Source organism: Osmerus eperlanus, chromosome 22 (genome assembly GCF_963692335.1).
Source record: "Osmerus eperlanus chromosome 22, fOsmEpe2.1, whole genome shotgun sequence".
NCBI classification, from domain to species: Eukaryota; Metazoa; Chordata; class Actinopteri; order Osmeriformes; family Osmeridae; genus Osmerus; species Osmerus eperlanus.
This window is the reverse complement of record NC_085039.1, coordinates 12,008,440-12,078,062: the sequence shown is the minus strand read 5'-3', so window position 1 is coordinate 12,078,062 and position 69,623 is coordinate 12,008,440. Positions and strand designations below refer to the sequence as shown.

General features: G+C 48.5%; 8 protein-coding genes across 10 annotated transcripts in view; 6 read left to right on the top strand and 2 right to left on the bottom strand.

The window, feature by feature from the left end:
* Positions 1-1,722, top strand: part of LOC134009072 (CMRF35-like molecule 1) — a 4,283-nt gene extending 2,561 nt beyond the window's left edge. Inside the window, exon 5 of the mRNA XM_062448758.1 lies at positions 1,102-1,722. Coding sequence (XP_062304742.1) covers positions 1,102-1,641 — 540 coding nt within the window. The 3' untranslated portion in view covers positions 1,642-1,722. The remainder of the gene's footprint in view (positions 1-1,101) is intronic.
* A 768-nt stretch (positions 1,723-2,490) lies between these two features.
* Positions 2,491-5,331, top strand: LOC134009073 (CMRF35-like molecule 1). The gene is made up of 6 exons (XM_062448759.1): positions 2,491-2,583; positions 2,700-3,023; positions 3,460-3,624; positions 3,904-4,008; positions 4,138-4,181; positions 4,545-5,331. The coding sequence occupies exons 1-6, from the start codon at positions 2,544-2,546 to the stop codon at positions 5,013-5,015; spliced, it is 1,149 nt and encodes a 382-aa protein (XP_062304743.1). The 5' UTR covers positions 2,491-2,543; the 3' UTR covers positions 5,016-5,331.
* Positions 5,332-13,714: 8,383 nt separating this feature from the next.
* LOC134009030 (protein NLRC3-like) lies at positions 13,715-24,505 on the top strand. 2 transcript variants are annotated; one of them, XM_062448685.1, is made up of 9 exons: positions 13,715-13,967; positions 15,777-15,810; positions 15,948-17,726; positions 18,255-18,431; positions 19,074-19,247; positions 19,427-19,597; positions 19,752-19,910; positions 20,145-20,194; positions 20,334-24,505. In XM_062448685.1, the coding sequence occupies exons 1-9, from the start codon at positions 13,730-13,732 to the stop codon at positions 20,879-20,881; spliced, it is 3,330 nt and encodes a 1,109-aa protein (XP_062304669.1). In that variant the 5' UTR covers positions 13,715-13,729; the 3' UTR covers positions 20,882-24,505. The 2 variants fall into 2 exon arrangements, with proteins under 2 accessions (XP_062304669.1, XP_062304668.1); XM_062448684.1 differs by having other exon boundaries at positions 15,774-15,810.
* A 4,004-nt stretch (positions 24,506-28,509) lies between these two features.
* On the top strand, positions 28,510-31,357 carry LOC134008759 (uromodulin-like). The gene is made up of 7 exons (XM_062448267.1): positions 28,510-28,703; positions 29,208-29,413; positions 29,723-29,874; positions 30,018-30,263; positions 30,428-30,587; positions 30,736-30,811; positions 30,902-31,357. The coding sequence occupies exons 1-7, from the start codon at positions 28,589-28,591 to the stop codon at positions 30,913-30,915; spliced, it is 969 nt and encodes a 322-aa protein (XP_062304251.1). The 5' UTR covers positions 28,510-28,588; the 3' UTR covers positions 30,916-31,357.
* A 440-nt stretch (positions 31,358-31,797) lies between these two features.
* Positions 31,798-35,339, bottom strand: LOC134009205 (uromodulin-like). The gene is made up of 11 exons (XM_062448931.1): positions 35,327-35,339; positions 34,148-34,243; positions 33,958-34,053; positions 33,692-33,787; positions 33,464-33,559; positions 33,312-33,369; positions 32,963-33,197; positions 32,710-32,858; positions 32,367-32,612; positions 32,130-32,289; positions 31,798-31,911 (listed from the first exon to the last, which is right to left on the bottom strand). The coding sequence occupies exons 1-11, from the start codon at positions 35,337-35,339 to the stop codon at positions 31,798-31,800; spliced, it is 1,359 nt and encodes a 452-aa protein (XP_062304915.1).
* Positions 35,340-35,509: 170 nt separating this feature from the next.
* LOC134008663 (uromodulin-like) lies at positions 35,510-38,243 on the bottom strand. The gene is made up of 7 exons (XM_062448149.1): positions 38,134-38,243; positions 37,747-37,845; positions 37,359-37,546; positions 36,885-37,036; positions 36,287-36,535; positions 36,024-36,183; positions 35,510-35,654 (listed from the first exon to the last, which is right to left on the bottom strand). The coding sequence occupies exons 1-7, from the start codon at positions 38,210-38,212 to the stop codon at positions 35,535-35,537; spliced, it is 1,047 nt and encodes a 348-aa protein (XP_062304133.1). The 5' UTR covers positions 38,213-38,243; the 3' UTR covers positions 35,510-35,534.
* Positions 38,244-41,902: 3,659 nt separating this feature from the next.
* On the top strand, positions 41,903-57,264 carry LOC134008588 (pancreatic secretory granule membrane major glycoprotein GP2-like). Of its 2 annotated transcripts, XR_009928156.1 has the most exons (10): positions 41,903-42,015; positions 42,385-42,778; positions 42,912-43,009; positions 43,414-44,222; positions 44,323-44,480; positions 44,676-44,924; positions 45,075-45,234; positions 45,424-45,499; positions 45,594-45,665; positions 45,705-45,826. XR_009928156.1 is itself a non-coding variant. In XM_062448032.1 (9 exons), exons 1-9 carry the CDS (start codon positions 41,937-41,939, stop codon positions 57,126-57,128), a joined length of 2,043 nt encoding a protein of 680 aa, XP_062304016.1. In that variant the 5' UTR covers positions 41,903-41,936; the 3' UTR covers positions 57,129-57,264. The 2 variants fall into 2 exon arrangements, 1 of the variants encoding a protein (XP_062304016.1); XM_062448032.1 differs by lacking the exons at positions 45,424-45,499; positions 45,594-45,665; positions 45,705-45,826 and adding exons at positions 56,939-57,014; positions 57,109-57,264.
* A 2,963-nt stretch (positions 57,265-60,227) lies between these two features.
* The window catches only part of LOC134008583 (mucin-2-like), a 13,885-nt gene continuing 4,489 nt past the window's right edge, over positions 60,228-69,623 (top strand). Inside the window, exons 1-6 of the mRNA XM_062448016.1 lie at positions 60,228-60,310; positions 61,175-61,270; positions 61,546-61,866; positions 62,032-62,352; positions 62,575-62,985; positions 63,968-69,623. The exon at positions 63,968-69,623 is cut by the window's right edge and continues 2,519 nt beyond it. Coding sequence (XP_062304000.1) covers positions 61,195-61,270; positions 61,546-61,866; positions 62,032-62,352; positions 62,575-62,985; positions 63,968-69,623 — 6,785 coding nt within the window. The 5' untranslated portion in view covers positions 60,228-60,310; positions 61,175-61,194. The remainder of the gene's footprint in view (positions 60,311-61,174; positions 61,271-61,545; positions 61,867-62,031; positions 62,353-62,574; positions 62,986-63,967) is intronic.

The following is a 69,623-nucleotide window of genomic DNA, read 5'->3' as shown; positions in this document are numbered from 1 at the left end:
TCCTCACCCCCACAGCAAAGCACTGGATGTAGCACAGATCTAGCTGAGCAGGATGAGTGTAAGCAAGATGGTGCTTATGGAAGTGTGAGGTGAGACGTCGGCCATCTTGCTCACAGCTAGCAGTCAGATCAGCTGTCCAGGGTACATTGGAGGGGGTGGTTCACGGCTAGCAGTAAGGTCAGCTGTCCAGGGTACATTGGAGGGGGTGGTTCACAGCTAGCAGTCAGATCAGCTGTCCAGGGTACATTGGAGAGGGTGGTTCACAGCTAGCAGTCAGATCAGCTGTCCAGGGTACATTGGAGGGGGTGGTTCACAGCTAGCAGTCAGATCAGCTGTCCAGGGTACATTGGAGGGGGTGGTTCACAGCTAGCAGTCAGATCAGCTGTCCAGGGTACATTGGAGGGGGTGGTTCACAGCTAGCAGTCAGATCAGCTGTCCAGGGTACATTGGAGGGGGTGGTTCACAGCTAGCAGTCAGATCAGCTGTCCAGGGTACATTGGAGGGGGTGGTTCACAGCTAGCAGTCAGATCAGCTGTCCAGGGTACATTGGAGGGGGTGGTTCACAGCTAGCAGTCAGATCAGCTGTCCAGGGTACATTGGAGGGGGTGGTTCACAGCTAGCAGTCAGATCAGCTGTCCAGGGTACATTGGAGGGGGTGGTTCACAGCTAGCAGTCAGATCAGCTGTCCAGGGTACATTGGAGGGGGTGGTTCACAGCTAGCAGTCAGATCAGCTGTCCAGGGTACATTGGAGAGGGTGGTTCACAGCTAGCAGTCAGATCAGCTGTCCAGGGTACATTGGAGGGGGTGGTTCACAGCTAACAGTCAGATCAGCTGTCCAGGGTACATTGGAGGGGGTGGTTCTGGGTCGTAGACTAGACAGGGTTCGTCTGGGATGAAAGTTTGGGGGTGAAGCTCCCTCTAGTGGTCAGACCTGCTACAACACGTCTCAGCTGGGATGGATCTGTTATCATGTTGATCATAGTAATAATAAGATGTATAATCATAAGAAGAAGAATCATAATAATGCTGTCATAATTATGTATAACAAAAACAATTACACCAGATAAATACCTTCTAAACACTATTATTGTTGTCTCCAGGGTGACTGTCTCCAGGGTGACTGTGTGTACGATGAGATCAGAGAGCAGGACAGACAGACAGACTCTCTCCCTGCTGGTGCCTCTAGTGTCGCCTCTCCCTCAGCGAGGCCTGCTAGCTGCTCTGCTAGCTGCTCTGCTAGCTGCTCTGCTAACTGCTCTGCTAGCTGCTCTGCTAGCATCCTCAATGACTTGTATGAAAACGTTAGCTTCGCTAAAGAATCAAGCTACTCTACTGTGATCTTCCCCAAAGACGCTATCAATCCCAACTGCTCCACTGTGGGTATCTCCCCGGATGGTTCTGCCACTGTCATCTACTCCACTGTGACACACAGAGATTCTAGAATCCTCCCAGCCCCTCCCACTGTGACCTCAGCAAACGGAACTCCAGAAGATCTGGTGTATTCTATGGCCCAGCGACCCGAAGATGCTGCAGAACCTGCAAGATTCTCCACTCCTGACCAGAGCCAAGATTCTCCAGAGGAAGATCTCGTCTACTCCATGGCCCAGTTACGTGAAGACCTGCAGCCCTCCTCGGGGTAGGGTGACTGAGACACACCAGAGACTCTCTCACAACGTTACAACACCACAGAACAGTTTGAAGTGCAGTTGGTCTGACCAGGTCCTGGACTCTTGTTTATGTGAAGTGACCTCTGCAGCTGAAGAACCTGCTGCAGAGGTCACTTCACATAAACAACCTCACATTTGAAAAGTGTCACGTTGTAGACAAGCAAATAAAACATTATTCAAGGTAAACTCTTATCGACATGGTCTGTATTTATGGTTGGGTGTTAATAAATAAATGTGTGTGACTAAATTTAAATGTGTGTGTTTGTTGCTAAGAGTCAGTTTGAGAAGTGAGAGGAGAACACTGTGGAGGTCACACATGTAGAGAGCGACTCACAGCTATGATGTCTGGTGGTGCTGTGGTGTGAGGTCGCTGTGTGGATTCTCAGAAACAGAGACAGAGAGAGAGAAAGGGAGGGGCAAAGACAGAGAGAGAGAGGATTGGAGGAAGAGAGAGGGGGTGACAGAGAGAGAGAGAGAGAGACAGAGAGAGAGAGAGAGAGAGAAAGGAGGAAGAGAAAACCAGGGAGAGAGAGGGAGGATTGGAGGAAGAGAGAGGGGGTGACAGAGAGAGAGAGAGAGAGAGAGAGACAGAGAGAGAGAGAGAGAGAGAGAGAGAGAGAGAGAGAGAGAGAGAGAGAGAGAGAGAGAAAGGAGGAAGAGAAAACCAGGGAGAGAGAGGGAGGATTGGAGGAAGAGAGAGAGGACGAGAGTGAGAGTGAGAGAGAGAGAGAACCAGAGAGAGAGGGAGGGAGGTGTCATAAATGAAGAGAGTAGTGCGAAAAAGTTATGATCACTTATAGAAACTCAGAACATCAGCTGGACAAACTATAGCAACTACTAACTAACTAGTGGGTTGGAGTAACTAACTAGTCAGGATGAAAACCCACTTGGTTGTGTCTTGCTGTCTGCTCTCTGGTGAGTCCTGTCTGCCTGGTCAGGCCTGTCTGTCTGCCAGCCAACATGTTTGTCTGTCTGTACATGTCTGTCCATCGAGACACCCTGTCTAATTCCATTCCTTCCTGTTCCAGCAGCAGTGTGTTTTCTGGAGGCAGAGATGATCACAGTTAAGGGGTCAGAGGGCAGCAATGTCTCCTTCACATGTTCCCACGGTAACGCCTGGAGCAACAACAAGTACCTCTGCAGGGATCCATGCACAGACGACCAAGACATCATAGTAACGGTTACAGCAGGTGGAACAGCAAAGGAGGGTAGAATCTCTCTTCAGGACTCAGGATCTGGAGACCTCACTGTGATCTTCTCTGAGCTGCAGAAGGCAGACTCAGGGAGGTACTGGTGTGGAGTGCAGAGAACGGGATATGATTCTTACATTAATATACAGCTTCAGGTTCTGGATGGTGAGTTATAAAATACTGATTTAATGAGACTTTCAGATGCAGTCAAAATACCAAGATGATTCTATGATTATTCTTATGATCATAGGATAGCATTATTATTATTATTATTATTATTAGTAGTAGTAGTAGTAGTAGTACTAGTAGAAAAACAAACAAAAGGATGTTGTTTGTTTGTACGCTGTCCAAACAATCACTCTTTCTAAACTTGCAATGTTTATATTGAATGACCAAAAAAGTATGTCTTGTTAATCACACTGCATCGGTGTTCCACAGATGTTAGTGACACAGATAAGAAAAAGATTATTTGACACAATGGGTGTTGAACCAAGACAGTCACCTCAGTTCAAACTGTTCTTTACAGTGGAGCAGTTCCTCAGTTTGTAGCTGTAAATACTAATGACTTAAGGTTTCATTTCTCCTTTCCTCACACGCGCAGCTCCCAAAACTACACCCCCTATGACCACTACAACACCTCTGCCCACGACGACAGCATCCTACACCAGCTCAACGTTCTCCAGCTCTGTCTCCACCTTCTCCTATGACGTCTCTTCCAGAACCTCCCCTGGGTTTGGGCCCCACCCCAGCACAGTGCCATCAGCAGGTTAGGTCCAAATGCAGGCGGCCATTTTGTTATGTGTTTTTAGAGACGTCAGTCTGAGAACAAGAAGTGAAACGGGGCCCAGAAAGGAAGTGACTTTGTATTCTTTGGTTCATTGGGTTATTTACTGTAATATTCCTTTGTTGATATGGTTCATCAAGCTCCAATTGTGTCTTCAGCTGTTCTGTATATATTTCCTATTGTCTGTTTATCTGACTTACGCTCTTTCTCTCTCTCTCTCCCTCCTTCTTTCCCTCCTTCTCTCCCTCTCCCCCTGACTAGGGTCTGTGCTAGTCTATGCTACAGTCGGGGTAGTTCTCACGGTTGCAGTTTTAGGATTGGCCCTTTTCGTGGTGTTCCGCAAGTGGAGAAGAAATAGAGCACCAGGTAAACACACTCACTCACACAACCACACACACACACTCACACACACAGACACTCACAACCACACACGCACACAACTGCAGACACAACTGCACACACACACAGACACATAAGTGTTCCTTTGTTTTTCAGTAATGCATCCCTCCACAGGCCTTGGCTCTTCTCTTTTAAAAGAGGTAAGAGAGGTGTGTGTGTGTAAGGTGTTTGTGTGTGTAAGGTGTGTGTGTGTGTGTGCGTGTAAGGTGTTTGTGGGTGTGTGTGTGTGTGTGTGTGTGTGTGTGTGTGTGTGTGCTATGAGTTAGTGTATATGTGTGTGTTGGAGTGTGGTATTGTGTATGCAATTGAATAAGGGAGTTGTATGTGTAGAGAGTATGTGTTAGTGCATCTACATTGCACTAGTGACTGTGTGTATGTGTGTGTGTGTGTGTGTGTTGGTATGTAAGTGCAAGAGTTCACAGTTTATTCATGGTGTAGAGTGACCTCTTGTGGTACAAGTAGACAACTAATTGAATCTTCTATTTATATCTTTGTCTCTACAGGATGACTGTGTGTATGAGAATTTCAGAGAGGACAGACAAACAGACTCAAATTCAACTGGTCTTTCTTACCCTGTCAGCCATGCTAACTCTGTCAGCCATGCTAAGTCTGTCAGTCATGCTAAATCTGTCAGCCATGCTAAGTCTATCAGCCATGCTAAGTCTGTCAGCCATGCTAACTCTGTTAGCCATGCTAAGTCTGTAAGCCACTTAAGCAGAGTTAGCCATGCTAGCTCTGCAAACCATGTTAGCCATGCTAGCCATGTTAGCCATGCAGGCCCAATGTACGCTAACACAAGCCGAACCAAATATTCTGAAAAACCACAATACCGGGGGGCACGCTTCCATAAGAACACTGTGGCCACACACCATCCCCCTGACAAACATCCCCCTAACAACCATCCCCCTGACAACCTACACAAAGATGATGGCCACTCCGTGTACAGAAACGTAGATTTCAGCCAAAGATGTTAAGATATAACAAGACTAATCCTTTTATTAATCTCACAAATGTGGGCACACACACAGGTTCTCTCTCTCTCTCTCTCTCTCTCTCTCTCTCTCTCTCTCTCTCTCTCTCTCTCTCTCTCTCTCTGTCTCTCTCTCTCTCTCTCTCTGTCACCCCCTCTCTCTTCCTCCAATCCTCTCTCTCTCTGTCTTTGCCCCTCCCTTTCTCTCTCTCTGTCTCTGTTTCTGAGAATCCACACAGCGACCTCACACCACAGCACCACCAGACATCATAGCTGTGAGTCGCTCTCTACATGTGTGACCTCCACAGTGTTCTCCTCTCACTTCTGAAACTGACTCCTCTCTCTCTCTCTCTCACCCCCCCCCCCCACACACACAGGTTCTCTGTCTCTCTCTCTCTGTCTCTCTCTTTCACCCCCCCTCCCACACACACACAGGTTCTCTCTCTCTCTCTCTCTCTCTCTCTCTCTCTCTCTCTCTCTCTCTCTCTCTCTCTCTCTCTCTCTCTCTCTCTCACCCTCCCCCCCCACACACACACACACAGGAGAAATGGGGTCTCTGCAGTCTTGCAGTCTTGCTCTCCTTCCAGAACCACATCAGCCCGGGAACCGAGAACAAGTCCCCACCTCAAGACCCTCACCCCAAGACCCTCATCCCAAGACCCTCATCCCAAGACCCTCACCCCAAGACCCTCATCCCAAGACCCTCATCCCAAGACCCTCATCCCAAGACCCTCATCCCAAGACCCTCACCCCAAGACCCTCATCCCAAGACCCTCATCCCAAGACCCTCACCATGACTGATGACATTCTGATGACATTCAGATTTTGGTTCACTAACTCGCTGGGTGAAGCAGATTGTATATACTCATGCTATGAATATATTGTGTCTACTGTGAGTAAATTAGCTCTTCCAAACCAAACTTGTGTGTGACCGGTGTGTGTGCTTGTGTTCGCTTTGAGTCATTCTGATATTTTTTACTTCCTTGTTAATACAAGGGTTATTTCCTCTGTTTGTCTCGTTCTCTTTTGACAGGTCATACTCGTAAGAAAGACACTTTGTGGCATGTGTGTGTGGTGTGTGTGAGTGTGTGTGGTGAGTGTGTGGTGTGTGTGGTGTGTGTGGTGTGTGTGGTGTGTGTGAGTGTGTGTGTGGTGCGTGTGAGTGTGTGTGTGGTGTGTGTGGTGCGTGTGGGATACCACATTGCATTAAGAGTTTATTTAGCTAAAATACAACACAGTAAACATCTGTACAAATAAAATAGGAATCGTGTGTATGTTACACCTTTTTGTGCGTTTGTATTCGTGTGTGTAAGCGCGAGTGAGTGTGTATCTGATTGTGTCTGTGTGTATGCATGGTGTTTGTGTGAGTGTGAGCATGTGTGTGTGTGTGTGTGTGTGTATGTGTGTGTGTGTGTGTGTGTGTGTGTGTGTGTGTGTATTCATGATGCTGAAAGGCCAGAATAGGCTCAACAGACTAAGGTCTTTGTTGACACCTCCCACTTCCTGAAATTTTGCTCTACTGTCAATTACACACACACAGCTTACGAAACACAGCAAAACCGGCAGCAACATAAGTATGGAGACTTTAGTTTTATAAAAGAAAGAGGGGAAAGGAATACAGACAAAAAGCAAGAGGGACAGACAGAAAAGTAAACGAAAGAAAGAGAGAGGTAGAGAGAGAGAGATAAAGATAGAGAGAGATAGAGAGATAGAGAGATAAAGATAGAGAGAGATACAAAGCAGGAGAATGAGGAAGACTCGGCAGCTGTCCCTCCTCACTCTTTGGGGTGAGTACCACATCCTGTCTCTCTGCTAACCTGTCTGTCTCCTGACCTGTCTGTCTGCGGACCTGCCTGTCTGTCTGCTGACCTGTCTGTCTGCTAACCTGTCTGTCTGTCTCCTGACCTGTCTGTCTGCTGACCTGTCTGTCTGTCTCCTGACCTGTCTGTCTGCTGACTTGTCTGTCTGTCTGCTGATCTGTCTGTCTACTGACCTGTCTGTCTGCTGACCTGTCTGTCTGTCTCCTGACCTGTCTGTCTGTCTCCTGACCTGTCTGTCTGCTGACTTGTCTGTCTGTCTGCTGACCTGTCTGTCTACTGACCTGTCTGTCTGCTGACCTGTCTGTCTGCTGACCTGTCTGTCTCCTGACCTGTCTGTCTGCTGACTTGTCTGTCTGTCTGCTGACCTGTCTGTTTGCTGACCTGTCTGTCTGTCTGTCTGCTAACCTGTCTATCTGCTAACCTGTCTGTCTGCTGACCTGTCTGTCTGCTAACCTGTCTGTCTGTCTGCTAACCTGTCTGTCTGCTGACCTGTCTGTCTGCTGACTCTGTGTGTGTGTGTGTATGTCCCTGTGTGTGTCTCTGTGTGTGTGAGACTCTGTGTGTGTGTGTGTGTCTCTCTGTGTGTGTCTCTCTGTGTGTAAGACTCTGTGTGTATGTGACTCTGTGTCTGTGTGTCTGTGTGTGTCTGTGTGTGTGTGTGTGTGTGTGTGACTGTGTGTGTTTCTGCTCTCCTGCAGTCCTGGTCTGCACTCAGGGTTCAGAGGTCAACGTGATCAAAGGAGAGGAGAGAGGTCAAGCTGTCATCGGCTGTCCCTACGATCAGGGCTTTGAAACACATGAAAAGATGTTGTCCAAGGGGAGGTATGGATGGAGGACGGAAGTTGTCCGCAGCAAGAGGCATCAAACAGACTCAGGGAGGGTTTTCCATGGGAGGTACAGTCTCCTGGACGACACAGAGACAAGGGTCTTCACTGTGACCATCACCAACCTGACTGAGGAAGATTCTGGGAAATACTGGTGTGAAGTGGCCACATGGGGACTTAACCTTGTAACTGAAGTCCAGCTCACAGTGGTCAAAGGTGAGCGTTTCCTTCATTACGAATATGTTCTGCGCAAAAGTATAAGGCACAAATGAAAATGTTCAAAAAAGCACTCTGCACTTTTGAACTGCCTTACAGAAACATGTCTTGAAAACAACACTCATGTCAAAACTCCTGGGTGCTGATATGATGTAGTATCATATCACACTATTCTTAGTGTCTGTCTCTGTGTCTGAAGAACATGAATATGAAAAATGATGAATCAGTTTTGTAATATCCTTTTGTTCTCCCTGCCCTGAGTGCCCCACTCCCCTCTGTGTCCCCCCATCTGTCTGTTTACATCACACACACACACACACATCATATCACATACACCCACACATCACACACACACATGCATACACACACATCACATACATATACACACACACACATGCATACACACCAACACACACACACACCACATACACCTACACATGACACACACACATCACATGACATCTGTGTTTGTTGCTCATCATTCCCTCCAGTTTCTCCTCCACGCCCCGCCTCCACGCCTCACCTCCACACAACAACAACAATCACCATGGCAACGCGGTTCTCCAAATCTGCCGACGGTATGACTCCATCTCCCTCCACCGCTCTTTCTGTGTCTCCTTCTCCCTCTCTCCCTCCATCTCTCTTTCTGTGTCTCCTTCTCCCTCTCTCCCTCCATACTGATCTCCTCCTTCACTTCAACTCTTCTTTTAACTCCTCTCCCCTTCTGAATGTGAGTGTGTCAGTGAGGGTGTGTCAGTGAGGGTGTGTCAGTGAGGATGTGTCAGTGAGGGTGTGTCAGTGAGGGTGTGTCAGTGAGGATGTGTCAGTGAGGGTGTGTCAGTGAGGGTGTGTCAGTGAGGATGTGTCAGTGAGGGTGTGTCAGTGAGGGTGTGTCAGTGAGGATGTGTCAGTGAGGGTGTGTCAGTGAGGGTGTGTCAGTGAGGGTGTGTCAGTGAGGATGTGTCAGTGAGGATGTGTCAGTGAGGGTGTGTCAGTGAGGGTGTGTCAGTGAGGATGTGTCAGTGAGGGTGTGTCAGTGAGGGTGTGTCAGTGAGGGTGTGTCAGTGAGGATGTGTCAGTGAGGGTGTGTCAGTGAGGATGTGTCAGTGAGGGTGTGTCAGTGAGGGTGTGTCAGTGAGGGTGTGTCAGTGAGGATGTGTCAGTGAGGGTGTGTCAGTGAGGGTGTGTCAGTGAGGATGTGTCAGTGAGGGTGTGTCAGTGAGGGTGTGTCAGTGAGGATGTGTCAGTGAGGGTGTGTCAGTGAGGATGTGTCAGTGAGGGTGTGTCAGTGAGGATGTGTGCCAGGCAGTTGTCACACACTGATTGACTGTCTGTTTCCTGTGTATGTAGGAGACACTGTCCCTGTGACAACAGCAATGCCAGACCAACAAGGTAACACACACACACACATACACACAAACCTAAACACACATACACATGCACATACACACACATATAACATATAAACACAAACACACATACACACACACACATGTACACACACAACAGTATACTGTACTATAACTGCTAAACACCAGGTTGTATCATGCACTACAACTCCCCAAAAAAGGTGTATAACAGAACAATAATCATTTAGTATTTATTGGACTACAACTACCAGAAATCCGGCTCTGTAATGGACTACAACTGTCCGACACCACTCTGACAGCAGCAGAATCATGTCTCACTGCACCACCAAGTGGTGGAAATATGTAATTACAGATGGGAGTCTTACGGTGCGTTTACACTGCAGCGACGCGATGCGAGCGACAACATGTTTTCCATTTTCAATGGAGCCAGGCGAATCGCTTGCGTGGTGCATTGTGGGTAGCGACGCGACGCGACCGAGTTGAGATTTTTTCAACTTTATGCAAATGAGGAGCGATTTTCGCTAGCAATGGCCAATCGGAGTGTTTTCTTGTTTCTCGTAACTTAGCAACCATGGTGAACATTTCTAGCTTTCTAGGTTTCAAGGTGGAGGAGAAACTAATCGTTTGTGTGGCTGCTTGCCCAGTCCTGTACGATACATAGTTGTATTCGTACAGAGATGTTAATTTAAAAAAACGATGCATGGCGCAAGGTTGCCGAAGTTGTTGATGCTTGTACTTTCAAATTCAGTCTAGTCACATCACGCAACTTCGTTCTGTGGTAACTAGCTAGCCCGGCTGGAACTCCCTATGTATCGTATCGACAGATTAGCAGAGACTTTGAGTAATATAATAAAACGTTTTTTACACATGTCAAGGTGTATGTCTATTAAACAGTTTTGTATTTTGTATACAAGTTCTATTTTGATCGATGTTGCGAGTACATAAACCCAAGTCTGCACACTTGGACATGACAACTACAACAGTGACTTTAGGGAACTACATTCTACATTAATCTGTTTGAAACGCCCCCGAGCTTGGTGAACTGTGGGAAGGCGAGCGATGGCAAGCGATTCGCGTCGCTGCAGTGTGAACGCACTGTTACAGTACCTTGTATATGAAACAGAGTTTCACTCCAACACATAGTCACTTCCTGCCTGGCTCTCTGTCATTTCCTCCGTTTGAATCCTTTTTCTCTCCATTTCTGAGAGCAAACTGTAATGCTGTATGACTCACTATTATGTTAACTGAAGTAAAACTGTAAAATGGAAGAGCCTTGTGTGTGCGTGTGTGTGTGTGTGTGTGTGTGTGTGTGTGTGTGTGTGTGTGTGTGTGTGTGTGCAGGAAGGCTGGTGTACAGTGCAGTAGCTCTGAGTGCAGTCTTGCTGCTGGTTCTGGCTCTGATTCTGAGAGAGAGGAAGAGGAGAGCACACACCTGTACAGGTAACACACATTGCCTTACTGAACACACACCTGTACAGGTAACACACCTCGCCTTACTGAACACACACCTGTACAGGTAACACACTTTGCCTTACTGAACACACACCTGACACACCTTACTATACTGAACACACAGCTACAAGTTGGAGCAGAACACAATAACTATGTAACATACAGTAGTATATTAGCAGAAATTGTGTTAAATATATATTCTGCAAATCTATCAGATGCTTCCACAGCACTCAGGGTAAAATCCACCCACATCTTGGCAGCCAATCATCATTCAGATACTGTCTCCATGTCCAATCCCATCTATGACACATCAACCAATCAGATCCCAGAGACAGGCTGTGTCAGCCCCACTGTCAAGTTCCTTTTAATATGTTGTGCTGCTACCCCGCTTGAAAGGGATTTGATGCCTCCACCCCGAAATAAAGAACTAGATTTCACTCAGATCATTTTTCCTTTTCTCCCCCTGCATGGCAGAGCAGCCAATCGTCAGCGAGAACAAGGAGCTCCAGACGACATCACTAACATCTACTCCAACGCAGGACCAATCAGAGAGGCAGACAGTTTGACCTACTCCACCATCTCTTTCAACAGAGCAACGGACCTTCTAATCACAAGCTCTGTTACTCATACTGACCAGCCAATCAGAGAGGCAGACAGTTTGGACTACGCTACTGTGTCCATTGTTAGAGCGTGAACTCTGAATTTGTTACTAACGTTATTTAACAGGGCTACATTATTTCATTCTTTCACTCACTCACTCACTCACTCACTCTCACTAACTTACTCACCCCCACTCACTCACTAATTCATTCACTCACTCAATGAATTCAACCATCCGTCAGGTCATTTTATTCAGCTGATCATTCATTCATAAATTCACCCATTCACTTGTTCACTCATACTTTATGATTTCTAAGGACTTTGTGTCAGAGGCGTTGTTAGACATAAAGCTCTATTGGGGCACAAGCTTGCTGCGCACAATGCACTACTAGGCTATAAAAACTCCCCTTGCTTAACCCACTATACACAGTTCAGGGACGCAAGTGATATCAGCTTTGGCAGGGACATCAATAGTTAATGCGTGCGCGCACATTTTCTTTGCTATCATTTGAGCGCAAATACTGTTTTTTGAGCTTCATGTAATATTGTTTTTATGTTTTAGTCAAAATAAGATGATGGGTAGATCTCATTTAGAAACTTTCTTTAGTTTTGTAATGTTTTCCTAGCCTACCTCATTTATGACTTGTGTGCCGAGTCCTACACTTTGTGTGCGTGCTGCAGTGGCTATTTTTGGCACACTCAGAAGAAAAGGAAGTTGACAAAAGAAGATAATAAAAGTTGAGTTGAGGTACAGGGACACAACATGAGGAAGCTGTCTGCCTGCCTGCCTGCCTGCCTGCCTGCCTGCCTGCCTGTCTGTCTGTCTGTTTGTCTGTCTGTCTGTCTGTCTGTCTGTCTGCCTGTTTGTCTGCCTGCCTGCCTGCCTGCCTGCCTGCCTGTCTGTCTGTCTGTCTGCCTGTTTGTCTGCCTGCCTGCCTGCCTGCCTGCCTGTCTGTCTGTCTGTTTGTCTGTCTGTCTGTCTGTCTGTCTGTCTGTCTGCCTGTCTATCTGCCTGAGAGGGAGAGACTTCTCCCCGAGTGGTAGAATGTTTTTTTCTCTCAGCTTTTGGCAGACTTCCATTCCTTTTATCAACTTACACGCACACACACACACACACACTCGCATAATGCGGGTGCACACGTTCACACAGTTTCCTCTCCACTCACATTAGCCTCGACGGTTCAACGACGATCTTGTTTCTGTTTCCAAAGTCAGAGAGGTAAGAGTATTACTGAGAACGACACTGTATTTTTTTAAAGAATTGTGAATAAGTTTGACTGAATTTGTTCCACTGGCTGTTTTTTTTACTGCATGTGTTCTACTGGCTGTGTTCTACTGGCTGTGTTCTACTGCATGTGTTCTACTGGCTGTGTTCTACTGGCTGTGTCCTTCGTACAACAGATTAAATCTACTCAAATTCTAAGAAGATCATTCGGGCATTCATGGAATTCAGCAGAGTACAGAGAACAGTGTAGAACACTGTAGAACACTGTACAGCACTGTAGAACACTGTAGAACACTGTCGAACATTAGAACAGTAGAATGCGGTTGAACGGAAGTCTGTTTAGTTATAAGGAGTTTTGTAACAGATATCGCTGCAAGAGTTGTGCTTTTCCAAAACCACACAATAATTTTTACCACGATAACATCATGATTATCACAATTACCATTGTGGGCTGCCAAAGCATGAAGCATACATTGTAAAAAGCTAATAAGTGCCAATGGGAAGAAACATAAGAGCATGTAGTTAAACAAGTTACAATTAAACAACATGAACTTGCAAAGTGCAAGAGTGTACCTGTAGGAAAGCAAGCAACAATAATATAATTCACAGCGGCTGCAAGCAGTTAAATCATAATCATAATAACATTAGCTTTCACTAATCACTCTTAAAGGACACCACACTCTGTAGATCTCGGTGAGGGTGTTAGCTAACACACGCACTACCATGTTGCTTTACAGTAACTGTTTCCTGTTTCCTGTTTCACGGTCAGCTAGGTGAGACTGAGAGCAACGCTGGGGCTTTGTTGATGCATTCAGACGTAGAGAAGACACAACACAGCCTCTCCTCAACACACACATACACTCACACATTGACACACACTCACACACATTCACTCACAGACTCACACTGTCAAACACACATTCACTCACTCACAGACTTGCACACACACACACACACTTACTCACTCACTACAAATTCAGGAGAATTTAACTGTGGTATGACTTGTAAGGACAGGTCAAAGAGCAGAGAGGGAAAAACAGAGAGACAAAGAGAGAGAGAAAGAAAGTGAAAGGGAGAGAGAGAAGGAGAGAGGGAGATAAGGAGGGAGAGATAGGGGAGGGAGAGAGGGAGGGACTGAGGGAGAGGGAGGGACTGAGGGAGAGGGAGGGACTGAGGGAGAGGGAGGGAAAGGGAAGTAAGGAGACCAGGCCATGGGAAACACTTGTTCCAAATGTGGAGGACGTGAGGAGGGGGAATCTGAAGAGAGGAGGGGGACAGGGGAGAACGAAACAACGGAAAATGAAGAGAACCAAAGTGCAGCAGCTCCTCTTCTGACCTCCAACCACGCTCAGTCTGGGAGCAACATCTTGGCTCCTGGATTCAGCCACACAATCATCCATGGCTCAGTTAACCTCAACACAACAGCTCCTGCACAGGCTCAGAGGACGGGTATAACTTCAACCCCTCACCACCCCTCCTCCCCTCCCCACGCCTCCTCCCCTCACCACCCCTCCTCCCCTCACCACCCCTCCTCCCCTTCCCACGCCTCCTCCCCTCACCACGCCTCCTCCCCTCCCCACGCCTCCTCCCCTCACCACCCCTCCTCCCCTCACCACCCCTCCTCCCCTCCCCACGCCTCCTCCCCTCACCACGCCTCCTCCCCTCACCACCCCTCCTCCCCTCCCCACGCCTCCTCCCCTCACCACGCCTCCTCCCCTCCCCACGCCTCCTCCCCTCACCACCCCTCCTCCCCTCACCACGCCTCCTCCCCTCACCACGCCTCCTCCCCTCACCACCCCTCCTCCCCTCACCACGCCTCCTCCCCTCACCACGCCTCCTCACCACCCCTCCTCCCCTCCCCACGCCTCCTCCCCACACCACCCCTCCTCCCCTCCCCACGCCTCCTCCCCTCACCACGCCTCCTCCCCTCCCCACGCCTCCTCCCCTCACCACCCCTCCTCCCCTCACCACCCCTCCTCCCCTCACCACGCCTCCTCACCACCCCTCCTCCCCTCACCATGCCTCCTCCCCTCACCACCCCTCCTCCTCTCACCACCCCTCCTCCTCTCACCACCCCTCCTCCCCTCACCACGCCTCCTCACCACACCTCCTCCCCTCACCACGCCTCCTCACCACCCCTCCTCCCCTCACCACCCCTCCTCCCCTCACCACCCCTCCTCCCCTCACCACCCCTCCTCCCCTCACCATGCCTCCTCCCCTCACCACCCCTCCTCCCCTCACCACCCCTCCTCCCCTCCCCACGCCTCCTCCCTCCTCCCCTCACCACCCCTCCTCCCCTCACCACCCCTCCTCCCCTCACCACGCCTCCTCCCCTCACCACCCCTCCTCCCCTCACCACCCCTCCTCCCCTCACCACGCCTCCTCCCCTCACCACGCCTCCTCACCACCCCTCCTCCCCTCCCCACGCCTCCTCCCCTCACCACCCCTCCTCCCCTCCCCACGCCTCCTCCCCTCCCCACCCCTCCTCCCCTCCCCACGCCTCCTCCCCTCCCCACCCCTCCTCCCCTCCCCACGCCTCCTCCCCTCACCACCCCTCCTCCCCTCACCACCCCTCCTCCCCTCACCATGCCTCCTCCCCTCACCACCCCTCCTCCTCTCACCACCCCTCCTCCTCTCACCACCCCTCCTCACCACCCCTCCTCCCCTCACCACCCCTCCTCCCCTCACCACCCCTCCTCCCCTCACCATGCCTCCTCCCTCCTCCCCTCACCACCCCTCCTCCCCTCACCACCCCTCCTCCCCTCCCCACGCCTCCTCCCTCCTCCCCTCACCACACCTCCTCCCCTCACCACCCCTCACCACCCCTCCTCCCCTCACCACACCTCCTCCCCTCACCACGCCTCCTCACCACCCCTCCTCCCCTCACCACGCCTCCTCACCACCCCTCCTCCCCTCACCACCCCTCCTCCCCTCACCATGCCTCCTCCCTCCTCCCCTCACCACCCCTCCTCCCCTCACCACCCCTCCTCCCCTCCCCACGCCTCCTCCCTCCTCCCCTCACCACACCTCCTCCCCTCACCACCCCTCACCACCCCTCCTCCCCTCACCACGCCTCCTCCCCTCACCACCCCTCCTCCCCTCACCATGCCTCCTCCCCTCACCACCCCTCCTCCCCACACCTCCTCCATCCTCCCCTCACCACCCTTCCTCCTCAGGCTAGGCCTTCAATCATATTTTTAAATTATAAATTGTGTGGGATTGCATTGTCATGAGGCTCATCTCTCCTACTTTCAGAAGATGCTTCCCCACACTGCAGCGCCTCCATTGAAAGGTAAGATGGCTGACGCACCACAACAGGAACTACTGTCGTAGAAGAAGAATGGTGTTAACAAAGTTGTAAACAAAATGTATCTATCCCAGTATATAACCCCGTCCTCCATTCTACCCCCCCCCCATCCTGCCCAACAGTGTCAAACTGAAACTTAAAGCCAGTTTAAAGGAGAAGTTTCAATTCCTGAAGAGCGATACGTTCCTGTACGTGACGTCCCCGGATGATCAGACGCCACTGAACAGCATCTACACACAGCTTTACATCACCGAGGGCGAGAGTGAAGGGGTCAACACAGAACACGAGATCAGGAGGATCGAGTACACGTCCGTTAGCAAAACAAGATCAGACAAACCCATCAAGTGCAACGACATCTTCAAACCCCGACCCGGACGAACAAAAGAGGTCATGATTGTGCTGATGAAAGGCATCGCAGGCATCGGGAAAACCATCTCAGTACAGAAGTTCATCCTAGACTGGGCAGAGGGGGAGGCCAATCAGGATATAGATTTCATCTTCGTCCTTCCGTTCCGAGAGCTGAATTTGATTCAAGACCACCTCAGTGTCTGGGGTCTTCTGAAGGAATTCCACTCGGAGCTTAATGAAATTGAAGTAGTGGAGGTGTTTGAGAACCACACAGTGCTTTTGATCTTCGACGGTCTGGATGAAAGCAGACTGTCTCTGGATTTCACGAACAACGAGAGAGTGTCTGATGTCACAAAGAAATGTCCAGTTCACATTCTGGTGACTAACATCATAAGGAAGAATCTACTCCAGTCTGCTCTCCTCTGGATAACCTCTCGACCCTCAGCAATTGTAGAGGGCCTTCGTAAAACCATCCAACTCGACCTGCTGGATGTTGAAGTTCAAGGCTTCGACGACGAACAGAAGGATCAGTACTTCAGGAAGCGATTCAGTGACAATGAAGTCCTGGCCGACGCCATCATCTCACACGTCAAGGCGACGAGGAGTCTCCACATCATGTGTTACATACCCGTCATGTGTCGGATCACGTCCGTAGTTCTGTTACAAAGACTGAGAGAAAACGAGTCTTCAAACATCCCGACGAGTCTGACCGAGATGTACGTAGACTTCCTAATCAGTCAAACAGAGCTTGCACAGGAAAAGTACCAAGGGCAAAACTACATGGACAGACAGGATGTCTTGGAATTCAGTAAAGACTTTATTCTGAAACTGGCTAAACTAGCGTTCCAACAGCTTGAAAGAAAACATGTAATTTTCTATAAGGAAGACATTAAAGGATGTGGCTTTGATGTTGATGACGCTGCAGTGAAATGTGGACTGTGCACAGAAATCCTGAAGGTAGAGTGTGGGCGGTATAAGAAGAAGGTGTACTGCTTTGTGCACCTGAGCTTTCAGGAGTTCCTCGCTGCTCTCTATGTGTTCTACTGCTGTGTCACCAAGAACATCAGTGCGCTGGAGTCCTTCCTGGAGAACGTGTCTGCAGAGCTGCCCCTGCATCAGTTGCTGAAGAGAGTCGTGGATAAAGCTCTACAGAGTAAGAATGGACACCTGGACCTGTTCCTCCGCTTCCTTCTTGGCATCTCACTGGAGTCCAACCAGACTCTCTTACAAGGCCTTCTGCCCCCAACAGAGAGCAGCTCAGAGACTGATGAGGAGATGAGGAAATACCTCAGGAAGCCAGACGTAGAGAATCTCTCATCTAACATGTACATCAACCTCTTCCTCTGCTTGATTGAGATGAAAGACAGCTCAGTGCATGAGGACATTCACAAGTTCCTCTTCGCACAAGATGATGATAGTTTGTCGCTGGACGGGTGCTCGGCACTGGCCAACGCTCTCCTGCTGTGTCAGGGCGGGGTGGAAGAGCTGGACCTGTGGCAGCATGCCTGGCGCAAGAGAATGATCCCTGCTGTGAGGAAAAGCAGAAAGGCCATGTGAGTGTTTGTGAAGTGTTCATTTAGCAGACGATATTCTCCAAAGCAACTCGCAGAAGGGTTTTGAACCTGTGCCCTCTTGTGTTGCTCTACCATTGAGCTACAGCATCCATCACCTCAAGTTTTGATTTCAAACTGACACTGTACTGTCTCCCCATTAGCCACATTGGCCAGTTAGAGATCGGATTAAAATCTTGAGCATCACTGCTGCAACCGGTGCAACCCATTGTTTCTTGGGGTTAGGGTTAGGGTTAGAAACAAGATAACCCATTGTTTGTGGGGGTTAGGGTTAGGGTTAGGGTTAGAAACAAGCTAACCCATTGTTTCTTGGGGTTACGGCTAGGGTTAGGGTTAGAAACAAGCTAACCCATTGTTTCTTGGGGTTACGGCTAGGGTTAGGGTTAGAAACAAGCTAACCCATTGTTTCTTGGGGTTACGGCTAGGGTTAGGGTTAGAAACAAGCTAACCCATTGTTTGTGGGGGTTAGGGCTATGGTTAGAAATGCACTAACAATGTTTGTTTCTACAGACTGAATGACATGGATCTCAGCCGAGAGGACTGTGTTTCACTGGCCTCCTCCCTCAAGTCACCGGACTCTCATCTGAGAGAACTGGACCTCAGAGAAGATAAACTGACTGGTGACGGTGACCTGAGTGATGTCTTCGCTTCCCTGGGAGATTGTCACTGTAAGCTGGAGATATTGAGGTCAGTGCCTTTGTCAGAGGTTTTCATGTATTTCATCTAAAACATTTGTGGTCACTCTTCCATCCTGACAAATTCTACTCAGCAGAGCGAATCAGTGTATCTCCAAACACGCCCCTCACCACACCTTACATGTAGTACATCACTGGCTGTATGGATTACATACAAAGTAGAGTAAACACTACAAAATGATCTGTAAACACATAAGGAGTATCATCTTTATGTATCACAAGAAACACAGAGGTAATAATAATAATAATACATTTATTTGTCATTGTCACAAAAACAACGAGACAGTAGAGGCAGCAACAGACAGCTAAAAACTTAAGTTGCTGTGGACATTAACTGCCACAGCTAAATGATAATAAATAACAATTAATAAATAGATAAATAAATATACATTGAGGTGCATCAATATAGAATGGATAGAATGTTAGGATGTTGGGAACAGATAATGGGCAGGGTGGGAAGGGTCCGTGAGGATGTGATTTGAACGCTGCAGGCATCGGGAGGAGGAGATGTGATAATAATAGATGACAGGTATGACAGAGATGTAGATGTGATGTGAATCATGGCTGCTAGGAGACCTCCAGTCAACAGTCTTAATTCACCACACTGCAGCACGTGAATGTTGTGTTTCTACAGACTGACTGACATGATTCTCAGACATGAGGACTGTGCATCACTGGCCTCCTCCCTCCAGTCACCAGACTGTCCTCTGAGAGAGCTGCACCTGGGATATATTTTTCCCTCTGGTGGCGATGAAGTACTGATGGATATTGCTGCCAGCCTGAAAGCATCTAAACTGTGTTTACTGAGGTAAGTAGCTTAGATCCAAATGAATTAAATGTCCTTCATTGACCCCAAAGGAAATGTAAGATTAGTGCTTTGAGTGGTTCAGTTTTATTAGAGCTTCTCAAACTTTGTTATGTCTGTTCAAAAACAGACATAACATGTTTGTCACTTAATCACTGATACATTTAACATCTCTTGTTTAGGCTGAACAGCTGTCTCCTGACAGAAAACTATTGTAGGGAGTTGGCTTCAGCTCTCATCTCCATCTCCCACTTGAGAGAGTTGGACCTGAGTCACAACAACCTGCAGGATTCAGGAGTGAAGCTGCTCTCTGATGGACTGAAGAGTCCACACTGTAGACTGAAGATCCTGAGGTCAGTGATCAGACACACATGGAACCAGACAGGGACACATACAACATGTTGAAGAAGTAAATGTATGTCAGTCAATAATGTACCCAGTGATGTCAACAACACCCACCAGCAGAGGGCAGCAGTGTTGTAACGTCCTGATAACTTCTCTCTGCAGGCTGTCGTTCTGTGGAGTCACAGAGGAAGGCTGTGCTTCTCTGGCTTCAGCTCTCATCTCAAACCGCTACCTGAGAGAGTTGGACCTGAGCTTCAATCACATAAGAGACATAGGACCGAAGAAACTGAAAGATTCAAACTCGAGACTGAAGAAACTCAAGTTAGTTTTGGTTGATGACACATTCATACAGTAGACTGTATACATTATGTGTAATGCACAGTTTGTGCATTATCCCATGAATAATTCTATAATTATGAGTCAGTCTATATAGTCAGTGAGGAACTTACTGTTTTAAGATCCTCTGTATTTTATTTATTTTCATACGTCTGCAACAGCAGAAGATGAGATCTTTGCGTGTGTGTTTCTTACTGTCCGTACTTGTGTCTCCTACAGTGTGGACCACAATGAGGAGATCTGGGTAAAACCACATCTTATTAAGCAGTGTAAGTGCTGTCTTAAATCAAATGTAACCATTTTCACCACAAATAGTGAAACACTCAAACATACACGCACTTAAACATACATTTCTCCCTGGTACCATCACACACAGTTCTGATCCAGCCTGTCCCCTCTGTTCTGTAGATGACAAGTACCTCACATTCGACCCAAACACAGCCTACAGAGGCCTCTCTCTGTCTGAGGACAACAGGAGGGTGGAGTTGGTGGAGGAGGACCAGCCGTATCCCGATAGCTCAGAGAGGTTTGATGAGGAAGAGCAGGTGCTGTGTACAGAGGGTTTGATTGGACGCCATTACTGGGAGGTGGAGTGGAAAGGGGACTGGATATTGGTAGGAGTCACATATGGAAGCATCCAGAGGAAAGGGAGCACTTCTGCCTGCAGCCTTGGAGATAATGACAAGTCCTGGTGTCTCCTGTGCTCTAATGTTGGGCCATACATGTGGCACAATCATCAACGGACTTACCTCCCTGCTGCATGGTTACCAGTACCCAGCAGAGTAGGAGTTTACCTGGACTGGCCGGCTGGACTCGTGTCCTTCTACAGGGTCTCCTCTGACACGATGAGCCACCTGTACACGTTCAACACCACCTTCTCTGAGCCCCTCTACCCAGCGTTTTGGATTGGGCTGCCAGGGTTGTCTGTGTCCCTGTGCCAAGTAGGGCAGCCGTAAACCTTATTAATATGACCCTTTACCAGCCTGGTCACTCTCTCTCTCTCTGTCTCTCTCTGTCTCTCTCTGTCTCTCTCTCTCTCTCTCTCTCTCTCTCTCTCTCTCTGTCTCTCTCTCTCTCACACTCTCTCTCTCTCTCTCTCTCTCTCTCTCTATTTCTCTCTGTTTCTCTCTGTCTGTCTGTCTCTCTCTCTCTCTCTCTCTCTCTCTCTCTCTCTCTCTCTCTCTCTCTCTCTCTCTCTCTCTCTCTCTCTCTGTCTCTCTGTCTCTCTCTCTCTCTCTCTCTCTGTCTCTCTCTCTCACACACACTCTCTCTCTCTCTCTCTCTCTCTGTTTCTCTCTCTCTCTCTGTCTCTCTGTCTCTCTCTCACACACACACACTCACTGTGAGCTGATGACCTTTGATCTCCTAAACCCTGTCCAAGAGCTCCCCCTGGTGGTCATTTTGAGATGTCAAAAGATTGTTTTTACATATTTCCCATAGTTTTTATGCACATGACAATAAAATACTGTTTTTTTCAAATGATTACACACAAATTCCTTACTTTTCACACAATTTCTGAAACCTGACACTCAAAAACCAGAACCACACCTCAAATCTGCAAAACCATACGCACATTTTGGGCCTTAGACTCAGTTTTCAATTTCATAAAACACTTTTTGCAAAACACAACACACAATTCTCCACGTAACACACTAAATTCTAATGGGAAGCATCTTGATTTCCTTTTTAAAACACAACCAATAAAAATGCCACACTAATTCATCAGTGCCTCACACTAACTCCTCACATGTGCAAACACTCATGGCTTTACTCAACACCAACCAATCATGGCTTTAGAATAGGCCTATAAATAGCCTAATTTGAGTTGATTTACAGTGGTGGGTATCATTTGAACCTTTACTGTAGAAAATATAACAGGTATGTAACAATATACTGTAATACACATGTTCTAATGTACACATAATAGCTGTTTCAGTACAACACACGTTATACTACACACAAACATATATTTTATCACCCATGCATCCGTTGACTGCAGTGCACTGCATGATTGGTCACAGTCTGGTGGATTACTGTATCATACCATGCAACAGTACAGTGACTGTAAGAAGACATTCTGACAATATTGTACAAAATATTGAACTGTGTGCTACAGTTCATGGCACACACAGACACACCATTCCGTAATCACCTTTTTCAAAATTAGGTTTGGTTTCTGTCCTACTACACTCTTTCTTTTGTACTGTGTAATACTGTATTCACAACCACAAATGCTTATGGTAAAAAAGTTTGTTTTCAATCTTGTTTTCGTGTTTACCATGAATTTTTCATCATCTCTGCCATTTACAGTTTTTTCCAATTGCTTAGGCACAACTTTGAAAACAGGGCTCACTTTGTCAAAACACAACACATGATTCACACAACTAGACACACAAGTAGCAGAACACCTCCAATCTTTTGCAAAATGAAACACTTTGTTCAAAACTATACAATCATGTATGGTCATATGGTGACCATTTCTGTCACCATATGCCACACACATGGTTAATAAAATTGGACTCTGTTTGATCCAGTTACACACTGTAGTGCAAAATTGAAAACACTTTTACACTAACTATTATTTTCTAATGACATAACCTGCTTGTCAGAGATATTGTTCCAGTAGAGTACATACAAGTACATGAATATGTTGACCAAACACAACACACAAGACTAGTACTGCACACTGCTGAAAATATTTACTGTATTTCTCCACATTGTCTACGTAAAGATGTGTTTTTCGCAGAAAATCAGAACATATTTCAAATTGAAAACTGTATAGTAGGCTACATACTGTAAACACAGCAAATACATTTGTGGAGACAAAGTATTCAGCAAATGAAATACAGTACATTGTTTCAATCATGGACTGCTGTGAATGTCTACAAAGTACTGATGTAGTGCATCTAGTAGGCTACATGTTACTGTACTGTAGACAGTAGAGAATAGTAGTTTTCATCTGTGCTCATGTCAAAATGTCCAAATTACTGTTGCAACAGTATATCTGCTGAGGTTGGGCTAAACTCTCTGTCCAGCCTCTCTCAATGTTGCCCCATGGTTCACAATATGGTCAACCAATGTTCAATGTTGTTCGAATTTCATTAGATACTGTAAATTTGGCCCTATTCTTCCACAGCCTCAGGTCTACCTCTCCCTACCACTCTTCCTCCACGGGCTCCCCCTCTCATCCTCACTCTCCCTCTTCCTGCAACATTGCCTTCCATTTTTGATGAGAACAGGTGAGGACAGATACACTGACCTGTTGCCCTGCTTACACCTGATTGGTATGTTGACAGTTTAGCACTTTAGTGCTTGTACACCTGACGCCCGTGTTTGATCCATTCGTTCACATGTGTGGCATTTTACAAGGCAGTGTCTAAAAAACGCAATGAAGTGACATAATCTTAAATTTATGTGTCTAATGTAGAAAAGTGTGTTTAGTGATTTGCAAAACACTGTGTGTAGTATTTTGCTAATAGTGTGAGGATGAGAATGTGCTTATAGTTGTGCAGGTCTGGGCTTCTGTTTTGCTCCTTGAGTGTCAGGTTTCACTAACTGTGTGTTATTTAAAATTATTGTGTGTAAGCAATCGGAAATAACTGTACTTTCAATCTTGTACATAAATGTACAAAGGAGCTCATGAAAGAAGAGCTTTAGGTTTTGAATAACTGTGTGTATATGATATATCCAAAAATGTAATATAATGGCAAAAGTGTTTGCAACATGAGACAAATGTGTGCTTTTGAAACGTGTTTGTGATACTTTGAATGCAGTGCTTCATTTTGCAAGAGAAGCGAGGCATTTTGCATTTTGTGTGTGCAGTTGATGGATTTGTGTTTTGAATTTCAAGTTTTGAAAAAAAGAGGACAAGTAAAAAAAATGTGTGTAAGCATTTGAAAAAAACTGTATTAGCAATAATAATAACAGATTTGATTGAGTTAAGCATAAGTTGATATTTTTTTACAGCGTTCTACCAAAGCAATGTACTGTAATAATCTACAGTTGTACATTCAAGGTATCTATAGCGATGAATCAATGAAAATATTAAAATGATACAATTATATGAATAACTGTTTTTACTGATTGCAAAGGCATTTTCTTGAAACTATGGGCTATTTTTGCTAAACTCTACACACTGACTACAAATCCTTACACCAAACCATTAAAACGTTACACAGAAAAAATAGAAAAAAAATAATGCATTACTATTAGAACAATTTGTTTTGAATCTTGGTGTAGCTACGGGATGAAAATGTCTCAACATGAATTTACGTGGCAGTAAACGATGGTTCAGGAACTGAGTAAGGAGTTGTTTAATTTTATCTCATTGTTTGACATTTGATTGTTTGTTCGTTCTTTCATCGTTTTTTTATGACTGTATTTGTTTATATTGGTCGCACCTGTATGCTATTACGTATTGTTTTTCCATTTGTTCGTTTTTCATTGAACTGTTATGCTCTTTTGTTTTGCTATGGCAGGGCTCCCATTTCTGAGAGACTGACTCAGTGTTTCACCTGTGTGAGAGTGACACCCTGCTGGGATAAAGGTGAAAGAAACTGCTCGAATAAACACAGACACAGAGACTCCACAATCTTTGGGACTACAGTTGCAACAAAACACGACTGTTTGTGTTTTTGCTTGTTGGAATGGGATTTTTATTGTGGTCACACGTCATATTTTCACTAAGTACAGTTTTTGTAAAACATAAATATACTATAAACATAAAAAAGTTACCATCCTGTGGTCTCTATCAGTGATAAATTATATATTAATATCTTTACGTAAAAACTAATAATTTAAGAGGATGTCTGGCATAATGAAGCGAGGCGTTTCTCCCTGAAGGGCTGAACTTGCCTTTGACACTCTGCGTTCCAGAACACATAGCACTCCCTTTTGTGTAAACTTGTTTAGGAGGACCACCTGATATTGTTAGCAATGCAGTGCTCACATTAGTGAGCACTGCACATGGCTCATTCAGCCCATGTTTCGTGTGAGAATCCGATGCCTTTTCTCTTGGTAGAAGGTTGTGTAATGTCTGGCTGATATAGGACTGGCTGGGTGAATTAGTTGATACCAATACCAAGAGGGAGAGAGAGAGGGGGAAGAGAGGGAGAGAGATAGGGGGAAGGAGAGGGAGAGAGAGAGGGGGGAGGAGGGAGAGAGAGAGACATTGAAAAGGGGAGGGAAAGAGATGGAGGGAGAGAGTGGAAAAGAGAGGGAGGGGGAGAAAGAGATGGAGAAAGAAAGAGAGAGAGATCTGAGTTTGATGTCACAATTATGTAAGTATTAGAACGACTCAAAGTTAGAGACTCGAGGCTCACAGACTTCAAAGTCATCACCGTGGGAACACCGTGGGACAGGGTGTATTCAAGATACTCACCAGTCATTTCTACACACAGACCATTGTTCTTTTGACAATTAAACAACTTAAGTGTGAGAGGTCAACGAGAATGTCTTGAGTGGTAAAATCATTAATATCCCATAATTCTCACAGTGTTTGCACTGTGCCACATATCTACAGCCTCGCCTGTTGATACAGGTCTTTGCAACTTTTCTCATAAGTAGCCTTAATTCGATATATAACATCTAATTTATCCTTCCCCACCCTCCAAAGCATATAGACTCTGGCTCAATAACAGAACAGATTGAATGGTTGCAGAAGGTGATGATGACGTTGTTCGTGCCTGAACCATAAAAGGTGGTCATGATTCAACTTCCTGTGCGGAATTTTCACTTCGGAATGCATTGTCACATGACCCTCCCTCTCATCTGTTCTTCATCTCCTCACTCACCTGTGTGTATAAAAGAGAGTGGCCCAGGTGTGCTACAAACAGACATATCCAAGGACAGGTAAGTCTGGCCGTCTTGTAGCCTGACTTTTGTTAGTTTTTTTGATAAAAAAGAACAGTTTCTTGTTTTGTTCTTTTAATTTAATTTAATGTTTTAACAATCTTTGAATTTTTAATTTAGTTTTGCCAGTGAAGTATGTACATTTCTCAGATAATTCAATGTGTTTTTACATATGGTTAATATTTTTACGATTCTATTATAACTTTAGATATATGTTTTTCACATGTGATTGCATAATCCGTTTAATCAATAAATTATTTTTCTGCTCTGGAATGTTTTGCATATTTTAAGAAAATATTAAAGGAAATAGATAAGGACTTGGATAAATAAATGTAATGCTTTATTTGCTTTGCAGTTTTGCCTTAAAGTTTCCTTCCTTGTCATCAACAACTCTCTGATGTGGACAATAACTTCACTGGTATTGCTGGTACCTTTACTGGTACTGGTTAACACCAAATACACTTCAGGTAAGGAACTGGTTTTACCTATCGATCTTCCTTTCTCTCCTTGCATTCTTCTCTCTCCCCCAATGTTTATCCACTCTTCTGGTTTTTCTTCCTTTTTTATCTGCCACTTATTCTCTCTTCCCCTCTCGCTCAACATGTATCTCTCTGCTCCCTATCTCTCTTCTCATCGTCTCTATCTCAGAATCAAAATTCGTTTTTATTGCCATTTAAGTTTTCACAAAGACGGAATTTACTGTGGCCGAATATAACATATACAGATTTTTTTTTTTTTTTAAGTTGAATGTATAAATACAATTTAAAAGTCTAATACTAACAATAACTAAAGAGCTAAACAGTATACTGTAAAAAATAAAATAGATATAAATATAAAAAGTTACAAAATATATAAAATAAAATAAAATAGGGCAGCAAAATAGGGCAGCATAGTGCAAAATGTGCAAAGTAGGTGGTGGATGGACTTTAAATAATATATAAAAGTGTTATGTCAGTGTGAGTCCTTGGCCTAGTTGAAGAGGCCAGCTTCGGATGGGAAGAAACTGTTCTTATGGAGGTTTTGGTCCTGATGGGCCGCAGCCTTCTGCCTTCGTTCTCTCGTTTTCTCTTTCCCTCTCCCTCCATCTCTATACCTTCTTCTCTCTGCCCCTCCCTTTCCCCTCCCTTTCTACTCCTCTGTCTTTCCCTTCCTCTCCCTCCCTCCTAATTATCTCTCCACCTCCCTCCTTCCCTTCCTCTCTCTCTGTCCTCCATCTCTCTCTGTATCTCTCTCTATCCTCCTTTCTAGCCCAGGCACGTGACCACCAGACTTAACCCTGTCTCCACTCTCCACAGGCGTGATCATCACCAGCTGTGAGGCCTGTCACCCGCACGCCAACTGTCACACGGCGCCCGTCACAGGTCACACCGGAGAGGACGTGGCCTCAGAAAGCCAATCAGTTTCCTGCGTCTGCAAAAGCGGCTTCACCGGTGACGGCCTCACCTGCTCGCCCCTCCTCGCCCACGCCCCTCCCGCCCCCCACCTCCGCGCCCGCCGTGCCGCCCTCACCTCCAGCTCCAACCAGGCCCATGTGACCTTCACCTGCGGGTTCTACCCGTGCCCGCCCGGCCAGGACTGCCTCACCATCAACGGGGTACAGCAGTGTGCCGACCCATGCCAGACCTACACCGTCCTGAACGACCCCTGGCGCGCCACCAACAACCCGTCCACCCCTACGGACCGGCACTGCGATCGCTTTGTGGCGTGGGACGGCTGGTACCGCATGTTTGTGGGCAACACCAGCGTGTCCATGCCCGACAAGTGTGTGGAGCAGTTCATGTGTGGCACCCAGGCTCCTCTCTGGTTGGCGTTCCCAAACCCGCAGCTCATCGATGGGGTAAGATACAACCTAACCCCTAACCCTAACCCTGCTGCAACCCTACCCATAAACCTAGCCCCAACCCCAAACCTAACCCCAACCCTGACACTAACCCACAATATCCTTTAGGGAATTCCTAAAGTATCCATCCATCCCATTATAGCTTTATTATATTTTGACTGCATTATAATTTGTGTGCTTTTGTGTGTGTGTGTGTGTGTGTCCAGGTGGTCAAGAGTGCTGTGTGTGCCAGCTTCAGAGGGGTATGCTGTTGGGTTCAGTCCCAGCCCATCCATGTCAAGGCTTGCCCAGGGAACTACTATGTCTACAAGTTTGTCACGCCTCCAGGATGCTACTTTGCCTACTGTGCAGGTCAGGAGGAAGGCATTCGTCAATCTGCTTTTTCATTCTGTCATTCGTTTACTAATTCAGTCATTTGTGTCGTCCGTCAATCTATCTTTCAGCTGTGGACTCCAACCCCACAATACAGCAACCAACCACCACAACCACAACACAGCAACCAACCACCACAACCACAACACAGCAACCAACCACCACAACCACAACACAGCAACCAACCACCACAACCACAACACAGCCACCAACCACCACAACCACAACACAGCAACCAACCACCACAACCACAACACAGCAACCAACCACCACAACCACAACACAGCCACCAACCACCACAACCACAACACAGCCACCAACCACCACAACCACAACAACACAGCCACCAACCACCACAACCACAACACAGCAACCAACCACCACAACCACAACACAGCAACCAACCACCACAACCACAACACAGCAACCAACCACCACAACCACAACACAGCCACCAACCACCACAACCACAACACAGCCACCAACCACCACAACCACAACAACACAGCCACCAACCACCACAACCACAACACAGCCACCAACCACCACAACCACAACACAGCCACCAACCACCACAACCACAACCACAACACAAGGTGTCATGTTGACGACACCACCCGTTGACATGACAACGGGGAAAATGATGTGTGTGAGCTGTAAAGAGGGAGAGGTCTGCCTGAGCAAAGATGGTGTCACCTGGACATGTGAGAGACCAGGTGAGACATGCCCTGGACACGCCCACCTTTAGCATTCGTGGTATACTTCCTGGTTTACTGACATGATGACATCGCCTCGGTCATGGCGTTGTTTTTGTTGTCGGTTGGCTTAACCCTTGTGTTATCTTCGGGTCGTTCTGACCCATCAGTCATTGTGACCCACCGTCGTATTGCGACAACTTTACCGCATACAAAAACAAAGTGAAGCATTTTCTTTTAACCGTTGGGCTGTCTCAGACCCCCCACATTGCGAAGGTTAAAAGAAAATTATTTTTATTTGTTTTTGTATTGGGTAAAATTGGGTAAACACAACGATGGTTCGTTATGAACCTTTGGGTCATGTGACCCGAAGGCAGCACGAGGGTTAAAGTGTCCTGTTCTCTCCTCCCTCCTCCTGTGCTTTGCCCTCTCCTCCATCTGTCCTCCTCCATCTCTCCCTTTCCCCCTCTCCTCCTCCTCCTCCTCTCCTCCCCTGTCTCTCCTCCTCCTCCCCCTCTCCTCCAGAGAACCCCTCTATACCTGTTCCTGTGATGGTGTGTGGTCCCAGCGCGCTGGAGGTGGGGCTGGTGAAGGCTCACCTGGCAGCCATCGGCCTGGACTCCTCCTCTGCTCACCTGGCCGACCCCCGCTGCTCCGCCCACCAGGAGCGTGACGGGACGGTGTGGTACCAGGTGGAGCGCAGGGAGGGAAGCTGTGGAACCACTCTCAGGGTGAGAGCCGAGTTACTGAGGATTATACCCAAACTTTTAAACCTGACCCCAAAAATTGTAGCGCTGTACAGTGAAGCAGTTGTGATGTGTAACTGTAGGCGATAATGTTCCTCAGACAGACATATAGAACAAAAACTATAACATTGTGACATGCTGGCTTTCAACGACTAAGTGGTAATATGGTCACTAACAGAGAGTAAAACCTGAATCCATAACGAGATCGATGCTTTTGTACCTCTTTGCATTCCAACCCCTGATCACCATACACTGGCTCCTTCAAATTCTCATCCTCTCCTCTGCCCTCACCAGACCAACGGCAGCCACGCCATCTACTCCAACAGTCTGTTTGTCTACCCAGTAGGCAACGTGACCTTTGTTCGCCCCCTGAGCGTCCCGTTCTCCTGCTCGTATCCTCTGGAGACAGACTCCAGTCTGGGTGTGGCTATCCGACCATACCTGGCGTAGGTGGACACACACACACACTCACACACACATTTGCATGCACACACACACACAAACACACATGCACACATTCTGTCTCAGAGGGGATTTCCTGTATCGTAGACCCTCGATCTTATACATCTTTCCTTTTGACGCCATGCAGCGTGAAATCCGCTGCTGTCGGCCAGGGTTCAAAGGTCAAGGCGTCCATGACCCTGTTCCACAACGCTAACTACACCGAGCCTTACGCCATGGGCCCCGTCACCATGGCGGTGGGCTCTGTCCTGCACGTGGGCGTGTCCGTGGACGAGAAGGAGACGGAACGCTTTGTGGTCGTCCTGGACGACTGCTACGCCACCCACTCATCCAAACCTGCGGATCTCATGAGATACTACCTCATCCAGAATGGGTGTGTGTCGGTGTGTGTGTGAGGGTGTGTGTGTGTGTGTGTGTGTTTGCGCGTGTGTGTGTGCACATGCATGCGTGTGTGTGTGTGCTGGCATGTGTGTGACCTTATGTGTGTCTGGTTTGTTTACATATATAATGTGCCTCGGCCTCTTCCCTGTCCTCCAGTTGCCCTAGTGACCGTCGCCAGGTGACCGTGGAGGAGAGTGGCTTGTCCCTCCAGGCTCGCTTCTCTGCGCTGCTGTTCCTATTCCAGGGGGACTACAGGGACGTCTACCTGCACTGCAGCCTCAACCTGTGTGACCAGAGGAGCTCCTCCTGCTCTCCTGTGAGTCCTCCCACCCTCCTCCCTGGTCTTCCTGAGACAGAAATATTATTAAATACAGAAATTGGATAAATAATAATCAAACATATACATAAATGCATGTAACTACATTACACACGTATATGACTGCATCACCTATCTGTCACCACAGTCTTGTTCAGCCAGGAAACGTCGTTCAGTGACCCCAACTGTAACCCTGGCACCTCTCACCTTTGGACCAATCACATGTGAGGATGACAGTCACTGACCAATCAGAAACTTTGAAAGTTACCGTCAGATTTTGACTAACAGACGACATGTCTTTCTTTGTTTTGCAGGGACCGAGAGTTAGGATGTGACAACATCAGAACTTCTGAATCAAACAAGTTAATTATTTATAAAAAGTCACTCAAATTATTTAAAAACTGATCAAGAAGTCTATTTCAAATTAATACACTATCCAAAATGTCTATTCACATTTTCCATGTTATCTGTGGTGATTTTAGGTCATTGTTTTTATCAGTTCTTAGCAACCCCACATCTCTCATTCAGAGAAATAGTTTGCAAATATAAGGTAATTGAATATGTAATAAAGATGTAATCATAATTGATGTTATCTTTGTATCTTTACGTCTGTATGTTAAACAAGTAGTGAAAAGATAAGCATCTATTTTTCAATCTACAGATGGATAGCTACACCTATTGTTATTGTGGGTGTTAGTATTAGAGAAGCCGAACACATGTATCCTATTTGTGTCATGTCACATGAAGTTACGGTAAAGACTGCTTTTTAGTGTAAACATTGAGATCTACAGTTTTGAACTAGGAAGAGAAACGTATTCTAGTTTGAACCGATCTTGAATATTTATTTTGGCATAATATAAAAACAGTATTAGTTGCTGCTTGAGTTTTATTTCCATCTCTGTTGATTGTTAATAATAAACTCTACTAACAAACTGTGGTTGACGCCTGTAATTGAGGTTTGCAGCAAATAAATCTGATGAAAGAGTCTATTCGAATGAATATGAATGACTCGATAGTTTAGTAAAATTTCATCAAGCCTTGATTATTACACAATTAATCCCTGCTTTTGGTCCAGATATAAGTGATTAAGTTAAAGGAAAAGTAGCATGTTTATTTAGTAGGCTATACTTATTTCCCAGTGTTCCCAATATTCCCTAGTATGAAATTAATAATTATAGATTGCAAACCTTCACAAACAGTAAACCACAATTTAAAGCTTATAGTTATTTATATGCAGGTATTCTGTCAAGGTGATTGGTCCAATGGTGACGGGCTTGAGGGGTACAAGTTCATCGACAGAGCGGACAGACCTTCCTGAACACATCTGTGGAGAGACACCAGAGAGTCAGAGAGACCAGAGAGTCAGAGACACCAGAGAGTCAGAGAGACCAGAGAGACCAGGGAGTCAGAGATACCAGAGAGTCAGAGAGACCAGAGAGTCAGAGAGACCAAAGAGACCAGAGAGATCAGGGAGTCAGAGAGACCAGAGTCAGAGAGGTCAGAGAGACCAGGGAGACCAGGGAGGAGGGTGAGAGGACTCACAGGAGAGCAGGAGGAGTTCCTCTGGTCACACAGGTTGAGGCTGCAGTGCAGGTAGACGTCCCTGTAGTCCTCCTGGAACAGGAACAGCAGCGCAGCGAAGCGAGCCTGGAGGGACAAGCCACTCTCCTCCACGGTCACCTGGTGACGGTCAGTAGAACACCTGGAGGAACAGGGGAGTTAGACAAACACACACACACACACACACATACTTCTCTTCCCTTCTCCAGGCTCACATACTTGTGCTGGATGAGGAAGTATTTCAGGAGGTCATCAGGATCAGGGGAGTGGGTTGCGTAGCAGTCCTCCAGAACGACCACAAAGGCCTCAGCGTCCGTCTCTTCAACAGACACGCCCACATGCAGGATGGAGCCCAGTGGCAGAGTGACCGGGCCTGCTGGGTAAGGAGCTGTGTAGCTGGCATCACGGAACAGAGACATGGAGGCCCTGGCCTGGGCACCCTCATCTTTGATCGCACCTTCAAGTCTGTCAAGATATGGAACAAGTAAACAACCGTCAGACCAAACAAGTTTAAATTGGAAACTAAGTGTGTCAATGTTTGAGTTTGTGAGGGTCCACCTACTCCAGGTATGGTTTGATGACCACATCCATGTTTACCTCTGTCTCCAGGGGATAGGAGCAGGAGAAAGAGATCCTCACGGGTTGTTCAAAGGTCTCAATGATCGTGTAGACAAAAAAACTGTTGGAGTAGATGGCGTAGCTGCCGTTAGTCTGGAGAGAGAAGGAGGAAGACAACGGGTGTTTAGAGACAGGCAGGCAGGAATACTGAAAAATTGAAAAAGATGGACAGACTGGTAGAGTAACCGTGTCCTCACCGTCAGAGTGGTTCCACAGCTGCCCTCCCAGCGCTCCATCTGGAACCACCCCGTCCCGTTAATATCCTGGGAGGAGCAGCGGGGTTTGGCCAGGTGAGCAGAGGAGTTGTCCAGACGTTTGGCCGCTAGCTGAGACTTGAGGAGACCCACCTCCAGGTAGCTCCTCCCACACACCAGCTCTGGGGTGACTGAGGCACCTGAGCAGAGATGGTGGGCACTGTTGGTGGGAGGGCACCTGAGCAGAGATGGTGGGCACTGTAGGTGAGAGGGCACCTGAGCAGAGATGGTGGGCACTGTAGGTGAGAGGGCACCTGAGCAGAGATGGTGGGCACTGTAGGTGGGAGGGCACCTGAGCAGAGATGGTGGGCACTGTAGATGGGAGGGCACCTGAGCAGAGATGGTGGGCACTGTAGATGGGAGGGCACCTGAGCAGAGATGGTGGGCACTGTCGGTGGGAGGACACCTAAGCAGAGATGGTGGGCACTGTCGGTGGGAGGGCACCTGAGCAGAGATGGTGGGCACTGTAGGTGGGAGGACACCTGAGCAGAGATGGTGGTCCCTGTCGGTGGGAGGGCACCTGAGCAGAGATGGTGGGCACTGTAGGTGAGAGGGCACCTGAGCAGAGATGGTGGGCACTGTAGATGGGAGGGCACCTGAGCAGAGATGGTGGGCACTGTAGATGGGAGGGCACCTGAGCAGAGATGGTGGGCACTGTAGATGGGAGGGCACCTGAGCAGAGATGGTGGGCACTGTAGATGGGAGGGCACCTGAGCAGAGATGGTGGGCACTGTAGGTGGGAGGGCACCTGAGCAGAGATGGTGGGCACTGTAGGTGAGAGGGCACCTGAGCAGAGATGGTGGGCACTGTAGGTGGGAGGGCACCTGAGCAGAGATGGTGGGCACTGTCGGTGGGAGGGCACCTGAGCAGAGATGGTGGGCACTGTAGATGGGAGGGCACCTGAGCAGAGATGGTGGGCACTGTCGGTGGGAGGGCACCTGAGCAGAGATGGTGGGCACTGTAGATGGGAGGGCACCTGAGCAGAGATGGTGGGCACTGTCGGTGGGAGGGCACCTGAGCAGAGATGGTGGGCACTGTAGATGGGAGGGCACCTGAGCAGAGATGGTGGGCACTGTCGGTGGGAGGACACCTGAGCAGAGATGGTGGGCACTGTAGATGGGAGGGCACCTGAGCAGAGATGGTGGGCACTGTCGGTGGGAGGACACCTAAGCAGAGATGGTGGGCACTGTCGGTGGGAGGGCACCTGAGCAGAGATGGTGGGCACTGTCGGTGGGAGGACACCTAAGCAGAGATGGTGGGCACTGTCGGTGGGAGGGCACCTGAGCAGAGATGGTGGGCACTGTAGGTGAGAGGGCACCTTTCGGTTACTGGCCAGCCTCTTTTACCTCAAAGTCGTTCTATTCTTTTTTTGGAAAGACACTCAAACACGTGGGATGCTCCTGTGGAACAGAAACCTGCAGGAACTGTTTGACCCTAATCCTCTCTTCTACACATAGAAGAGATAGATACTGTCAGGGTTGTGACCCTTTGTTGGCCACCAGAGGCTCTTGCTGTGTTTTGTTGTTTTTGGTTCTGTTAATCTCAGATGGGGTCAGATGGCTTAACGGTTAGGGAGTCGGGCTATTAATCAGAAGGTTGTTGATTTGATTCCCGGCCGTGCCAAATGACGTTGTGTCTTGGGCAAGGCACTTCACCCTACTTGCCTCGGGGAGAATGTCAAACCTCTAACTTGATATTAGGCTACTCGGTGTAGAATGATGGTATTTTGGTGAAATGGTAGCTAATGTGCTAGAAGGAGTTGGAGAGCTCACTGTCTGCTGTCTCTGGTGTCAATTTTTACTCCTGTGTTACAGCTCAGGGGAATATTTCATTTATATGCATCTGTATGTTTCAGTCATTGAACAAATACATTTTAATTCTACACTGTTTTGCTCGGCTTGACGTAGCGTCCATTATCTGGGTCGTAGGTAGCTTACTTGAGAGAGGCGGCCGAGCTTCAGCTCCTTCAGGCGACACGCCCCCCCAGTCTCGAACAGAGAAGACGATTTCTTACGATTTCAAAGCCTAATTTAACATACTTGTCGGTGGGGTTTTTTCATTCGAATTTGGATGGGTAGTTAATAACACATTATTCTGTGGTGTGGTGAACTTGAAACTCGTTTTTAATTGCACTTTACAGGATCTTTAAGACACTTATTTTTGGAGTCTGCTTTTGGGTCCACACTTGGATTCTGACAGATACATTTTATTTATGAAAGGAAGACACCCAATAAGGAACTTAAAATAACCACTATAAAACAATGGTGGTGTTTTCTAAGATGGTAGTGCGTTGATGCAAAGAAGTACCGTTATTTTCCATTACAAAGGTTACACAGTGAAACACCGCAGTTTACATTAGACAGGAGAGATTATGTCGTGGTCACTATGATTATGGCTACATGTTGTTTTTCCAGAAATCAGTTCTGAGGAAGGAGTGACATCAGATCACTTTAGACTCTGGTCCCTGAAAGGTAAGACACAAACTCTTACTTTAGAGACCTTCACTGTGACATCATCATGATTGACAGATCAGGAGGCGGGGCTGGACCCCATACTCACAGGTGATTGGTCCGATGGTGAGGGGCTTGAGGTGGAGGGACTCAGAGACAGAGCGGGCTGTCCTTCTAGAGCACACCTGTATAGGGAGACCAGAGAGAACGGAGAAAGTTAAGAAAAAAAACTCAAAGGGAATTGAAGAGAGAGAGATTTTAAGTACAAGAGAGGCGAGAGGTAGAGAGACCAGAGGCAGATGGACTAGAGGCAGAGAGACGAGACACAGAGATACCAGAGGCAGATGGACTAGAAGCAGAGAGACCAAACACAGAGAGACCAGAGGCAAAGACACCAGAGACAAAGAGACCACACACAGAGAGACCAGAGAGTCAGAGAGACCAGAGGCAGAGAGACCAGAGGCAGATGGACTAGAGGCAGAGAGATCAGAGAGTCAGAGAGATCAGAGAGTCAGAGAGTCAGAGAGACCAGGAAGGAGGGTGAGAGGACTCACAGGAGAGCAGGAGGAGTTCCTCTGGTCACACAGGTTGAGGCTGCAGTGCAGGTAGACGTCCCTGTAGTCCCCCTGGAACAGGAACAGCAGCGCAGAGAAGCGAGCCTGGAGGGACAAGCCACTCTCCTCCACGGTCACCTGGTGACGGTCAGTAGGACACCTGGAGGAGGAGAGAGAGAGAGAGAGGGAAAATAAACACAAATCTCTCTTCAGCTGATTTTACACACACACAAACACACACGTCAATATTCAGGATCACATACTTGTGCTGGATAAGGAGGTATTTCAGGAGGTCATTAGGATCAGGGGAGTGGGTGGCGTAGCAGTCCTCCAGAACGACCACAAAGCGTCCAATCTCCGTCTCCTCAACAGACACGCCCACATGCAGGACGGAGCCCAGGGGCAGAGTGACCGGGCCTGCTGGGTAAGGAGCTGTGTAGCTGGAGTTGGGGAACAGGGACATGGAGGCCCTGGCCTTGGGACCAACTGCTACAATTCCGATTCCATTCATCCTGTCCACAGACCAAGAAATTGTGGATTTTTTATCATGTTCCTGCATTGGCTAAAGTATTCATGGAATTAGATTTTTCTTGCCTAAAGTCCAATGATGTCCTAAGAAACCGTTAGACGTTTATCCTCTTGGTGTCTTGGACTCATATCGTCTATTTCTTAGAATTTCCTATTTTGTACAACGTGTTGTACAAATGTCAGTCTACGTGAATTTTAAAGTTTTAAGTTTTAAGTCTCAAACAATGTTAATTTTCTAACTTTCCAAATTGATTTTGTGCACACTTCTCTATTAATCTATAAATACATTGGTCTGAGTGCTCAAGCGAGAGGGTGTTGAGGCGCCCTACATACGGCATGCGGGGCACGACGGCCAGGTCTATGCTGGCGTGGGTGTTCATGGGATAGACGCAGCTGAATGGAACATCGATAGGGGTGCTGACCCTGTTTTGGCCCACAGCGTAGAGGAACAGAGTGTTGGAGTAGATGGCGTGGGTGGTGTTTGCCTGGAGAGATAGATGGACGCGGGGCGCGGGGTATAACAAGAAGACAGGGAGGAAGGAAGGAAAGGCGATGAAGAAGAAATTGAAGGGATTAGAAGAGGCAAATGAAGGAAAAGGAAGGAGGGTTGCTAGTCTTTCCATCTGATGCTAAGTTGTAGATAAAAGTGCAAAAATGTAGTTAATCAATAGATAAACGTATTGAATCATCTAGGCTAAGCAGCAGCAGCCTGTTTCAGCCTGTCTGTAGAGTGTTTCCATCCCTTTGCTTAGACCTTAGAATATTTCATAATTTCTGCTCACAAATAATTGTATTGTATCCTCTTACCGTCAGAGTGTTTCCACAGCTGCCCTCCCTGCGCTCCACCTGGTACCACGCCCTCCCGTCACGCTCCTGGTGGGCGGAGCAGCGGGGGTCGGCCAGGTGAGCAGAGGAGGGGTCCAGACCGTTGGATAACAGCTGAGAGTTGAGGAGACCCACCTCCAGGTAGCTCCTCCCACACACCAGCTCTGGGGCTGAGGCAGGGGGTGTGTCTGTAGGGTGAAGGCAGGGGAGCACAGAATACTTTTAGACAAACGGACAAACAGCTGGCAGACAGACACACAAACAGGCAGGCAGACAGAAACACAGACACACAGACAGACAGGCAGGCAGGCAGACACAGGCAGACAGGCAGGCAAGCAGACATGCAGGCAGGCAGGCAGGCAGGTCTCACCATATCTCCCACACTGCCAGGTCTGTTCCTGGGTGTTTCTAATGCAGAGCTCGTTTGATTGGCAGCTGTCACATGTGGAATCAGAATCGTCCATATTCTCTGTTAATCACAGATGGGAGATGCCAGGATACACCTGGGTAATCAGGTAAACATATATTGATTGTGTGACTCATTTTCACATGGCTGTGGAGGTTTCAAATAGTTTTTGTTTTTGGTAATCAATTGAATTAAATTTAGTAGAAAACAGTTATAGTTATCATAATCTAAAAACATTCCAACTAAATTTAGTGTCATTTAGCCGATGGTACAAATAAATTATCTATGTGCAAAACTATGATTATTGATCATTATAAACAATCAATGGACATGCAATCTTCCTTATGTCACCTGTGGTTTTTCCAGATGTGGTTGAAACCAGCAATAGCAACAGAAGGGCCTCTGATGATGTCATCATTGTGCACAGCATCCTTCAGGTTAGAAACAAGACAACCTGGAGAGACAGAATCCTGAGAACAAAGAGGATTCTAAAATGCTATACAGGCATTCTACCTAGAAATCAACAAATATCTAAGTGTTCTGGTGGTAGTGTCTCGAGTATGCAACAGTAGTTGCATGATTATTTGATTAACTAAACGTGTACTCTACCTACTGATACACTATAATATTGCCTTCACGATTTAATCTAGTAGTACACTGTATAGTACTATAGAGTATATAGAGTATATAGAGTACTATAGAGCATATAGAGTGTATAATACAGTACAGTATATCACAGTATAGTATTTTATGCTACAGTTCTGTATAGTGAAGTATAGTAATGGTATAGTACAGTATGGTGTTTATACTCTATAAAGAATATTCTTACCATGAGGGGGAGAGCTGGACGACGTGAGGTGCTCCCTGCTGCTTGAGGAGCGGTTTTTATACTCTTCCGTGTGTGAGGTGGGGTCTGTAAGTCAATCATTACAAGGGCAAAATACACCTCTAATATTTGTTTTTAGGTTCATTGTCCGCTTATGTTGCACACAAAAAAGACAAATGTGATTTTGACATTTCGACCATGGAATAAACCTTCTGACAGAGAGCTGTAATTGTCCTTTAGGAACATTCAGTTCTAACTCATAACCTAACACATTGATTGTGTCAGCATTCACCATGGCAAAACGCTAATCAATCAAATTGTTGATAAGCAAAAGTGTTTTGACTTGAATAGACCCTCTTAGTTAGACATGTATTTACGCAAGAGCATAGTTCGAGGAACAGAAAATAGCAAGATCAAAGTATGGTCAGGACAACAAACCCTTGACCTGCTAACCAGGACTGTTGACAGAATGAGCGAAGCCAGTTCAGGCATGGCACTTGGGCAGCGCGCGTCATAGCACCCATCGCCGTGTTCTCAGCCCATAGGCTTATAAATGGACTAGGCGCTATAAAGTCGCACACATGCGACACGTGTGCACGCGTGCGTTAGATAGACATTATATAACAGTTTCAGGTTTCATGTTTTAGTGTTGGTAACATGTCCCACATTGTCCCACACAAACTTAGTAACCGTCCCACATTTGGTGTGTTTGATGGTGGTCACCCTAACATGTCTTGATATCTGTAACTGACAGCCTCTTAGGACAGGGGGAACCGGATCCAAGTGCAGGTTTTATTAGGCGTAGTCAGACAAGCAGGGGTCATACACAGATAATCAGAGCAAGGGAGGAGAACTGAAAGGGTAGTCAGGTCACAAGCGCAGGTCCGGGGGGGCGGACTGGGGGTCTGGCGGGAAGACTGGGGGTCTGGCAGGGGGGACTGGGGGTCTGGCGGGGGGACTGGGGGTCTGGCGGGGGGGACTGGGGGTCTGGCGGGGGGACTGGGGGTCTGGCGGGGGGACTGGGGGTCTGGCGGGGGGACTGGGGGTCTGGCGGGGGGGACTGGGGGTCTGGCGGGGGGGACTGGGGGTCTGGCGGGGGGGACTGGGGGTCTGGCGGGGGGGACTGGGGGTCTGGCGGGGGGACTGGGGGTCTGGCGGGGGGGACTGGGGGTCTGGCGGGGGGACTGGGGGTCTGGCAGGGGGGACTGGGGGTCTGGCGGGGGGACTGGGGGTCTGGCGGGGGGGACTGGGGGTCTGGCGGGGGGACTGGGGGTCTGGCGGGGGGACTGGGGGTCTGGCGGGGGGACTGGGGGTCTGGCGGGGGGACTGGGGGTCTGGCGGGGGGGACTGGGGGTCTGGCGGGGGGGACTGGGGGTCTGGCGGGGGGGACTGGGGGTCTGGCGGGGGGACTGGAGGTCTGGCGGGGGGACTGGGGGTCTGGCAGGGGGGACTGGGGGTCTGGCGGGGGGGACTGGGGGTCTGGCGGGGGGACTGGGGGTCTGGCGGGGGGACTGGGGGTCTGGCGGGGGGGACTGGGGGTCTGGCGGGGGGACTGGGGGTCTGGCAGGGGGGACTGGGGGTCTGGCGGGGGGACTGGGGGTCTGGCGGGGGGACTGGGGGTCTGGCGGGGGGGACTGGGGGTCTGGCGGGGGGACTGGGGGTCTGGCGGGGGGACTGGGGGTCTGGCGGGGGGGACTGGGGGTCTGGCGGGGGGGACTGGGGGTCTGGCGGGGGGACTGGAGGTCTGGCGGGGGGACTGGGGGTCTGGCGGGGGGGACTGGGGGTCTGGCGGGGGGACTGGGGGTCTGGCAGGGGGGACTGGGGGTCTGGCGGGGGGACTGGGGGTCTGGCGGGGGGGACTGGGGGTCTGGCGGGGGGACTGGGGGTCTGGCGGGGGGACTGGGGGTCTGGCAGGGGGGACTGGGGGTCTGGCGGGGGGGACTGGGGGTCTGGCGGGGGGGACTGGGGGTCTGGCGGGGGGACTGGAGGTCTGGCGGGGGGACTGGGGGTCTGGCAGGGGGGACTGGGGGTCTGGCGGGGGGACTGGGGGTCTGGCGGGGGGGACTGGGGGTCTGGCGGGGGGACTGGGGGTCTGGCGGGGGGACTGGGGGTCTGGCGGGGGGGACTGGAGGTCTGGCGGGGGGACTGGGGGTCTGGCGGGGGGGACTGGGGGTCTGGCAGGGGGGACTGGGGGTCTGGCGGGGGGGACTGGGGGTCTGGCGGGGGGACTGGGGGTCTGGCGGGGGGACTGGGGGTCTGGCGGGGGGGACTGGGGGTCTGGCGGGGGGACTGGGGGTCTGGCGGGGGGGACTGGGGGTCTGGCGGGGGGGACTGTAAAAGTAAAACACGTTTACTCAGCGTATATGAGTGTGGATAAAGCGTCATCTCCTGCATGAGAGAAAAGGTTGCTGCATATGTCACAAATGCGCCCTGAGTATACAGAACACAGAATGAATAAACTTAAATTATTTTACCCCCCACCCTCTGACAATACAATAACTCATGAGCAGAGATCCTGTTGATAATGGAACATTCTTTTCCAGACTTATTCTCTGTGTATTGACGCAGGGTGAAGCCATACATTGTTGACCTGTCACATTTTGTTATATCCAATAAAAATGTTTTATTTGCTGTCAATAAGTAACTCATAGCTTGATAATAAATGCCTTTAATGTCCCTTTACTGTAGACCTATGTTATGTAAGTTATAACCTCTTAGGCTATGTGTTTAAAAGACCCCAGCAGGTTGTAGCTCACATCTTTCCGTCAGTGGTAAGTCAAAGAACTCTATTACAAAACTTTGCGAAGCTAAGAAATACTTGCAGAAGTAGTTAGTCGAGGTTTGAAGATTTAAGATATTCACTTAAAGCATAATGATGCGAGCACATGCTTTGATTATTTTACTGTTGTTTTATTATTTTTGTTCATATGAATCAGTTACCTTCTGTTACCAAGATGTTATTGTTGCACTAAAATTAACCAATTTACATATTTTTGCGTTATAGTATTATAGCTCTTTTCATTCACCGGACTGTTAGCTAATATGTGGATACTTTGCTATGTTAGCTAATATGTGGATACTTTGCTATGTTAGCTAATATGTGGATACTTTGCTATGTTAGCTAATATGTGGATTTGCACATGAAACAAGTAAACACAGACTTTTCCTTGACTCTGACCACTGAAATACTTTGCACTTTCTATCTGGACCATTTGCATGTCGCTTTGGAAGAAAGAGTCTGCTAAATGAATAAAATAAAAAGCAAATGATTGTGTTTGTTTTTCCCTGTCAAGTTTTGTGTCCTGTATGAACCCTAGACACCGCCAGTATGAGGCGCACAGTGATGATGTCAGAGGTTTTCCTGCTCCTACTGCTGGCAAGCTTCATCTCCGCAGACCAGAGCACTGGTAGGCGGCTTCATGTCATGTTTGCAGTCCTTAAACATTTTGTATATTTATTTTTATTTTATTTTATCCTTTAAAATGCAACGCTGTGGAGATAACAAACTGCAGTTAAAAATGATTCGTGACTGTTCATGATTCACAAATCATATCAAGTTCTTACATGTTAACATTTATGAATCATATCAGAATTGTCGGAAAACACAGAATTGTCTACATAAGATTGAATAACTGGAATCATACAACCCCAAGAACAATAATAGTTTGTTTCCATACATTGATTGATGATAGACAAAGTTGGTTGATTGACTGATCATTTGATTGGTAGGTTAGTCGACCAGTTGATTGTCTTTACTTACTGAACCTTTTTCCCAGTTCCTATGGATGTGTCTGAGAGTCCATCTCCCTATTCGTCCAGTTTCTGGTGCGGCTCCCGGTACTGCAACAACGGTCTGGACTGTCTGGAAGTCGACGACTCCAAAAGGTGTGTGGACCCCTGCGATCACTACTCCATCCTGGATGACCCTCGCCGCTCAGTCTCCAACAAGCTCCACTCGGACAGGTACTCTCTCAACGACCGCGACATCCGCTGGGCCGGGTGGTACCGCATGATGCTGAATGGCGTCAATGCTAAGATTCCCGAGATCTGCGTGGGAGAGTCCATGTGTGGGGCCCAGTACCCACTGTGGCTCAGCAGCAGACACCCCCGTCCGGAGGACGGAGTGGTACGTTCCAACGTGTGTGGCGTGGGGAGGGGCAGCTGCTGCAGGTATAGTTGATTCATCAAATCTCAGTCCTGAATAGTTTCTAGTTAAACCCAGTTCATTTGGGAATGAACTGATTTAGTGAAGCCAATCATTTTTTCTTTGACACTACTATTTGTCTCCCTCTCGCTCTGACAGGTATGACTCTAAGCAGATACACGTGAAAATGTGTCCTGGTGGCTTCTATATCTACAAGCTGGTGACACCTTATAAGAGCGATTCTGCCTACTGCGCTGGTACGTGGCTGGCTACCATTTATTTAAATAATTCCTATTTAAAACAAACAGTTTGAGTTGCATTTTGTAAATTCTGAACACTTTTGTTAACTGTGGAACAACTGTAATCAATTACATAGAAATTTGACAGAAGATAAAGAAATTCTAATTGCTGGACTTGAAATGAAACATTACATGAGATCTGTAAACCTGTAATTCTGTCTGTAAAACAGAGGTTGTTTGGAACCACTCTTCAGTGTTGTCCTCTTGGTGAAATTGACACTTTTGATTAGCTAAATGTAGAATAAAATGTAAATGTTTACTGTCGATAGTAATCCATCACTATATCAGTGATAATATAAATGTATCTAATATATCTTCTTTCTATTTGTTCTAAAATAAGGATACAATTCCATTTATTTCAGCTGTTTCAGAGCTCCCAACAACTACAACTACCACGACCCCCGAACCCACCACTACCACGACCCCCGAACCCACCACTACCACGACCCCCGAACCCACCACTACCACGACCCCCGAACCCACCACTACCACGACCCCCGAACCCACCACTACCACGACCCCCGAACCCACCACGACCCCCGAACCCACCACTACCACGACCCCCAAACCCACCACTACCACGACCCCCGAACCCACCACTACCACTACCACGACCCCCAAACCCACCACTACCACGACCCCCGAACCCACCACTACCACAACCCCCGAACCCACCACTACCACGACCCCCGAACCCACCACTACCACGACCCCCGAACCCACCACTACCACGACCCCCGAACCCACCACTACCACGACCCCCAAACCCACCACTACCACGACCCCCGAACCCACCACTACCACGACCCCCGAACCCACCATGACCCCCGAACCCACCACTACCACGACCCCCGAACCCACCACTACCACTACCACGACCCCCGAACCAACCACTACCACGACCCCCGAACCCACCACTACCACGACCCCCGAACCCACCACTACCACGACCCCTGAACCCACAATTCTTCCACCAATTGCAAAGCCATACCTGGAGTGCGGGAGGAATGTCATAGAAGTAGGGCTCCCATCGGCTGAGATGAAGGCCATCGGCCTGGACTCCTCCTCGGCACACCTGTCAGATCGTCTCTGCTCCACTCACCTGGAGCGTGACGGGAAGATGTGGTACCAGGTGGATCGCAAGGAGGGAAGCTGTGGAAACAGTCTGAAGGTGAGGAGAGTCCATGAACCCATTCATTCGTCCAACCTAATGTCTGTTCATCCACCCCCGTATACTGTATCTAGCTTATTACATTTTTCTGTCCCCACAGACCAACGGATCTCACGCTATCTTCTCCAACAACATCTTCGTTTACCCTTTGAACCTAGCCTCTGACTCTCTGTCTCAACCAATCAGAATCCACTTCTCTTGCGTCTACCCAATGGACACAGAGACCAGTCTGGATGTGGTAATAAAGCCCTATTTGGGGTGAGTAGAGAAATGGATAGAGGTCATGAAAGGTTGAGGTTGTGAAGAAGAATTCCAGTGGGTAAACAGTGTGTATTTTGAAGCTCTGATTAGGGGATCGTCACACTTGTTGACTCAATCATTGTCTTAAGTTCCAGGTCAGTATTGAATGTGCAGTGTTCCTCAAAGTCATCTCCATGTCCTCAATGTCAACAGACTGGATGGAGCAGGCCTGGTGAATGTGGGACCCAAGGCCAAGGCTTCCATGTCTCTGTTCCACAGCGCTGACTACATGGAGCCCTACCCAGCAGGCCCGGTCACTCTGCCCCTGGGCTCCGTCCTGCATGTGGGCGTGTCCGTACAGGACACAGAGACGGATCGCTTTGTGGTCGTTCTGGAGGACTGCTACGCCACCCACTCCGCCAATCCTTACAATCTCACAAGATACTTCCTCATCCAGCACAAGTACGTGTGCATGTTTGTGAGTGCGTACGTGTGCATGTTTGTGAGTGCGTACGTGTGCATGTTTGTGAGTGTGTACGTGTGCATGTTTGTGAGTGTGTACGTAGCGTCAGTTGCTATTTTATTGTCCAACTCTTCTCTTTCCACCTCCAGGTGTCCAGCCGACCGTCGCCAGGTGACCGTGGAGGAGAGTGGCTTGTCCCTCCAGGCTCGCTTCTCTGCGCTGCTGTTCCTGTTCCAGGGGGACTACAGGGACGTCTACCTGCACTGCAGCCTCAACCTGTGTGACCAGAGGAGCTCCTCCTGCTCTCCTGTGAGTCCTCCCACCCTCCTTACTGGTCTCTCCTGACTTTCTTTACTCATTTTCTGGTCTCTCTGACTCTCTGGACCTTCACATTCTCTCTGGTCTCTCTGACTCTCTGGTCTCTCTGACTCTCTTTTCTCTGACTCTACTGGTCTCTCTGGCTCTCTTTTCTCTGACTCTACTGGTCTCTCTCCACAGATGTGTTCCAGAAGAGCAGCACGTTCTGTCTCCGAGTCTCTCCCTCTCAAGCCCCTCACCATTGGACCAATCACCTGTGAGTATTCACCTGTCTCCCAAGCATGGTTGATGTTATCATAGTGATTGTCACCCAGAAAACAGTGAGATTGTCTCTGACCTCTGACCTCCAGGGGACAGCAGACTTGACTGAGCTCCCCTTCCTCAGCTGCTTACTGGATCCAAACATCATGTCACTTTATGATGTCACTTTATGATGTCACTTTATGATGTCACTTTATGAGAACCTTCCCTGTGATGACCAACTGTCGCTCAGATTCCTTCTACTAAAACCCCTTTAAAGATGAATGCTCAATCTCAATTATCTTGGTTATCTTATTCTGTTTTATTTTCATTGCCATGTGAATAAAATAAAATGGGCTTTCCGTAATTAGTTCATTGATCTCATGTCCCACTGGTATTCTTTGTTCTAAAACCCCTTTAAAGATGAATGCTCAATCTCAATTATCTTGGTTATCTTATTCTGTTTTATTTTCATTGCCATGTGAATAAAATAAAATGGGCTTTCCGTAATTAGTTCATTGATCTCATGTCCCACTGGTATTCTTTGTTTTGTCTCTGATCCTGCCATATTCTACAGTTTTGTCTCTGATCCTGCCGTATTCAGTTTTCTGGGGTGATATGATCTCTTTAATGGTACAGATGTTGTTCATTGTTGGAATGCTGCTTCAGCATTCCAAGTATTGTTCTTTGAATCTTTATTCAACTTCTTCATATTCTTATTCTTCTATTTCTTCCGCGACACCTTTCAGCGCCTTCAAATCTTCAGCTATTAAAACCGTTCAGCTATCAAAATATTCAGCAGTTTCAGGCTATGACTGCTATGACTTTTCAGCTTTGTACCTCCTAATTCAAGCATACCGTGTATGCTTGAATTAATATAAATCAATATTCATAATATTTTTAACATGGTTTTCCAATGGAGTTTTTTTTCAAATCCTCTCAAACTTCTTAAAACTTCTTCAACTTCCAAATCCTTCTTCTTCCTCAATCTTTCAGCTTGAGCCACCATTTAAACTTTAAAATGTTGACAAAACCCTAAAAATTTAGCTTTTTGATATCTATTCAATTTTTTTCAATATCACTGATTATGTTTCATGAGTTTTTCAAACCGTTTCTGAGATTTACATGGGTGTGTATGTGAGAGCCTAGAGTGCAGACTGAAACGCTTAGAGTGGAGGGCAGCTTCGGATGTAATTGAAAAAATATTTCGAGTTTGCCAGCATTGCCACAATTTTCGCTCTTCATGTTTCGTTTTTGGATCAATAGATAGAACTACGCTTGCTGGTACTTCAAGAGCCAGTGTAGGGAGTGTAGAATGGGTGTTATGTGCTCGTATTTCCGGACTCTCACTAGGATCCTGGCAGCGCTGTTTTTAATGTACTGCAGCTTCTGGATGTTCTTGCCAGTGATCCCAGTGAAGAGTGAATTACAGTAGTCCAGTCTTGAGGAGATAAAGGCGTGGACGAGCTTCAACTCATTTACAACTCATTTACTGGTAACTGGGAATACATGAGATTACATTAAATTCCACAGTTCCACATGCAGAATTCACCTGCCAATAAATGAACATCTAACTGCATACAGCATCCATGCTCGGTTCAACAGGATCAGAATGTGCAGATCTTTTTTCTATTCATTATACTCTTAATGTCATTGTAACTGACAATTCCACAAAAGCCTGTAAATAAAAGTACATGGGAAGAGAACTACCAGTAGCTACCATACATAGGCTTCTCTGCATCCATAAGGCAGCAGTCAACGTCTCTTCATCATCTTAATAATCATCTTAATCATCGTCATCATCCTGTGATGAAAAGCATCCTGTTGGGGGTTGCTGCTACAAGTTGAAATAGGCACCAACCGATATTTACTTTGTATCATGTCGAATATGATTAAAACAGGGGGGGTCAGATGGCTGAGCGGTTAGGGAGTCGGGCTATTAATCAGAAGGTTGTTGGTTCAATTCCCCGGCTATGCCAAATGACGTTGTGTCCTTGGGCAAGGCACTTTACTCTACTTGCCTTGGGGGGAATGTCCCTGTACTTACTGTCCGCCTGGTAAATGTAAATGTGGATCACGCAAAAATAATACTGACAACTGATCAAGCCCGTTCCTCTCTTGCGTGCATGTGGGCGTGTCTTCTGTGACAGCGACACTTTTGTGTCCACTTTGTGATGATCGTCTGCCCCTTGCTTGTTTTTATGACAGGTGTTCGTTGCACGTGTGAACCATCGTGGATGCAAGGTGTGCGACCAGGGAAGCTATGCTGACGAGCGGCGCGATGACACATGTGACAAGTAGGCTATGATTTAATATTGCAATTTAGTTTTATACTAGGCCTAATACCTATATAACCTAGACAATAGTAGGACTAATGTAGTCTAATTGTAACTATTAATAACAGCCTAGGTTTATAGTAGGCTAGGCTACTGGTATCCTAATTTTCATTATCCTGTTATTAATGTATTATTATTATTATTATTATTATTACAGTATTATATGACTGTGACTTCAACACCTCTAGCTCAACCACTGCCAAGGAGTGAGACGCAATGAAACGTAAGAAAATACTGACTGCTGAAACGACAAACAGAACTACAAAAGGTAGGCTATGTAGCCTAATTTGTTGTTTATAGCCTACTAGAGGTACGATACTAGGGGTCTACTATGGGTACTATTTGCCTTTAGGCCTATCTAGGGGTAGCCTACATATTCCTCAAAATGTCACAGGGTAAATCGGGAAATCATGCCTAGCCGATGTAACCGAATAGCCTAATGTGTAAACAGTCGGAGCTGTATAGCCTACATGAATTATTTGTCCTATAAGAGGTATTTCAAAATGTCAATGTTTTGAAAACATTTGAATAAATCACGGCTCTCCGATCGGACATATTACTGTCTCCTCCTTCACCGGTGAAGCTTCTGTCAAAGCGGGGGTCTTTAGTTAGGCTATTGGCCTCAGCTATATGTGACAAGGAAATATATTGTATTGCATTATGCAGGCTGTGTTGTACATTTTTATTAGGTATATTGTAGTTATAGATTGGTAAATCGTGGAAATAGTTTACAATTAAATTGTAGTCCTATTAAAACGAATAATTTTGTAAATATTTTGGATTTATTTTATTAAGCCATGTAGTTACACTTATAACCTACTGTTTTTACTATACAGTCAAGGTGAGGTCGGTCCTCATCGACACGTTCTCGGTAGGCTATTTCCCTCTGTGTCCTCGCGCTGCTACAGGAGCCTAGGATTAATTGAGTATTATGAGATCATTATTAAGCATGATAATTATCTTTGATTAACCCAAGTTTCTTTACAGCCTACATATTAGAAATATTACAAGAAGGGGCTCCAGACTGGGGCGTTGTTAGACATAAAACTCTACTGGGACACAGGCCCCTATTTATAGGCCAATCCCTTTTTTTCTTCCAAACTTGCTGCGCAAGGCTATGCTATAGAAACTCCCCTTGCTTAACCCACTATACAACAGTTCAGGAACGCAAGTTTGATATCAGCTTTGACAGGGACATCAATAGGTAATGCGAGTGTAGCCGGTGTGAATCGGCTGGTAGTGGTCGCGCTTGGGATGCGAGAAGTGGCAGGTTCGACTCCCGGTGGGAGCAACCATTGGCCAAGTGAACCCTCTGATGGAGCAAGACCACGTCTGTCACATACAACTGGTGCCATCAATACACAACGCACGAGCGTGCACATTTATTTCGCATTAATTTGAACGTTTTTTTAAGCTTTGTGTAATATTGTTTAAATGTTTTAGTCAAAATAAGATGATCGGTAGGCCTATCATTTAGAAACTTTCTTTTGTTTTGTAATGTTTTCTACCTCAATTCTGACTTGTGTGCGGAGTCCAACACCTGGGGCCTCATGTATAAACCTTGCGTACGCACGAATAGCTTGCGCTTTGGCCGTACGCCATCTTCTGGCATGTAAACTGCGCAACATTTTATACACGAGGCCCCTGCTGTGTAGTCAAGGTAATATACTGTAAGTAGGCCCATAGATTACAGGTAAAAGCTAGTCGTTGCTTCCCTCTGGTGTTCGGAAGTAATAATACCTCCAATCATTGCACATCTCTCTCTCTTTTTTACTTGTGCCAGCACGCATTATGTGGACGATCAAACAAACGAGTAAATGGCTTGTTATACCATTTGTATTATATGGTTATTCCGTTATTCCAAAACAAAACGGAAACCAAGCATTTCACTTAATATGTTTCTGACATCCGAAATGGACAAACGATATTACAACCCTATTCGTCTGTTTTTGCAGATACCAGCATGAAGGATATGGAATTGGATATGGAACCAATGATTAATGGCTCTTTATACTATTAATGTTGTATGGTTATTTCATTATTACCCCCCAAAAAACGCAGCAACCAAAAACAAGCCGATAGGGCCTAGGCCTACGTAAATGTGGGTTTGAGTTCCTAAAGGGATGAAACTATATTAAGGCCCTAATTGCATCTGTCAACACAGGTTGCCAAATTGAATGGCCACCTATAGCCTACAGCAGTGCTTCTCAATATTTTTTCAATAATGTACCCCCTATCAATTTTTTTCTCAGCCAAGTACCCCCTGACCTGTCCCAAACATTTGAGATAGAAATAAAGCCTGTGACTTTGATATAGTGATGTGCCATCAGTATCAGATTTATTAAACATTGTAAATGAAAAACATTTGCAAAAAATAAACAATGTAGTAACCGATCAACCAGATTGCTTTGTACGCAGCAACATTTTGGTTGGCCCCACCAAATCTCACTCCAAGGTTTTTTGAACAGTTGGAAGTCCTGCGAACAGGTCGTTCGCGGTTGGTATACTCAGTATACCCATACTCACTCACTCTGTATAATCAGTTTGATATTTACATTAAGCAGGGCGTCAAACAAAGGAGAAGGTGGATAGGCAGCGGTGAGGGAAAAGAAACCCCAGAGACAACGGGTCGGCATCCATGGTTACGTCCACGCCAAACCAACTCTGAGGTTCCCCCATCTGTCCGCCATCCGGGAGTTCAAAAAGGCCAAACCCCTCCCCATGATTACCTGAGCCCCAATCAGGACACAGGGCATAGTCCCACTGCCCTTTCAATCACCACCATGTGCAAGGGCCGCCGCGCCACTAAAGTGTTAAAAGATACTTCCGAGAAAGGAATATGAGCCGTCCCCCTAACACCCTGCCACTAGTCGTGCACAACACCTAATAATACGCAACATGTGTTGTGCCAACAACAACTTTTCCTAGAAACTCCTAAAAGTAGCATTCAAGTTTGCAACAATTGTGACTGACTAAGGGAACTGAAAAATGATTGTGCCCTGCCATTCTATAACCAACAGACAATATGTTTGTGCGGTTGGCAGATAACTGCAGACACTTAGTCCTAATGTTTCTCTCATACTTTTTTTCTCAGGGCTTCCTGTCAGGTCAAAGTCAGATCAGAAGGATGTGGCGCACAATGATGATGTCAGAGGGTTTGCTGTTGTTCCTGTCCATACAGGCTGTCGGCGGAGTTACCTCAGGTAGGCTGTGCAGTGACGAGACAGTTGTCTCTGTTTCTAGGTTTCTGTTTTGTATTACACTGCAGTGTGTCCACATTAAAACACTTCCCCAAGGCTCTGAGTAAAGAAGTGTCATGCAGGGGGAAATGACCGAACAGTCTCAGACTCTCTTAGAGTTGATTCATTCAAAATGATGCATGAAAGGTCAAAGCCAAAAACTGTATTTCGACGACCGTGTGAGATCTAGGAACATACCAAGTAAACAACTACCCACAAGTCAGGTTTGCCACCTCTCCTCACCCAGCACCACTATGGATATATTCAAACATTTTGCAACTCAAAAAAGATTCCTTCTTAAATGTCCCTAGTTAGTAGCTTTACTTTATTATCTTTACATTTTCATATATTTTTGGAAGTTTACATTTATGATGTTACTTGTCCTTTGAATTAACATAAAACTGTATGCCCATGTTGGTAAATTTCTCCCCCAGTTATTCAAGTGGTCACTTATCCTGCCACCTCTACCTCCATACCCAGCACTTATACCCCCACCTTCACCTCCACCCCCAGACCCAACAATTACTCCACCACCTTTAAATCCAGCTCCACACGCACCTCTTCTCTCATCAACTCCACACCCACCTCTCCTCCCATCTCCTCCACACCCACCTCTCCTCCCATCACCTCCAAACCCACCTCTCCTCCCATCTCCTTCACACCCACCTCTCCTCCCATCACCTCCATACCCACCTCTCCTCCCATCACCTCCACACCCACCTCTCCTCCAATCACCTCCACACCCACCTCTCCTCCCATCACCTCCACACCTACCTCTCCTCCCATCACCTCCATAGCCACCTCCACACCCACCTCCACACCCACCTCTCCTCCCATCACCTCCACACCCACCTCTCCTCTCATCACCTCCAGACCCTCCTCTCCTCCCTTCACCTCTACACCCACCTCTCCTCCCATCACCTCCACACCCACCTCTCCTCCCATCACCTCCATAGCCACCTACACACCCACCTCCACACCCACCTCTCCTCACAACACCTCCACACCCACCTCTCCTCCCATCACCTCCACACCCACCTCCACACCCACCTCTTCTCCCATCACCTCCACACCCACCTCTTCTCCCATCACCTCCACACCCACCTCTCCTCCCATCACCACCACACCCACCTCTCCTCCCATCACCTCCACACCAACCTCTCCTCCCATCACCTCCACACCCACCTCTCCTCCCATCACCTCCACACCCACCTCTCCTCCCATCACCTCCACATCCACCTCTCCTCCCATCACCACCACACCCTCCTCTCCTCCCATCACCTCCACACCCACCTCTCTTCCCAACACCTCCACACCCACCTCTCCTCCCATCACCACCACACCCACCTCTCCTCCCATCACCTCCACACCCACCTCTCCTCCCATCACTACCACACCCACTTCCACACCCACCTCTCCTCCCATCACCTCCACACCCACCTCTCCTCCCAACACCTCCACACCCACCTCTCCTCCCATAACTTCCACAGCCAACTCTCCTCCCAAGACCTCCACACCCACCTCTCCTTCCATCACCTCCACACCCACCTCTCCTCCCATCACTTCCACACCCACCTCTCCTCCCATCTCCTTCACACCCACCTCCACACCCACCTCTCCTCTCATCACCTCCACACCCACCTCTCCTCCCATCACCTCTACACCCACCTCTCCTCCCATCACCTCCACACCCACCTCTCCTCCCATCACCTCCAAACCCACCTCTCCTCCCATCTCCTTCACACCCACCTCTCCTCCCATCACCTCCATACCCACCTCTCCTCCCATCACCTCCACACCCACCTCTCCTCCAATCACCTCCACACCCACCTCTCCTCCCATCACCTCCACACCCACCTCTCCTCCCATCACCTCCATAGCCACCTCCACACCCACCTCCACACCCACCTCTCCTCCCATCACCTCCACACCCACCTCTCCTCTCATCACCTCCAGACCCTCCTCTCCTCCCTTCACCTCTACACCCACCTCTCCTCCCATCACCTCCACACCCACCTCTCCTCCCATCACCTCCATAGCCACCTCCACACCCACCTCCACACCCACCTCTCCTCACAACACCTCCACACCCACCTCTCCTCCCATCACCTCCACACCCACCTCCACACCCACCTCTTCTCCCATCACCTCCACACCCACCTCTTCTCCCATCACCTCCACACCCACCTCTCCTCCCATCACCACCACACCCACCTCTCCTCCCATCACCTCCACACCAACCTCTCCTCCCATCACCTCCACACCCACCTCTCCCATCACCTCCACACCCACCTCTCCTCCCATCACCTCCACATCCACCTCTCCTCCCATCACCACCACACCCACCTCTCCTCCCATCACCACCACACCCACCTCTCCTCCCATCACCTCCACACCCACCTCTCCTCCCAACACCTCCACACCCACCTCTCCTCCCATCACCACCACACCCACCTCTCCTCCCATCACCTCCACACCCACCTCTCCTCCCATCACTACCACACCCACTTCCACACCCACCTCTCCTCCCATCACCTCCACACCCACCTCTCCTCCCAACACCTCCACACCCACCTCTCCTCCCATAACTTCCACAGCCAACTCTCCTCCCAAGACCTCCACACCCACCTCTCCTTCCATCACCTCCACACCCACCTCTCCTCCCATCACTTCCACACCCACCTCTCCTCCCATCTCCTTCACACCCACCTCCACACCCACCTCTCCTCTCATCACCTCCACACCCACCTCTCCTCCCATCACCTCTACACCCACCTCTCCTCCCATCACCTCCACACCCACCTCTCCTCCCATCACCTTCACACCCACCTCTCCTCCCATCACGTCCACACCCACCTCTCCTCCCATCACCTTCACACCCACCTCTCCTCCCATCACCTTCACACCCACCTCTCATCCCATCACCTCCACACCCACCTCTCCTCCCATCACCTCCACACCCACCTCTCCTCCCATCACCTCCACACCCACCTCCACACCCACCTCTCATCTCATCACCTCCACACCCACCTCTCCTCCCATTACCTCCACACCCACCTCCACACCCACCTCTCCTCCCATCACCTCCACACCCACCTCTCCTCCCATCACCTCCACACCCACCTCTCCTCCCATTACCTCCACACCCACCTCCACACCCACCTCTACTCCCATCACATCCACACCCACCTCTCTTTCCATCACCTCCACACCCACCTCTCCTCCCATCACCAACACACCCACCTCCACACCCACCTCTCCTCCCATCACCTCCACACCCACCTCTCCTCCCATCACCTCCACACCCACCTCTCCTCCCATCACCAACACACCCACCTCCACACCCACCTCTCCTCTCATCACCTCCACACCCATCTCTCCTCCCATCACCAACACACCCACCTCCACACCCACCTCTCCTCCCATCACCAACACACCCACCTCTCCTCCTATCACCTCCACACCCACCTCCACACCCACCTCTCCTCCCATCACCTCCACACCCACCTCTCCTCCCATCACCTCCACACCCACCTCTCCTCCCATCACCTCCACACCCACCTCTCCTCCTATCACCTCCACACCCACCTCCACACCCACCTCTCCTCTCATCACCACACCCACCTCTCCTCCCATCACCAACACACCCACCTCTCCTCCCATCACCTCCACACCCACCTCTCCTCCCAACACCTCCACACCCACCTCTCCTCCCATCACCACCACACCCACCTCTCCTCCCATCACCTCCACACCCACCTCTCCTCCCATCACTACCACACCCACTTCCACACCCACCTCTCCTCCCATCACCTCCACACCCACCTCTCCTCCCAACACCTCCACACCCACCTCTCCTCCCATAACTTCCACAGCCAACTCTCCTCCCAAGACCTCCACACCCACCTCTCCTTCCATCACCTCCACACCCACCTCTCCTCCCATCACTTCCACACCCACCTCTCCTCCCATCTCCTTCACACCCACCTCCACACCCACCTCTCCTCTCATCACCTCCACACCCACCTCTCCTCCCATCACCTCTACACCCACCTCTCCTCCCATCACCTCCACACCCACCTCTCCTCCCATCACCTTCACACCCACCTCTCCTCCCATCACGTCCACACCCACCTCTCCTCCCATCACCTTCACACCCACCTCTCCTCCCATCACCTTCACACCCACCTCTCATCCCATCACCTCCACACCCACCTCTCCTCCCATCACCTCCACACCCACCTCTCCTCCCATCACCTCCACACCCACCTCCACACCCACCTCTCATCTCATCACCTCCACACCCACCTCTCCTCCCATTACCTCCACACCCACCTCCACACCCACCTCTCCTCCCATCACCTCCACACCCACCTCTCCTCCCATCACCTCCACACCCACCTCTCCTCCCATTACCTCCACACCCACCTCCACACCCACCTCTACTCCCATCACATCCACACCCACCTCTCTTTCCATCACCTCCACACCCACCTCTCCTCCCATCACCAACACACCCACCTCCACACCCACCTCTCCTCCCATCACCTCCACACCCACCTCTCCTCCCATCACCTCCACACCCACCTCTCCTCCCATCACCAACACACCCACCTCCACACCCACTTCTCCTCTCATCACCTCCACACCCATCTCTCCTCCCATCACCAACACACCCACCTCCACACCCACCTCTCCTCCCATCACCAACACACCCACCTCTCCTCCTATCACCTCCACACCCACCTCCACACCCACCTCTCCTCCCATCACCTCCACACCCACCTCTCCTCCCATCACCTCCACACCCACCTCTCCTCCCATCACCTCCACACCCACCTCTCCTCCTATCACCTCCACACCCACCTCCACACCCACCTCTCCTCTCATCACATCCACACCCACCTCTCCTCCCATCACCTCCACACCCTCCACACCCTCAGGCGTGGAGGGGGAGTTACGTCTGGCTGGGGGAAACAGTTCCTGCTCTGGCAGAGTGGAGATCTACCACCAGGGCCAGTGGGGGACGGTGTGTGACGACATCTGGGACCTGACCCATGCTCAGGTGGTGTGCAGACAGCTGGGCTGTGGCTATGCCCTGTCTACCCTCACCAGTGCTAGATTCTCCCTGGGCAGTGGGCCCATCTGGCTGGACGATGTCAGGTGTTCGGGGTTAGAGTCGTCCCTGACAAACTGCAGCCATCTGCCCTTCGGCGCACACAACTGTGGTCATGGAGACGATGCAGGGGTGCTTTGCGAGGGTGAGTGTGAATGGATTCATGCTTAGCAATGTACCTTTCCATCAAATATTTCATAATGATTTTAAATGATTTATTCAATCATTTACTGAAGCATTCCTTCAGTTGTTCATGCACTGACAAGCTCACATACTGTATATTTATATATAAATATATTTTGTAAAATGAAATGAATAAAATCTAAATGTAAATGTCTTTGGTCTTTCATTTCACCTGAATTAATTCATCATCTTTTTACTTTTTTTGGTAAATTGTAAATATATTACTCATTTGATTTATTTAATTCATAAGACTAATGCTTTTACCTTTTTACTCTTTAAATCTTTCTAAATTTATTCCTTTAGAGACTGGCCTGGATTTGATCAGACCATACCTGGTGTAGGTTAACACACACACATACACTCACACACACTCACACTCACACACAGACATCACACACACACACACACACACACATATACACTACTTTGACCCTGTTGTTTTCTGGTTCCATCCTATCTTGTCAGGCTGTCAGGCAGGGTCCCAAGGCCAGGGCCTCCATGTCCCTGTGTCCCAACTCCAGCTACACAGCTCCTTACCCAGCAGGCCCTGGTCTCTCTGACTCTCTGGTGCCTCTCCACAGATGTGTTCAGGAAGGTCTGTCCGCTATGTCCACGAACTCGTACCCCTCAAGCCCGTCACCATCGGACCAATCACCTGTGAGTATAAACCACAGCCATGATGACTCCTGATGTTGTCATAGTAACGGTCTCCCTGGTAACACTGTGTTTGTCCCTGACCTCTGACCTCCAGGGGCCCAGAGTCTGGAGTGAGCTGATGAAGTCACACCTCCCTCAGAACGGCTTCATGACCATCCCTATGGCAACCAGCTTAGGCTCTCTCCTGTCTCCTGTCTTTTGAAAAAAAAAATCCCATAAAATGGAAATTATGACAGAATACCTGCATATAAATAACTCTCTTATATAGTCGCTATAATATAAAGCTTTATATAGTGGGTCGGTTACTGAAGATTTGCACTTTTTAAGTAGTAATTTTATATGTGGGAACAGTTGGAACACTGGGAAATAAGTATACTAAATAAACCCAATACTTTTCCTTTATCTTAATCATGTATCTGGAACCAAAGCAAGGATCTTTTTCCTGAAATGATCAAGGCCTGCTGGAGTCTGTCTCTAATTAATTGATATATATTTAAATAAAGAAATAAAACTGTATTTTAATACAGGAATTGTTGACCATATTTTACAACAGTCCTCCACGGTGATGCCGATACAACTGTTTCAAAATCCAGCATACAGTTAATAATTATCAGTAAATGTACCTATGGTCCACCATGTAGAAAAATACCAATTAGCAACTGATACTGTTTTTATGTTGTGTCAGTATCAATATTCAAGATCTGTCCGAACAACATTTCTTTCTACTAAACTGCGAATCTCAATGTTTACACTAGATGGCAGTCTTTAATCAATTTAGTAAACATGAAACATTAAGTTGCTAACTAGTTTGTGAAATTCTGAAAACACCCAATGCTCCAAAGTAAAAAAAACGTCCCCGTCTTTACTCACTCACGATTTGTTTATTTATTTATTTTGTGTGGAAGCAAATATGTGCTTATTTCAACCCTGGCAGCAAATAAAAGTTGCCATGGTAGTCTGAAAAGTTGCTGAATCTAAATGGGAAATTTAAATTTTTAAATTGGAAACACTGACGGGATTAGCTCTAATTGGTCAAACCTTAAAGACTATCACTTGGGGTTTAGCGCGAGTTTATGGCACTGGCCTGGTAGTCTGACTCCGCCAGGACTTCTGTCTTATCTAGCCGGGAGGATGGCTAGTGTAGCAGGGCTTAGTGCGAAAGCAACCGGCAGGCTGTGTTCTCTTGCAGCGGCTGATGTTGTGCCTATCGGTGAGATGTACTCACTTGAAGTCCGTTTTTCATTTGTTTGTTTTTTTTATTTTACAAAGGGTGACATGGACATGTCACTCCATAGACAGAATAAATGTATACTTGACGGAAGCAACGCATGTGTACGCACTCTGCAATAAACACCCGCGAGAACAACAGGTGTATCTCACAGAAGACACGCCCACGTGCATACATGAACAGGCATCCTGGGTTGTCGGTATTCTTTTCGCTCGGAAGCCCGGAGACCAAGTAGATGACATGTAAGTAGGCTACGAATGTGTGTTCGGGGTGCTGGTGTTTCTGATTGGCTGGTAGTGGGTTTATCTCGAGACGAGACAGCTCTCAACTCGGCAGAAAATGTACCTCCGTTTGCCAACACCGGCGCCTCGTCCATTAATTGTATACAGCGGGACAAGATCTCCCTTGGGAGCCCTACTTCTCAGCGTGGGAGAGAAATACAAGGTGTTGCGTGAAAGCGTGCATGTGATCTGGTTGAAATGCGTGAGACTTGAGAGCCCTGAAAGCTATACCAACATTTAGACCTGTGATAACGGCTAAAACGGAGACGATTCTTTTTATTTATTCGATTGGGCGCTGTCGCGCGTTGGTGAGGGTAACATTTCACTTTTATGGTATCAAAAGTTAAAAGTGGTCTGTGGACTAAATGTATTATAAAACGGTGTCAGAGAAAGATATTGGAAATGTGTTACGTGTAGTTAATAGACATAGGAATCAGTTACATTTTCATTTAAAATGTGCAAGTCTGTAATGAAGGATGGTAGCTGGCTAACATCCCTCATCACAAAGTTGGGTTAAATTTGAGTGGGGTTGGTTGGCACAGTGATTTTGAAGATATAAGCATATAATAAAAAAAAAGTGGTAAAACATGTATTTATACGTGTGATGGTAGAGGAGGGCTACTAGTAGGGCTACTGTTCGGCTCCTGTTGTGGTTACTGTCCCTTTAAATGTTGTCTAATAAGAACATTGTTGTCAACATTTCGGTCTTCATTCTTTTTGCCTAATCCTGAGGATTAGGGATAGGCTTAGGGTTCAAATATACATTCCTTATAATTAATTGCATAAAACATGTTATTAAATGATGAATTGCTTAAAATATACTATTAAATGTTCAAATTGTTTCTATTGCTTGCTTCATTTTGTGTAACTCTAGCATGTTAACATTGTGCCAACCAAACCCATATTGTGTGCCAACCAGCATTTAAAAATATTTAATTATAGCTTAGACCATAACGTTTCATTTGCTGCTGGTTAGAATATTCTAACATAAATGATGCCAGAGACTCCCCTACCTCAACTGTAGGCCTATAGGGTAACATATATGTTAATAATATGATTATTTAGTAATAATAATATGTCTATGGCAGAAGGCTAGGATATGCATAAACTTGCTAGGTAGCTAGTTAATTTAGCAAGCTATGCTAAATTTATCAAGCTTTTTCTTTTCTTAAAAAAAACCTTAATCGCGATTGGTATGATGGTCTTCCTTAAATAAACCATGTCATGCTTGTGTGTATCGTTTTCTGGTGTAATGTTATGCTACAGTCACATAGATAAATGTGTAAATAGTTGACTAGATGGAGAATGTGTTTGTTGGAGTTCATTATCAGCCTATTAATAGCCGTTATTATTATTATTATTAGGCTATTGTTATTATTATTCTACAGTTAAATAAACTCGATATAAACTACATTTTCAGTCAGACATAGACCCAAAACCTCTGAGTCATAGGATGCAAAAAATAAACATGTTAAATATAAACACCCAAGCAATGACCCTGCAGAGTTGACGCACAGCTCTCCGTGGAATCAATTTCAACCCAATTCCGCGCAGCCACAACGAATATTGAAAATATGAAACAAAGGAATCAAAGCTCAGGCTACCCCATTTACGGTGGAAGCGAATGAGATTCCCTGACAAATTTAAAGAAATGTTATGTTTCGGCTAGATGATCCTTACCATAAATTACTTTGACACTTCTAGCTCAATCATTGCAAAGGAGTGCAACGCAATGAATCGTCAGAAACACTTACTGACTGCTGAAACAACAAAAGGGATTACAAAAGGTATGAACAAACTAAGTTGGGGTATTTAACAAAAATGTATTAAGGTCCAGTCTCAACAATCAGCTTTTACATGTGAGGTCGGGATGAAATTGTGGAATGTATCTGTGTTTTAGAACTAATGATGTTGTAGGCCTAGCCTACTACTCGATAAGAGACTCCGAGCTGTCCATATAACCTAGTTATAGCCTGTGCTTCGGCAATATAGGCCAGGCCATATTGCGTGGGCAAGACGCACATTTGTGTGGGCTGAACCCACTCCTAACGCCGGTGCTGGGCAAAAAGTGATTCTCTGCTAAAAACGGATTTTACGGATTTTACAGATACCAGGCACATAACCTACACATAACCTTACTGTAGCCTATGTACGTGGTAATTGCAAAGATATGTGCTTGTGAAACAAAATTTGTTTAGGCTACAAGAAACAATCACAATTTTGGCAAAATAAGTGTTTGCAGTTTGTAGCGGAATCAGGCATGACATTTACGTGATTATAGACTATAGTGGGCCTAATGTTTCCAATGATTAGGCTATGTGTTTTCGGTCTGTTTAAAATCCTTGTTTAGTCCTATACCTGGAAACTAGACTGTAATTAAAATGACGAGAATCACTTTTTGGTACGTTTTTAACAAATGAATATAGTCAGAATAGCAAATTGTAATCGAATTTTGCCCTTCCAGAATGTAGTTTTATGCAGTTGCCTGATATATACTTCAGCCAATCAGAGTGTGTCTGTCCTGGTGTTCTTAATGTTTCCTGTTTTTTTTCAAGATCTTTATTCAATTTAATTAACACATTATACATCTATAATGGCATTCGTAATATCAATATCAAATCAATATGCATTAACGCAAGGCTTCCTGTCAGGTTAATGTCTGATCTGAAGGATGTGGCGCACAATGATGATGTCAGAGGGTTTGCTGTTGTTCCTGTCCATACAGGCTGTTGGCGGAGTCACCTCAGGTAGGCTGTGCAGTGACGAGACAGTTGTCATTATAGGCTCCCTGTTTGATCAATGTATCCACATTAATATCCACATACAATACCCAAAGTAGTGTCATGTACAAGTGTGTGTTCCTGCAAGATAATAAACAATGTGTTCCCGGACAGACAGAATTATCTTGGTGTATTCCAGATATTAAATTATTGTTATCATATTAAATTATGAAAGGCTACTAAAAACAAAATTTCTATGACTCTGTGAAAGCTAGGATCATATGGTACATCTGTAATTACAGCAGATTCTGCTCTGAGATTGGTCAACGGTTACCCTGACAACGCCTGCTCTGGCAGAGTGGAGATCTATCACCAGGGCCTGTGGGGAACGGTGTGTGATGACTTCTGGGAGTTGTCGGACGCCCAGGTGGTGTGCAGGCAGCTGGGCTGTGGCCACGCGGTGTTTCCCATCACCCAAGGTAAGTTTGGCCAGGGCCGTGGGCCCATCTGGCTGGACGATGTGTCGTGCTCAGGGTCGGAGTCCTCCCTGGCAGAGTGTCGTCACCAAGTCTTCGGCGCCCACAACTGCTGGCACGGTGAAGATGCCGGGGTGGTCTGTGAGGGTGAGTGTGAATGAGTGAATGTTTAGCAATCAAGGTTTTTTGTGATTTGAGTGTCAGAATTGTAATTACCCATGAATAAGCAAAAAGGAAGCTTTTCACACGCAATTTCAATGTATTCCTCTCAATGCAACTACCTATGAGTCAGGATCGTGTCTCCTGTTACAGCCAGTGCTCCTCTGAGATTGGTCAACGGTTACCCTGACAACGCCTGCTCTGGCAGAGTGGAGATCTACCACCAGGACCAGTGGGGGACGGTGTGTGATGACATCTGGAGTCTGAGCCATGCCCGGGTGGTGTGCAGACAGCTGGGCTGTGGCCGTGCCCTCTCTGCCCCCACCAGTTCCAGCTTCAACGAGGGCAGCGGGCCCATCTGGCTGGACGGCGTGGGGTGCTCGGGGTGGGAGTCCTCCCTGATGGATTGCCGTCACCAGGGCTTTGGACCCCACAACTGTACCCATCATGAAGACGCAGGGGTGGTCTGTGAGGGTGAGTGTGAATGGATGAATGTTGAGGGACCAATGTCTTCAACTAAGGGTGTGGTTAGAAACATTTGAGGTATTTATATTTTTCCTTATTTTCGTTTGTGTTTTGTTCACTCATGTATTTATTTACTTTCACACTTTTATTGATGAATTCCTTTGTTATTCATTCAGTATTAACACTGTACACACAGCTCCTTAAACAGGCGTATGTCATCTTTTTCCCTAGTGGGCCAAGTGGTCTCCATCTTCACAACAACATCTCCCACTACTGGCAACAGTGACCCCGTCACCCCCACCCTGGAGCCCTCCAACTCCACCCCCAGGGAAGCGGATGTGCGTTTGGGTGGGGGGAACAGTGCCTGCTCTGGCAGAGTGGAGCTCTACCACCGGGGCCAGTGGGGGACGGTGTGTGACGACATCTGGAGTCTGAGCCATGCCCAGGTGGTGTGCAGACAGCTGGGCTGTGGCCGTGCCCTCTCTGCCCCCACCATGTCCAGCTTCGGCCAGGGCAGCGGGCCCATCTGGATGGACGATGTCAGGTGCTCTGGGTCTGAGTCCTTACTGATAGACTGCAGCCATCGGGGCTTCGGCTCCCATGACTGTAGTCATGGTGAAGAGGCTGGAATCGTCTGTGAGGGTGAGTAGGAACCAGTGTCTGATTGTTGACCAGTTCTTTAAAGGCAAGGTAGGTAATGTTGTTGAGAATCACTTTTTTGTAGTTTGCTGAAAAATACTTCACATCCTGATTGCATCCAGTAAATTCAAAGTTTTGACACTAAAATGAAATAAATCCGATATCTGTGGGCCTCGCAGGACTGTAAAAAAACACAACCAATCATTAAGGTTGGACCTGCACTAATGATGGGACAGCGTTCTGACCGAATGCAATGATTGGATGGGCTACTTGCCTTACCTACCTACCTCCCAGCAGTAGTCAGGGTCATATGTTTTGGAGGAGTGGATTTTAAGGGAGGGTGGGATATTTTGATTTGAATCCTCTCAAACTCTAGCTAAAATTGCAAGGGTCGCAAAACTTGCCTACCCTGCCTTTTAATGATTCAAATTCAATATGTGTTCACTTGTTCAGCCATTAAAGGTCCCATGACATCCTGTTTTTGACCTAATACTGTATCTGAAGTCTGTTTCCCGAACTTCAGCCTTGGTGCAGAATTACAGCCACTACGAGCATTCCCACAATGAGCTTTCCTTAGGACATGCCATTTTTGTGTGTGTAGCTTTAAATGCTATGAGGAGAAGAGGGGCAGGGCTAACTGCCATGCTTCGGTCGTTTGCAAGCCATGATGTCTCTTGAGGAAAAACCAATATCGCGCTTGCACGGTCGTAGCTCATTTTCTCATTGGCAAGCTATGGGAACTCATATTAATGTTAAAAAACCTCATAAAGTGAAATTTTTGTTGCCATGGGACCTTTAATAAACAGATTTATTCACACATTATGTAATTAAGATTCCTTCACTTCTTCAACGTATTAGTTAGTAGCTTTATTATAATTTAAATATTCATATCTTTTTGGAAGATTACATTTGATGTTCATTGTCAGTTTATATTTTCACTTTACGTACAACTGCATTATCCCATATTGATAATTCTCTCCCCCAGTTGGTCCAGTGGTCACCACGTTTCCTGGCCCCACCACCACCTCCAGATCCAGCACATCTCCCTCCACCTCCACATCCACACCCAGCACATCCACCTCCACACCCAGCACATCCACCTCCACACCCAGCACATCCACCTCCACACCCAGCACATCCACCTCCACACCCAGCACATCCACCTCCACACCCAGCACATCTCCCTCCACCTCCTTACCCAACACATCTCCCTCCACATCCATACCCAGCACATCTCACTCCACACCCAGCACACCTCCCTCCACCTCCTTACCCAGCACACCTCCCTCCACCTCCTTACCCAGCACATCTCCCTCCACCTCCTTACCCAGCACATCTCCCTCCACCTCCTTACCCAGCACATCTCCCTCCACATCCATACCCAGCACATCTCACTCCACATCCATACCCAGCACATCTCACTCCACCTCCATACCCAGCACACCTCCCTCCACCTCCTTACCCAGCACACCTCCCTCCACCTCTTTACCCAGCACATCTCCCTCCACCTCCTTACCCAGCACATCTCTCTCCACCTCCACACCCAGCACATCTCCCTCCACCTCCTTACCCAGCACATCTCTCTCCACCTCCACACCCAGCACATCTCCCTCCACCTTACCCAGCACATCTCCCTCCACCTTACCCAGCACATCTCCCTCCACCTCCTTACCCAGCACATCTCCCTCCACCTCCTTACCCAGCACATCTCCCTCCACCTCCATAACCAGCACATCTCCCTCCACCTCCTTACCCAGCACATCTCCCTCCACCTCCATACCCAGCACATCTCCCTCCACCTCCATACCCAGCACATCTCCCTCCACCTCCAGACCCAGCACATCTCCCTCCACATCCTTACCCAGCACATTTCCCTCCACCTCCACACCCAGCACATCTCCCTCCACCTCCTTACCCAGCACATCTCCCTCCACCTCCAGACCCAGCACATCTCACTCCACCTCCAGACCCAGCACATCTCCCTCCACCTCCTTACCCAGCACATCTCCCTCCACCTCCAGACCCAGCACATCTCCCTCCACCTCCATACCCAGCACACCTCCCTCCACCTCCACCACATCTTTCTCTACCTCCACACCCAGCACATCCTTTTCCACCTCCACTTCTGCCACATCCACCTCTATACCTATAACTAATCCAGACACCTCCACCTCCAGATTAATCTCTTCTCCTGACACCTCCACCTCCATCTCTACATCCACCTATAAGCTCAGCAGTTTTCCACGCACCTCAATACCCAGTTTTCCTTCCTCTACCTTAAGCTCTACATCCACTTCATTATCCAACACTCCCTCTACCACCTCCACACCCACTTCTCTTCCCATCACCTCCACAGCCACTTCTCCTCCCATCTCCTCGACACCCACCTCTCCTCCCATCACCTCCAAACCCACCTCTCTTCCCATCACCTCCACCCCCACCTCTCCTCCCATCACCTCCACACCCACCTCTCCTCCCATCTCCTCCACACCCACCTCTCCTCCCATCACCTCCACACCCAGCTCTCCTCCCATCACCTCCACACCCACCTCTCTTCCCATCACCTCCACACCCAGCTCTCCTCCCATCTCCTCCACACCCACCTCTCTTCCCATCACATCCATAGCCACCTCTCTTCCCATCACCTCCACAGCCACCTCTCCTCCCATCATCTCCACACCCAACTCTCCTCCCAAGACCTCCACACCCACCTCTCCTCCCATCCCCTCCACACCCACCTCTCCTCCCAACACCTCCACACCCACTTCTCCTCCCATCACCTCCACACCCACCTTTCTTCCCATCACTTCCACACCCACCTCTCCTCCCATCACCTCCACACCCACCTCTCCTCCCATCACCTCCACACCCACCTCTCTTCCCATCACCTCCACAGCCACCTCTCTTCCCATCACCTCCATAGCCACCTCTCCTCCAAAGACCTCCACACCCACCTCTCCTCCCATCACCTCCATAGCCACCTCTCCTCCCAACACCTCCACACCCACCTCTCCTCCCATCACCTCCACACCCACCTCTCCTCCCAACACCTCCACACCCACCTCTCCTCCCAACACCTCCACAGCCACCTCTCTTCCCATCACCTCCATAGCCACCTCTACTCCCAACACCTCCACACCCACCTCTCCTCCCATCACCTCCATAGCCACCTCTCCTCCCAACACCTCCACACCCACCTCTCCTCCCATCACCTCCATAGCCACCTCTCCTCCCAACACCTCCACACCCACCTCTCCTCCCATAACCTCCACAGCCAACTCTCCTCCCATAACCTCCACAGCCAACTCTCCTTCCATCACCTCCACACCCACCTCTCCTCCCAACACCTCCACACCCAACACCTCCACACCCACCTCTCCTCCCATCACCTCCACACCCACCTCTCCTCCCATCACCTCCACACCCAACTCTCCTCCCAAGACCTCTAAACCCACCTCTCCTTCCATCACCTCCAAACCCACCTCTCCTTCCATCACCTCCACACCCACCTCTCCTCCCAACACCTCCACACCCACCTCTCCTTCCATCACCTCCACACCCACCTCTCCTCCCAACACCTCCACACCCACCTCTCCTCCCATCACCTCCACACCCAACTCTCCTCCCAAGACCTCCACACCCACCTCTCCTTCCATCACCTCCACACCCACCTCTCCTCCCAACACCTCCACACCCACATCTCCTCCCAACACCTCCACACCCACCTCTCCTTCCATCACCTCTACACCCACATCTCCTCCCAACACCCCCACACCCACATCTCCTCCCATAACCTCCACACCCAACTCTCCTCCCAAGACCTCCACACCCAACTCTCCTCCCAACACCTCCACACCCACATCTCCTCCCATAACCTCCACACCCAACTCTCCTCCCAAGACCTCCACACCCACCTCTCCTCCCATCTCCTCGACACCCACCTCTCCTCCCATCACCTCCACAGCCACTACTCCTCCCATCTCCTCGACACCCACCTCTCCTCCCGTCACCTCCAAACCCACCTCACTTCCCATCACCTCCACCCCCACCTCTCCTCCCATCACCTCTACTCCCACCTCGCCTCCCATCACCTCCACACCCACCTCTCCTCCCATCACCTCCACACCCACCTCTCCTCCCAACACCTCCACACCCACCTCTCCTCCCATCACCTCCACACCCACCTCTCTTCCCATCACCTCCACACCCACCTCTCTTCCCATCACCTCCACACCCACCTCTCTTCCCATCACCTCCACACCCAGCTCTGCTCCCATCTCCTCCACACCCACCTCTCTTCCCATCACCTCCACACCCACCTCTCTTCCCATCACCTCCACAGCCACCTCTCTTCCCATCACCTCCATAGCCACCTTTCCTCCAAAGAACTCCACACCCACCTCTCCTCCCATCACCTCCACAGCCACCTCTCCTCCCAACACCTCCACACCCACCTCTCCTCCCATCACCTCCACACCCACCTCTCTTCCCATCTCTTCCAAACCCACCTCTCTTCCCATCACCTCCACACCCACCTCTCCTGCCATCACCTCTACTCCCACCTCTCCTCCCATCCCCTCCACACCCACCTCTCTTCCCATCACCTCCACACCCAGCTCTCCTCCCATCACCTCCACACCCACCTCTCTTCCCATCACCTCCACACCCAGCTCTCCTCCCATCACCTCCACACCCACCTCTCCTCCCATCACCTCCACACCCACCTCTCCTCCCATCACCTCCACACCCACCTCTCCTCCCATCACCTCCACAGCCACTTCTCCTCCCATCATCTCCACACCAACCTCTCTTCCCATCACCTCCACACCTACCTCTCCTCCCATCACCTCTCCTCCCATCACCTCCACACCCACTTCTCTTCCCATCACCTCCACAGCCACCTCTCCTCCCATCACCTCCACAGCCACATCTCCTCCCATCTCCTCCACACCCACCTCTCCTCCCATCTCCTCCACACCCACCTCTCTTCCCATCACTTCCACACCCACCTCTCCTCCCATCACCTCCACACCCACCTCTCTTCCCATTGCCTCCATAGCCACCTCTCCTCCAAAGACCTCCACACCCACCTCTTCTCCCTTAACCTCCACACCCACCTCTCCTCCAAAGACCTCCACACCCACCTCTCTTCCCATCTCCTCCACACCTACCTCTCCTCCCATCACCTCCACACCCAGCTCTCCTCCCATCTCCTCCACACCCACCTCTCCTCCCATCACTTCCACACCCACCTCTCCTCCCATCACCTCCACACCCACCTCTCCTCCCAAGACCTCCACACCCACCTCTTCTCCCTTAACCTCCACACCCACTTTTCCTCCCATCACCTCCACACCCACCTCTCCTCCCAAGACCTCCACACCCACCTCTCTTCCCATAACCTCCACACCCTCCTCTCCTCCCATCACCTCCACACCCACCTCTCTTCCCATCACCTCCACACCCACCTCTCCTCCCATCACTTCCACACCCACCTCTCCTCCCAACACCTCCACACCCACCTCTTCTCCCATCACCTCCACACCCACCTCTCTTCCCATCACCTCCACACCCACCTCTCCTCCCATCACCTCCACACCCCCCTCTTCTCCCATCACCTCCACACCCACCTCTCTTCCCATTACCTCCATAGCCACCTCTCCTCCAAAGACCTCCACACCCACCTCTTCTCCCTTAACCTCCACACCCACCTCTCCTCCAAAGACCTTCACACCCACCTCTCTTCCCATCTCCTCCACACCTACCTCTCCTCCCATCACCTCCACACCCAGCTCTCCTCCCATCACCTCCACACCCAGCTCTCCTCCCATCTCCTCCACACCCACCTCTCCTCCCATCACTTCCACACCCACCTCTCCTCCCATCACCTCCACACCCAGCTCTCCTCCCATCTCCTCCACACCCACCTCTCCTCCCATCACCTCCACACCCACCTCTCCTCCCAACACCTCCACACCCACCTCTTCTCCCTTAACCTCCACACCCACCTTTCCTCCCATCACCTCCACACCCACCTCTCCTCCCAAGACCTCCACACCCACCTCTCCTCCCATAACCTCCACACCCTCCTCTCCTCCCATCACCTCCACACCCACCTCTCTTCCCATCACCTCCACACCCACCTCTCCTCCCATCACTTCCACACCCACCTCTCCTCCCATCACCTCCACACCCACTTCTCTTCCCATCACCTCCACACCCACCTCTCCTCTCATCTCCTCCACACCTACCTCTCCTCCCATCACCTCCACACCCACCTCTCCTCCAAAGACCTCCACACCCACCTCTCTTCCCATCTCCTCCACACCTACCTCTCTTCCCATCACCTCCACACCCAGCTCTCCTCCCATCTCCTCCACACCCACCTCTCTTCCTATCACCTCCACAGCCACCTTTCCTCCAAAGACCTCCACACCCACCTCTCTTCCCATCACCTCCACACCCACCTTTCCTCCAAAGACCTCCACACCCACCTCTCTTCTCATCACCTCCACACCCACCTCTCCTCCCATCACCTCCACACCCACCTCTCTTCCCATCACCTCCACACCCACCTCTCTTCCCATCTCTTCCACACCTACCTCTCTTCCCATCACCTCCACACCCACCTCTCTTCCCAT

Bases quoted from the DNA above. Each gene is read 5' to 3' on its own strand.
- LOC134009073 (XM_062448759.1), top strand. From the start codon at position 2,544: ATGAAAACCCACTTGGTTGTGTCTTGCTGTCTGCTCTCTG. The intron at 4,009-4,137 runs GTAAACACACTC...TTTGTTTTTCAG, and splicing joins GAGAAGAAATAGAGCACCAG to TAATGCATCCCTCCACAGGC. The intron at 4,182-4,544 runs GTAAGAGAGGTG...TTGTCTCTACAG, and splicing joins GCTCTTCTCTTTTAAAAGAG to GATGACTGTGTGTATGAGAA.
- LOC134009030 (XM_062448684.1), top strand. From the start codon at position 13,730: ATGGGAAACACTTGTTCCAAATGTGGAGGACGTGAGGAGGGGGAATCT. The intron at 13,968-15,773 runs GTATAACTTCAA...TCCTACTTTCAG, and splicing joins TGCACAGGCTCAGAGGACGG to AAGATGCTTCCCCACACTGC. The intron at 20,195-20,333 runs GTAAGTGCTGTC...TCTGTTCTGTAG, and splicing joins ACCACATCTTATTAAGCAGT to ATGACAAGTACCTCACATTC.
- LOC134008759 (XM_062448267.1), top strand. From the start codon at position 28,589: ATGTTGACGACACCACCCGTTGACATGACAACGGGGAAAATGATGTGT. The intron at 30,264-30,427 runs GTGTGTGTCGGT...CCTGTCCTCCAG, and splicing joins TACTACCTCATCCAGAATGG to TTGCCCTAGTGACCGTCGCC. The intron at 30,588-30,735 runs GTGAGTCCTCCC...CTGTCACCACAG, and splicing joins GGAGCTCCTCCTGCTCTCCT to TCTTGTTCAGCCAGGAAACG.
- LOC134009205 (XM_062448931.1), bottom strand. The intron at 33,560-33,691 runs GTGCCCTCCCAT...TCTCACCTACAG, and splicing joins TGCCCACCATCTCTGCTCAG to TGCCCACCATCTCTGCTCAG. The intron at 32,859-32,962 runs GTGAGGACACGG...TTCTCTCTCCAG, and splicing joins GCTGTGGAACCACTCTGACG to ACTAACGGCAGCTACGCCAT.
- LOC134008663 (XM_062448149.1), bottom strand. From the start codon at position 38,212: ATGCTGTGCACAATGATGACATCATCAGAGGCCCTTCTGTTGCTATTG. The intron at 36,184-36,286 runs GTATGTGATCCT...CTCCTCCTCCAG, and splicing joins TACCTCCTTATCCAGCACAA to GTGTCCTACTGACCGTCACC. The intron at 35,655-36,023 runs GTGAGTCCTCTC...CTCCCTATACAG, and splicing joins GGAACTCCTCCTGCTCTCCT to GTGTGCTCTAGAAGGACAGC.
- LOC134008588 (XM_062448032.1), top strand. From the start codon at position 41,937: ATGAGGCGCACAGTGATGATGTCAGAGGTTTTCCTGCTCCTACTGCTG. The intron at 42,016-42,384 runs GTAGGCGGCTTC...CCTTTTTCCCAG, and splicing joins CTCCGCAGACCAGAGCACTG to TTCCTATGGATGTGTCTGAG. The intron at 45,235-56,938 runs GTGAGTCCTCCC...GCCTCTCCACAG, and splicing joins GGAGCTCCTCCTGCTCTCCT to ATGTGTTCAGGAAGGTCTGT.